General features: G+C 43.8%; 3 protein-coding genes and 1 long non-coding RNA gene across 13 annotated transcripts; 3 read left to right on the forward strand and 1 right to left on the reverse strand.

The window, feature by feature from the left end:
- Positions 1-7,468: 7,468 nt before the first annotated feature.
- On the forward strand, positions 7,469-30,234 carry LOC120052707 (major vault protein). 10 transcript variants are annotated; one of them, XM_038999778.1, is made up of 18 exons: positions 7,490-7,518; positions 11,315-11,447; positions 11,788-11,957; positions 12,436-12,631; positions 13,221-13,344; positions 14,168-14,299; positions 14,446-14,540; positions 15,650-15,886; positions 16,078-16,203; positions 16,436-16,642; positions 20,160-20,395; positions 20,637-20,834; positions 20,974-21,118; positions 21,316-21,527; positions 22,266-22,382; positions 28,620-28,746; positions 28,939-29,127; positions 29,501-30,234. In XM_038999778.1, the coding sequence occupies exons 3-18, from the start codon at positions 11,788-11,790 to the stop codon at positions 29,621-29,623; spliced, it is 2,634 nt and encodes an 877-aa protein (XP_038855706.1). In that variant the 5' UTR covers positions 7,490-7,518; positions 11,315-11,447; the 3' UTR covers positions 29,624-30,234. The 10 variants fall into 10 exon arrangements, with proteins under 10 accessions (XP_038855711.1, XP_038855706.1, XP_038855703.1 ...); XM_038999775.1 differs by having other exon boundaries at positions 7,496-7,518; positions 11,315-11,409; XM_038999774.1 differs by lacking the exon at positions 7,490-7,518 and adding an exon at positions 7,846-8,102 and having other exon boundaries at positions 11,315-11,409.
- Positions 30,235-46,822: 16,588 nt separating this feature from the next.
- Positions 46,823-68,175, reverse strand: LOC120052712. Its single transcript, XR_005477396.1, has 4 exons — positions 67,841-68,175; positions 58,132-58,213; positions 55,668-55,703; positions 46,823-46,870 (listed from the first exon to the last, which is right to left on the reverse strand). It is a non-coding gene; the product is annotated as an uncharacterized LOC120052712 (long non-coding RNA).
- On the forward strand, positions 58,033-67,455 carry LOC120052710 (zinc finger protein 8-like). The gene is made up of 3 exons (XM_038999785.1): positions 58,033-58,309; positions 58,595-59,513; positions 66,993-67,455. Exons 1-3 carry the CDS (start codon positions 58,102-58,104, stop codon positions 67,195-67,197), a joined length of 1,332 nt encoding a protein of 443 aa, XP_038855713.1. The 5' UTR covers positions 58,033-58,101; the 3' UTR covers positions 67,198-67,455.
- Positions 67,718-71,162, forward strand: LOC120052711 (zinc finger and SCAN domain-containing protein 22-like). Its single transcript, XM_038999787.1, has 2 exons — positions 67,718-68,002; positions 68,361-71,162. Exon 2 carries the CDS (start codon positions 68,456-68,458, stop codon positions 69,548-69,550), a length of 1,095 nt encoding a protein of 364 aa, XP_038855715.1. The 5' UTR covers positions 67,718-68,002; positions 68,361-68,455; the 3' UTR covers positions 69,551-71,162.
- The last annotated feature ends 561 nt before the right edge of the window (positions 71,163-71,723 follow it).

Below are 71,723 nucleotides of genomic sequence, written 5' to 3' on the forward strand. Positions count from 1 at the left end.
CGAGGAGATACGCTTTGAGTGAGTGAGAGAGGTGTTGGGAGTTAAGACAAGTTTATGATGATTTAAGCCAAAAATGTGATATCTTCTTCTAGTGTTTACTTTTGCAACTGGCCCCCTCTAGTCCATTATAAATGATGCCTTCGTGTTAAACCCTATGAGCAAAAAAATATGTCTTTCGACCAATTTTGCTCACTAGGTAGTGTTACCTCCCAAAAGAAAACATCATCCATTTGACCAGTTCCTACAGTTCGGTATGTCCTCTGACATGGAAAGTATTACAAAAAAATCGACTGCATCTTCCATATTGTTTGTTTTATACATTTATTTTAATGTGTCTCTGTTATTTATTGAAATGGTTTGAATGTACATACGAATACATATATAAATGATATATTTCTTGTACATATGGGCTTGTGTTCTGTCTGTTGACTGCTGCCTGACTAACCGTGGGCTCTGTATCTGAAATGGCACCCTGTTCCCTACATAGTGCACTACTTTTGACCAGGGTCTGGTTAAAGTAGTACACTACAGTATGTAGGGAACACTGGGGTGCCGTTTCGGACGCAGACCTGTTCTGTTGGCTGACATACTCTGCTCTCGTCTTCTGCTCTGACGACCAACATGACATCATGATTCTACTGTTCTAGCACCACTGCACTGGTTTTCAAAATAAGCACCAAGAACTTTGAGTGAACTTTTGCTTTACATGCAACAGATTGACCAATAAAATCCTCCCCTTTGTTTGTGCATAAAGAAGATTCCTGGTTGAGTCCATTTATTTCATTCAAGAATCACTATACTTTGAACAATGATGTCACTTTAAATGGTGTTCATTGATCAATTCTCTCAAGACTGCTATTGTCATGTCTGTACCTCAATTTCATTTTTAAACTTGAGTGGGATTCTATAAATGAAAAACATATACTGTATTATATTTATAATATATATTTTAGTTGACAGACTAATTCCTTTTAGCTATGATAACATATTAGTTTGTAGAGAATTGTGTACGGTGCCAATAGAAAGTCTACACCCCCTTGAACTTTTCACATTTTGCTGCCTTAAAATCCAATCGAAAAGGGATTCAATTATATTTTCTTCTACAAATCTACACAACCTACACATTTTCAAAGGGAAAGAAAGTTAGACATTTTCCAAATTAAGAAAAAATATATAATTGGATAAGTCTCCATCCCCCTGAGTTAATACTTGGCGGAAGCACCTTTGGCAGCCATTACAGCTGTGAATCATTTTCATTAAGATTTTACCAACTTTGCACAACTCTTAGGGCATTATATATCGATCGTTTTTGTCAAATTTGCTCAGGCTCAGTAAATTTGGTTGGGGATCATTGATGGACAGTGATATTTAAACCTCGCTGATTTTTTAAAGCAGGACTGAGACTAGACCACTCAGGAACACTTAACACCTCTTGGAAAGCAATTCTCGTGTCTTTGGCATTGCATTTTGTGTAATTGTCTCGCTGAAAGATAAACCTCTTATCCCAGGGTTAGGTTTTTAGAAGACTGAGGCAGTTTTCCTCTAACGTTTTACCTGGGCTTTGCTCCTTTCATATTTATTTTGATCCTGACAGTTGTAAGTAACAGCAAACTTTCCAGGACATAGATATGTCTTATATGGGCAGAAATGTAAATTCGTGTTAATATAACTGCACTGTCCACTTTACAGTAGCTATTACAGTAAAACAAAATGCCATGCTATTGTTTGAGAGTGCACAACAACATCACAGAAACTGGTTTGATACATTCACCTCTGAACGTAAATAATGTACTTACTTTATCTTGCTCTGATTTGTCATCCTGAGGGTCCCAGAGATAAAATGTAGCATAGTTTTGTTTGATGAAATCCATTTTTATATTCAAATGTAGGAACTGGGTTCTACAGTTTGAACCCCTGCTGTCTCTGGCTCCACACCCACCCCGCCCGGCCATCTAGATGTGTGAAAGTTAGTGTATAAGCTAATGATCCATCATGTATGACATTCCTGGGAGTGTGTAAACTTACAAAAATGATATGGTAATACAAAATGTATGTTCTCTATAGTTATGTACTTGAAAATGTATCAATTGACCAATTCGGCACATTTGGGCACACTTGATACAAAATATTGTCCAGTATTGCAAGGCATCACTGGATTAATCTGAAACTTTGCACACACACTGCTGCCATCTAGTGGCCAAAATCTAAATTATGCTTAAACTGTAATATATTATGGCCTTCCTCTTGCATTTCAAATATGATGAAAAAAATGTAATAGAAAACACCGTTTTTTTTGTTTGTATTATCTTTTACCAGATTTAATGTGTTATTCTCCTACATTAATTTCACATTTCCACAAATTTCAAAGTGTTTCCTTTCAAATGGTATCAAGAATATGCATATCCTTGCTTCAGGTCCTGAGCTAGAGGCATTTAGATTTGGGTATGTCATTTTAGGCAAAAAGAAAATTAAAAGGTACTATCCTCAAGTGATAATGCCCTCGAAGCCGGTGTTTGTTGGATATATTGGCACGGGTGTTGTTAGGTCCCAGACGAAGTCGAGGGCCGGCAAACCGTGCCAATATATCCAACAAACACCGGTTTCAAGGGTATTATTCCTTTTATACAACAGCTTACCAACATATTCAAATAATGATCGACATATTTTAATTAAAAGTAAAAGTCACCCAGTAAAATTCTACTTGAGTAAGTCTAAAAATATTTGGTTAAAAATATACTGAAGTATCAAAGTAAATGTATAAATCAATTCAAATTCCTTATATTAAGCAAACCAGATGGCACCATTTTCTTATTACCTTTATAGGCAAGTCAGGTAAGAACAAATTCTTATTTACAATGACGGCCTACACCCGCCAAACCCAGACGACACTGGGCCAATTTTGGACCGCCCTATGGGACTCCCAATCACAGGAGTCCCATAGCCTAAATTCGAACCAGGGCGTCTGTAGTGACGCCTCTAGCACTGAGATGCAGTGCCTTAGACCGGTGCACCACTCGAGAGCCCCAAAGAAAGCCACGGGCACACTCCAACATTCAGACATAATTTACAAACGAAACATGTGCATTTAGTGAGTCTACCAGATCTGAGGCAGTAGGGATGACCAGGGATGTTCGGTTGATAAGTGTGTGAATTTGACTATTTTCCTGTCCTGCTAAGCATTCATAATGTAACGAGTACTTTTGGGTGTCAAGGAAAATGTATGGAGTAAGAAATACAATATTTTCTTAAGGAATGTGGTGAAGTAAAAGTAAAAGTAGTCAAACATATGTATAGTAAAGTACAGATACTCCAAAAAACTACTTAAGTGGTACTTTAAAGTATTTTTACTTAAATACTTTACACCACTGCTGGAAAGACTGCAAACTAAACTCAGCAAAAGAAGAAATGTCCTCTCACTGTCAACTGCGTTTATTTTCAGCAAACTTAACGTGTAAATATTTGTATGAGCTTAACAAGATTCAACAACTGAGACATAAACTGAACAAGTTCCACAGACATGTGACTAACAGAAATGGAATGTGTCCCTGAACAAAGGGGGGGTCAAAATCAAAAGTAACAGTCAGTATCTGGTGTGGCCACCAGCTGCATTAAGTACTGCAGTGCATCTCCTCATGGACTGCACCAGATTTGCCAGTTCTTGTTGTGAGATGTTACCCCACTCTTCCACCAAGGCACCTGCAAGTTCCCAGACATTTCTCGGGGGAATGGCCCTAGCCCTCACACTCTGATCCAACAGGTCCCAGACGTGCTCAATGGGATTGAGATCCGGGCTCTTCGTTGGCCATGGCAGAACACTGACATTCCTGTCTTGCAGGAAATCACGCACAGAACGAGCAGTATGGCTGGTGGCATTGTCATTCTCGAGGGTCATGTCAGGATGAGCCTGCAGAAAGGGTACCACATGAGGGAGAAGGATGTCTTCCCTGTAACGCATAGCGTTGAGATTGCCTGCAATGACAACAAGCTCAGTCCGATGATGACACATCGACCCAGACCATGACGGACCCTCCACCTCCAAATCGATCCCGCTCCAGAGTACAGGCCTCGGTGTAACGCTCATTCCTTTGACGATAAACGCAAATCCGACCATCACCCTGGTGAGACAAAACCGCAACTCGTCAGTGAAGAGCACTTTTTGCCAGTCCTGTCTAGTCCAGCGACGGTGGGTTTGTGCACATAGGCGACGTTGTTGCCGGTGATGTCTGGTGAGGACCTGCCTTACAACAGGTCTACAAGCCTTCAGTCCAGCCTCTCTCAGCCTATTGCGGACAGTCTCAGCACTGATGGAGGGATTGTGCGTTCCTGGTGTAACTCGGGCAGTTGTTGCCATCCTGTACCTGTCCTGCAGGTGTGATGTTCGGATGTACCGATCCTGTGCAGGTGTTGTTACACGTGGTCTGCCACTGCGAGGACGATCAGCTGTCCGTCCTGTGTCCCTGTCGAGCTGTCTTAGGCGTCTCACAGTATGGACATTGCAATTTATTGCCCTGGCCACATCTGCAGTTCTTATGGCTCCTTGTAGCATGCCTAAGGCACGTTCACGCAGATGAGCAGGGATCTTGGGCATCTTTCTTTTGGTGTTTTTCAGAGTCAGTAGAAAGGCCTCTTTAGGGTCCTAAGTTTTCATAACTGTGAACTTAATTGTCTACCGTCTGTAAGCTGTTAGTGTCTTAACGACCGTTCCACAGGTGCATGTTAATTGTTTATGGTTCATTTGAACAAGCATGGAAAACAGTGCATAAACCCTTTACAATGAAGATCTGTGAAGTTATTTGGATTTTTACAAATTATCTTTTAAAGACAGGGTCCTGAAAAAGGGACGTTTCTTTTTTTGCTGAGTTTAGCTGCACTTCGTTTCACCTTTTTTCAATTGACATTTGTATATATCCATAAAAAGTATACCAGCTGATTCGTGATTTCGACTGGCTGAGAAACGCTGCCTGCCTCTCCCTCTCGTCCCGACTCCCACACGTCCATTACTATGGGACAGTTGGAAATCGAATATTGAAACAAATTAGTTAGTCTAAAATAAATGTGAGATAATGTTTTTTATGATGGAGATCAAATGTATAACTTCCCTGCCTGGGCTGATGAGGCAGTTAGATGGAAAAGAGTCAATAGGACATTTTAATGTCATAGATTTAGCAGGTGGTAATTTGTGGAATAGACACCATCATCACACAATTATATCCAGTGCTGTGAAAAAGCATTTGCCCCCTTCCTAATTTCAGATTTTTTTGCACATTTGTCACATTTAAATGTTTCAGATCAAACAAATGTAAATATTACACAAAGATAACCCAAGTAAACACAAAATGCAGTTAAGTGAAGATTTTATTTATTAAGGGAAAAAAAGCTATCCGAACCTTCATTGCCCTATGTGAAAAAGTAATTGCCCCCTAAACCTAATAAATTGTTGTGGCACCCTCAGCAGCAACAACTGCAATCAAGTGTTTGCGATAAATGGTAATGAGTCTTTCACATCGCTGTGGAGGAATTTGGTCCACTCTTCTTTGCAGAATTGTTTTAATTCAGCCACATTGGAGGGTTTTCGAGCATGAACCGCCTTTTTAAGGTCATGCCACAGCATCTCAATCAGATTCAAGTCCGGACTTTGACTAGGCCACTCCAAAACCTTCATTTTTTTTTTTTTTTTTAGTCATTCAGAGGTGGACTTGCTGGTGTGTTTTGGATCATTGTCCTGCTAGAGAACCCAAGTGCGCTTTCAGCTTGAGGTCACGAACTGATGGCCGGACATTCTCCTTCAGGATTTTTTGGTAGAGAGCAGAATTCATGGTTCCATCAATCACAGCAAGTCATCCAAGTCCTGAAGCAGCAAAGCAGCCCCAGACCATCACACTACCACCACCATATTTGACTGTTGGTATGATGTTCTTTTTCTGAAATGTTGTGTTACTTTTACACCAGATGTAACGGGACGCACACCTTCCAAAAAGTTCAACTTTTGTCTCGTCAGTCCACAGAATAATTTCCCAAAAGTCTTGGGGATCATCAAGATGTTTTTTGCCAAAAGTGAGACAAGCCTTTATGTTCTTTTTGGTCAGCAGGGGTTTTCGCCTTGGAACTCTGCCATGGATGCCATTTTTGCCCAGTCTCTTTCTTATGGTTGAGTCATGAACACTGACCTTAACTGAGGGAAGTGAGGCCTGCAGTTCTTTAGATGTTGTTCTTTTGTGACCTCTTGGATGAGTCGTCGCTGCGCTCTTGGGGTCATTTTGGTAGGCCGGCCACTCATGGGAAGATCCACCACTGTTCCAAATGTTCTCCATTTGTGGATAATGGCTCTCACTGTGATTTGCTGGAGTCCCAAAGCTTTAGAAATGGCTTTGTAACCCTTTCCAGACTGATGTCAATTACTTTGTTTCTCATCTGTTCCTGAATTTCTTTGGATCGCATCATGATGTCTTGCTTTTTGAGATCTTTTGGCCTACTTCACTTTGTCAGACAGGTTCTATGTAAGTGATTTCTTGATTCAACAGGTCTGGCAGTAATCAGGCCTGGGTGTGGCTAGTGAAATTGAACTCATTTTTTTTGATTAACCACACTAAATTCATGATTTAACAAGGGGGGGCAATTACTTTGTCACATAGGGCCATAAAGGTTCGGATAGCTTTTTCCCCTTAATAAATAAAAGTATCACTTAAAAACTGCATTTTGTTTCCTTGGGTTATCTTTGTGTAATATTAAAATTTGTTTGATGATCTGAAACATTTAAGTGTGACAAATGTGCAAAAAAAATAAGAAATCAGGAAGAGGCAAATACTTTTTCAAATACTTTTCCTATAAATGTGTAGCTACAAATGTAGTTATTTTTTAGGTGTTTTCAATTATTGTTTTTTAAGCAGCTATTCTGTTTTTGATAGCATTTAGATTGTATTGCATATATCTGATGTTTATAAGCCACAGATTTGCAGATTGACTGAAAAGTTAAGACGTTTTGAGAAATGGAAAAAAACGAATAACCTAAATCAAACTAAACAAACCATTTCGACATTGCAGCAAATTGTTGACTGTGATGCATTTTAAACTGTGAGTGCATGAGTGGCGCGTTAGAGGAAATCCCTCACGGATTACGTAACATGCTGACCAGACCGGACACGTCGCATGCGCTAGCGTCGCAAAATACATTTAGAAGTCCATGTTATTCAATTATGTCTGCGATGCCAAGGGCTAAAATATAATTAATTTCTATTTCTGACGTAGATCGAGCTGAAAGTCCTGCCTCTCCCATCTCCTCATTGGTTTATAGAAGCAGGTACCCACGTGCCATCTCCTCATTGGTTATACCCACGTGGGTGATTGAAAGACGAACTGTTTTGCCGGTAGTCGTGGTAATACTATGAACGTTTAGATACCAATCACCATATAAATTCAAAGATGAAAAAGCCTGAAAGGAGGAGAGATGACTAGAAACGATTCGGTTGGCCGTTTTTCGTGTGGATTAATTGGCGGAGTAGAGGAGCTTGTGCATTTCAGGTAAAATAACAACTCAATGTTTATATCCCAGGACAAATTAGCTAGCAACAGCAAGATAGCTAAATAGGACAAATTAGCTAGCAAGTGCAAGCTAAATTGCCATACATGTTTAATGCTTTTCGACCTGTTCCCAAATTAACGTCATTGGTTCAGAGTTTGTTTTGATATTTTAACCTGCGTTTGGTGTAGGGGGACAACATTTATTTATGCACGATGGCGCACGCGCGCAGCCGGTTTGGGTTCCGTGTTAAGAAACAGTGCAGTAGTACCACAGGGTTATGCCGAGTTCATGTGCCAGTCGGAACTTAGAAACTCGGATATTTCAGATTTGTTAACTGTTTGTAGTTATACACGTGCCGCGACATTTCAGAGTTTCCTGGTTCCGACTAGCACTTGAATGCGGTATTTATAAAAAAAATATATTTGGCAGTACTGCGTCAATAGGCTCATAGAGCATAGGAACTAGACAAGACAATGGTCAAGTGTATCTAGTACATGTATGAATGGGGCGGCAGGTAGCCTAGTGGTTAGAGCGTTGGGACAAAAACTGAAAGGTTGTTGGGTCGAGTCCCCGTCCTGACAAGGTAAAAATCTGTCCACACACTGATCGTCGTTGTAATTAAGAATGTTTTTCTTAACTGACTTGCCTAGTTAAATTAAGATCAAATAACAGCTGTCGTCCAGTAAACCACGTCACTTGTAATCGTTCTTCCGGGATTGCTTCCGCATGGTTTCCACTAGATAGCCCAGACACAAAGTCAAAATGTCTATATCATAAACAAATATTTTTAGTTTGCCTATGGCATAACCGTATGAACTTGAAGGTTGGTGTTAGGTTAGGCAGTTAGGTTAAAATCACATTTTAATGAAGAGAAATTGTAGAAATAGGCGGGGTTTATGACTTTGTGGATGTGGTAACTAATGACTGCACGCCCACCAACCAACTGAAAACACACAGAAGCGTAATAAAAGCAAAATAAAAGAGAAGCGCATTGACCATTTGACTCTGCCAAGCTAGGAGAAGAATCTGCCAAATTATTCATTAAAGGTAAGAAATTCTCATAGCTACCACCTCTAGATTAGTTGGCTGCCGTTCTCAAATGCATTGAATAGTGGCAATAAAGTAGACCTAATAAATGTAGATTGCCTTAAAGCTCTGGTAGTGGATAAGTAAACTTCTACTTTAAAAAAGAACAACGTTTATTTGTATGACGGTTAGTTGTGAAAAAGCTTGTTCACAGATTGCTCTTTCAACTTTAAAAAAATAACATTTACACCTCAACTTGGTCGATGGTTTACATTTACATCTGCTCCGAAGACATTTCAAAAGTTGCTAATAAAACGCCTAGAACGGAACTACTCTTCCAAATGACAATGCATCATCCTTCCTTGGAGTTGATTAATCACAGCAATACGAGGAAACACAGGGCCCTGTTTCACAAAAACATCTTAAGGCTATGTTCATCGATAAATTTAGCCTTAAGATGATTTTTGGGAAACCGGGCCCAGATCAGTGAGGACTGAATAATGTACTGTTAAAGTATTGGAACTAGCCCTTGCTAGAATGTTTTGTGTTGTATTTCCTAATTCTATAAGGGAAACACCCATATCACCTGGTACTGAACTCACTGCAAAACGGATGCACTTTGCCCCCTCAAAGAAACGTTATTATGTCCATATCTCCTACACCACTGATAGTAAATGCTATATCTATTTGGTTCCTCCCTCCCTCCAAGCAACAGAGATGAACGTTATGCTCTGGGACTCTTTCTGAAACCGTATATTTTCTACTGTGGTGTTCAATGTAGGACAGGGCACGCTAACTTTTCTGTGGTCTGGAAGTTGAATGTCTGGCTTAGATTTTACCTAAGTTTAAAAGGGAGATTTATTTTGTAGACACGCACACTTACATCTGTATTTCTGCCTCTCAAACACAGGGCATTATCAATGCCAAACATGTTGCTGTGGAGACAGCAAACTTCACATGGCAGATGAGTTTTGGAGCATAAGCGGTAATAGCAATTTGTCACACCTTTTCTAGAATTCTTTTGTTAAGGCCACGTCAACAGAAAGCACTACCTCTTACACTCAAGAATGCACAAACAAATCTTAACCTCAACTTAACCACACCCCCCTATAGTCCAATAACTAGGACACATTTATTTGACAATTTTTTTAAATTATTTTTTTAACTAGGCAAGTCAGTTAAGAACACATTCTGGCCAAAATAGCAGCACACAAAGTTTGACACACCGTACCACAGTATGTGTGCACAAGCTTGCGTATGGGCCTAATCATAGAGCTACATATAGAATCCCGATTTGTTCAATAGGATCTCTGTGGGCCTAGTCGTAAAGATTTGTCATTTAACTTTTAAAATGTATTACCTTTTTACTGTGACATAAACACAACCAGTCAATATGTTGTCATCTGATTGTCAAACAATCACTTCAATGAGCTCCTTTACTACACGCACACATTCATCCACTCAACATATTTCCAGCCTCCAAATAGTGGTGAATGGAAAGAGACAACAAAAAGTGTAATGACATTTAGCCATTGTCATTAGGCCAGAATTTATGCTTCCGCTAACTTTCCTGAACCAACACTTACACTTGATAGTTCTTGAGTGGGTGGAGGCACTGGAATGTATAGTGAAATAGCAATAGTATTGGGCGTGCCAGTTTGTGAAAGGTGTGCCTGTATGACCGCTTTGTCATGTTTGGCTCAGATTTGTGTACATGGTGGGAGTGTCCATAGTTTTGTCATATAAAAAGAGACATGTAGTACTTAAGTTTTGTTCTCTCAAGCCCCCCTGTGTACCTAGTACCTGGTCCAGCCAGTTTGCGTCAGTCATTATGTAGTGTCGTTGTCAGGTGTATTTGCTCTCACCATTCAGGAGCGCTCCCACAAATGTCTGAGTATGTCAAAGGACACTGTCTAATGGGAATCTTTTCTCTTTAGTTATAGCATACACTCTAGTACAGTATAAAGAATAGTTCTCTGAATGCAGACAGCGGTGGAAAAAGTACCCAATTGTCATACTTAAATATATAGATCCCTTCATAGAAATTACTCAAGCAAAAGTGAAAGTTACCCAGTAAAATACCACTTGAGTAAAATTATTTGGTTTTAAATATACTTAAGTATCAAAAGTAAATTTTAATTGCTCAAGTATACTTAAGTGTAAATTATTTCAAATTCTGTATATTAAGCAAACCAGATGGCACCATTTTATTTTTTTGTGTAGCCAGGGGCACACTCCAACACTCAGACATCATTTACAAACGAAGCATGTGTGTTCAGTGAGTCCGCCAGATCAGAGGCAGTAGGGATGACCAGGGATGTGTGAATTGGACAATGTTCCTCATGCTAAGCATTCAAAATGTACTTTTGGGTGACAGGGAAAAGGTATGGCATAAGAAGTACATTATTTTCTGTAGGAATGTAAGTTAAGTAAAAGTATTGTAAAAATACTTTAAAAGTACTACTTAAGTACTTTACACCACAGGTGACTGTAAGCACAGGTGACAGTAAGCCTTGTCCTGGTCTGATAGGCACTTCTCTATTGGACATCTTTTTAGTCCAGAAGTAGGCTTGAAGCCAATCGAATTCTTGGTACATGTTCTTACACAAGTGTTTCAAAATGGCAGAGAGAAGCTACTTGAGAGGAGAGCTAGATAATGGATTCCTAATGGGGGATCAGCTTTCACCTGGTCAACTCCTTCAGATCAGAACCACCGAAAGAAAAGAGGCAAGAAGGGGAGAAACATTTTACATTTTGGGCATTTAACAGACTCATCCAGAGGGACTTGCAGTCAGTGCATTCCACTTGCGGTAAGATGGCTACAGTCGGAGGAGGAGATTGAGATCTACCCAATGAGTCAGGAGGTCAGTGGGCGTGTTCGACATTGCAGCCGACTTTAAAGGTGGGTCGAAACGGACTGATATACAAATAATCTTGCATCATAATTAACTACTCAATATTATTTGTAGGTCAGTCCGTCACAATTGACCTATGATACATCACAGGTTTAATGCTTTCGAACATGGCCAGTGTCGTCTTTAGGCAGTAGGGCAGGCTACTTCAGGGGCCTGTTCTGGAGGACATAACATTACAGAACTTTTCAGATAATCATATCTGTTCTACACGATACTTGTCTATCTGTCAGATAGAATAGGAAATCGTGCCAGCTCTATTAATTATATTTCGGAACGTTTCACATCACTGAATAGACCCGTTAACCCTTTCCACTCCGGCCATTCCAGATGACGTCCATGAATGGCGGGAGCTCAGGCGGGATGAAATTTGAGGGCCTGGTAGATGCGTCAATCATCCGTGTCCCGCCCCACCACTTCATCCATGTCCTGGACCAAAACACCAATATCGCCCGTGTGGAGATTGGACCGCTCACCTACATCAGACAGGACAATGAGAGGTGAGGAGTGTGTTTGTGTGTGTGTTGGTGCGTTTATCTGTAATTTATCTGTTAAGGTCTGCGTGCAAATACCTAATTACAAGTGCGGTTGGTTGTTGGTTTCTTCTAAGCCTACTGACACCAATCAAGCTGTTATCGCTGTGGTTACAGCGTCACACAATGTGTGACAGCACACTTTGAACGTTGTCAAATATCATGTTTTTAATGGCATCTTTTACCCAGATTATATCAGCATGTGCTCCTCTGTGGCTGGTTTAAACATATGATTACTCACTCACACATGCATACACATGAACAGGTGCATAGAGGTTGATTACATTGCTAGAGTGGAAGTAGGTGGTCCATTCTAGGTGTTTCTTTACAGGTTTAGGTTAGTCAACATATGCCATGTACAAACACGTTTACACTCAGTATGTACAGTATCTGTGTAGACTAGTATTTCAGTCAGTAGGTGACTGTATTGTGCCCTACTTCCCAGAGTGCTGTTCTCCCCCGTGCGAATGACCATGGTCCCTCCTCGCCACTACTGCGTGGTTCTCAACCCCGTTGCTCGCGATGACCACGGACAGGTGCTCTTCGACCAATCAGGACAGGCCAAGCTTCGCCATGCCGACCTGGAGATCCGGCTCACCCAGGACCCCTTCCCCCTCTACCCTGGAGAGGAGATCCAGCAGGTACGGTCAGCGTTAAAGCCTAGGTGTTAGAAGTGCAGGGAGCTAATGCAAGTCTTCAGGTCTCAGTGCAGAGATTGCTCAGCACACAAGTGTCGTTCACTGATCCACCTCCATTACAATCACGTTGAGCTAAAGTGTAGGCATTCACTTGGAAAGATAATATAACTGTCTGGGACCTGGGTGCTAACCTGGTTCTCCTGCATGCTACAACTGTGTTAGCCTGCAGAGTTAAAGCCTAGGCATTAGAAGTTTGGAGAGTTGAAGCAATTCTTATTACATGGGTGTTAATCTCTTTTTATATATATACAGTTGAAGTCGGAAGTTTACATACACCTTAGCTGAATACATTTAAACTCAGTTTTTCACAATTCCTGACATTTAATCCTAGTAAAAATCCCGTCTTTGGTCAGTTGTTGGAAAAATTACTTGTGTCATGCACAAAGTAGATGTCCTAACCGACTTGAAAAAACTATAGTTTGTTAACAAGAAATTTGTGGAGTGGTTGAAAAACTAGTTAATGACTCCAACCTAAGTGTATGTAAACTTCTGACTTCAATATATATATTACGCTCTCCCCACCCCCTCCCAGCACGTGACAGCGCTGCAGATCGTCTACCCAGACACCGCCCTGCGCCTTCAGGCTCTGCTGGACTTTGAGGAGGTGGGAGGAGAGAAGAGGGTGGGTGGAGATGAGTGGCTGTTCGAAGGGCCAGGTGAGTTCTCTGGGTACAACTCCTAACACATCATTACAATTACCTTCGGTCCTTACACATTCATCAATATGACCCCTGTATATTTTTTTTCACCAAATCAGAGCATTGTTTTAACAAGATAACTAGTGCTCTTTCAATTTTTCTAATTTGACTTGTTGAAGTCAAATCCAATTTGATTCATCACGTACACAGTTTACAGCAGGTATAAAAGGTGCAGTGAATGACTTTCTTGCAATCTCCCTCAACAATGCAGTACAAATATCAATAAAATAACAAGTAGTAGAAGAAAGTAGTATGCAAGAAACGTAGTACGTTCCACCCTAGTCATAGACTGTTCTCTCTGCTACCGCATGGCAAGTGGTACCGGCGCGCCAAGTCTAGGTCCAAGAGGCTTCTAAACAGCTTTTACCCCCAAGCCATAAGACTCCTGAACATCTAATCAAATGGCTACCCAGACTATTTGCGTTGCTGGTGCTACTCTCTGTTATTATCTATGCATAGTCACTTTAATAACGCTACCTACATGTACATATTACCTCGACTAACCGGTGCCCCCGCACATTGACTCTGTACCGGTACCCCCTGTATATACTGCTGTTCTTTAATTATTTGTTACTTTTATTTCTTATTTTTTTAGGTATTTTTTTCTTAACTGCATTGTTGGTTAAGTGCATTTCACCTGTTCTATTCGGCGCATGTGACAAATACAATTTTTTTTTGACATTCCAAACAATATGTAGTACCCGATTCCAAACACAGCCTGATTGCCTAATAATGCTTCTCTAACCCCTAACCTCTGCCCCCCCCCCCCCCCTCCCCATAGGGACGTACATCCCCAGGAAGGAGGTGGCAGTGCTGGAGACCATCAAGGCCACGGTGATCAAAGAGAACCAGGCCATCCGCCTCCGAGCACGCAAGGAAGGAGTGGACAGGAGCGGAGTCCGCAGGGTCACTGGTGAGACACATACTGTATTTTATATTTTTATTGTGCATATAATGCATGTACACAAAAGTAGCAGATGTTGTATCGCTATCATACACAGATTTGCGCACACACACACACCTACCTAGCTGAGTGATTCCCTGTGTGTGTCTGTCCAGGTGAGGAGTGGCAGGTGAGAAAGGTGGGGGCGTATCTACCAGGGGCTCATGAGGAGGTCCTCGACATCGTCAACGCTTTCATCCTAACTGACAAGGTAACACCGCCCTCCTCTCTCGCCCTCACTTTATCTATCACTCCCCTCTCCTTCACTCTCTCCCTCTTTACCAATCACTCCTCAGTCCTCCTCTCTCTCTCTCTTCACCATTTACTCCCCCTCCCTCCTTTCTCTCCCCCTCCCTCCTTTCTCTCCCCCTCCCTCCTTTATCTCCCTCTCTCTCCTTTATCTCCCTCTCTGACCTATCACTCACCTTCCTTCTCTCGCTTCTCTCTTCACCATTTATTCCCCCTCCCTCCTCTTTCCCCCTCTCTTTACTTTTCCCTCCTCCTCCCGCCCCTTTTTTTTAATATTCATTCACCATCTCCTGTTCTCCCCCCTCCCTCCTCTTGATTGGTGGTCTCCAATAGTTTAACTGTTGGATTATTTTGCTCTTCACTCGCAGTTGCTTAGTAGCCTAGGCCTATTCCTGACCAAAAGCCTGTTATTTCACTGACTGATAATCAATCAATGTGATTTTGTTTCACTGAATTTCCATCTGAATAGGCATTTTGTTTAATTGGTTTCTGGCTGGGCAAACAAGTGGAGGTGGTATATCTCATATATTATATCTCCAATTTTTTTTGCGTGCAATGTGGCCTAAATCAAGATTAGGCCTATTATTTTGCTTGCGTATTAGCAACTCCAAAAACCCGCGGAGGTTGGGAAATACGAATATGAGACTCGCATGTTTTTGAAAATAGGATTGTATATTATTTTCTATCAGTATCATAAGATCCTACGCCTGCTCCTAACGAGGTGGAGTGAGGGTAGGAAAGGGATGAAACGTGGATAAAAAAATGCATGTTTCAAAATATAACTTTTTTTATTTGATAGCGGTTCCACACATCCCCGTGGGAAAAATATTATTTGTATTTTATTCTGTTATATTCGTATATTCTGACTGTGATCGGATAGGTGTGTCTTGTCTGTTTTAATAAACAAAATAACGAACTATTGATTTTATTTGAATGGCGCAGCCAGGGCTGTAACATAGGCCTAATTAAACTCCATATGCTCTTCTATCTTTTTTTGAAAATACATGTTATTAGTCTTGTGATGTTTCTTAGGACCTCCCTAAACAAATTCATGTTTTTTTTCACTCTCAGAAAGCACTGCACGTGCGAGCAATACGGCCATTCCGTGACGCCGGGGGGCGGGACCGGCGCACTGGGGAAGAGTGGCTTGTTACCATGGCGGAGCGGGAGGCACACATCCCGTCTGTTGCCGAGGAAGTGGTGGGAGTGGTCAACGTGACCACGCTGAGCAGCCGTCAGTACTGTGTGATCCTGGACCCGGTGGGACCAGACGGTAAACCACAGCTGGGTCAGAAGAGGGTGTGCAAGGTGAGACTGAAAGAGAGCGCTGCCTTTCACTCCTTTGTTTGGTCAAATGTTTGTTTAGTCACTCATTGCTGTTTTACACACTGGTGAGGAAGTTCAGTGACTTCATTTGTTTGTTCATTAATTTGCCTTTTGTAGCTTTTAGTCACTTCCCCAATTAGCTTTAACACTGCTCTCTCTCCTCCTCCTCCCAGGGTGAGCGTTCGTTCTTCCTGCAGCCAGGGGAGCATTTAGAGGAGGGCATCCAGGACGTTTATATTCTCTCTGAGGAGGAGGGCCTGGTGCTGAGGGCCATAGAGGCCTTCAAAGATACACAGGAGGTGAGGAAAGAGGGGGGAGGGAATGGTGGAAGAATTTAAATGCAGATGGGAGGGGAAACAAATGGACCTTAGTCAAATACAACAACGATCCTTAACAGGACTGACTGGTTTGGCCGGTACGCAATCCATTCAATGTACACTTTCTTTCTCTCTCATTTTCCTCCCTCTCCTTCTCTCTCCCCTTCACACTCTCCCTCATTCTCTCTCTCCCTCCTCCTCTCCTCTCTGCCAGCAGGAGGAGGAGGAGGAGGAAGAGGAGGAGGAGAGGGCCAAGCTCTCCCGGAGGGGTGGAGTCCAACGTCGCCCTGGTGACCGCTGGATGCTACGTGGACCAATCGAGTACGTCCCCCCGGCTGCCGTGGAGGTGATGCTACGGCGACAGGCCATTCCATTGGACGAGAACGAAGGGATCTATGTCCGTGACATCAAGACAGGAAAGGTGAATTTTTACCCAGCTGAATGTTTGAAGACTGGATACGTCCCAAATGGCAACTCGACTGTTAAGTTTAGGCAGTCATTTTGACTGATAAGGTTTGGGCTAGGTTAAACAGAACTTGAGAGTACATTTTTGGCATTCATTTCGACTGGTTAAAAAGGTTTGAGATGGGCTGTTAAAACAGAAAAAAATGAAACAAGTGCCAAGCACTGGGATTGAACCCACTATCTTAAGAGCCCTAGCTCACGGTTTAACTAGATGGTAATAGGCGCTCACATTCCTCTTAGTGGACAGTATCTCTCCCCGTCTTGGGGACCAGGGGCCTCCATTTATAAACTGTGCTTATGTACAAAATATACCCCGACATGTGCGTGCTCCAGTTTTCACACAAAAGTTGGCATTTATATTAAAACCAATTTTGATGTGAGAATGTGCTCACCTCTCTGCAAACTTTAGACCATGTGTATGCACATCTGTGAGTGGTTGAAATATTGTATTGAAAGCTGGCAAGTAAGTAGGCTATTTTGTGAAAATGGGGGAAATTATGAAAATTAAATGCAGGAAAGCATAAGCAAGAATTCAGCCATTTGCTGTTTGTGAGAAGAGCAAAAATCTTTTAAACATGTTTTTAATCTGAAATAATTAACACATAGGAATCTTTTTCCTATTTATTTTATTTTCCTAACCATTGCAGAATAAATTCCTCACCTTTCCTGGCTTGTGATGAGTTCATATTCCTGAAGTAGCCATACAACACATTACCATGTGCATCGCTCACTTAATTGGACCTAGTAAATAGGTATAGGCTTTATATCAAGTTTTGCAATCCCATAGGCACTGCGGTTTATAATATACAGTCAGATTTAACAGGTAAACAGTTTCTTTTGCATTGAAGTAGGCCTACTGTACGCTTCTGTAATTGCATTTACATTTTTTTGTAGCCAGCCATAGACAATGTTTCAGAATTCGCGGGCAGTCCATGTTTAGGTTGGGGAAAAGTCAATGCAAAACATTGTTGAATTCAAATGTTCTGCTGACAGGTCCGCAACCATTTTGACACAGTCCTTTGTCAGATACAGCATAAATTACGCAGGTTGACATTTTGTAATGAGTCTGGCCCTGGAAGCAGAACTGAGTGGTTTCCGCTAGATGGGTCAGCTGCATAGTCAAAATTGACTATATCGATCAAATTCATTAGAACAAAAATGTGCTTTTTAGTCTTAATTTAAGGTATTGGGGTTAGCAGTGTGGTTAAGGTTAGAGTTAGGTTTAAAATCTGATTTTATGACTTTGTGGCTTTGCCAACTATTCTGCAGAGCTGCTTCCAATACATGAGCCATCTCAATAAATGCCAACCGAAATAAATTACTGCAAAAGATTTAAACATTCTGCCAACACAGTAAATATACCGGTAACTTATGTAAAATATTTGACAGTAGGCCTATGGATAGGCTATTGCTGTGCGATTGGAGCACAGCATCATTGCCTATTAATCTCAGAGCCTATACAGGACCTAGAAACATAATTTATTGATAAATTAAATATTGAACAATTCTTTTTTTGCATTTAGCCTACTTTTAAGTTGTTTCGAATATACTATCAATCTTGCTGAATGCACGGACAGGCACTCGCTATAGACGGCATGCATTTTTAGTTTGAAAAAGTCTCTGCAAAATATCAAAACATTCTGCTCACACCTGCAGAAATGTGATCAAAATTGCCATGGCTCTTTTAGAAACTGCTGTGGCTTAATTCCAATAGTTCCAATTTATACAGTAAATAAAGGGTGTTATTTTCAACATCCAAATGTTGAATGGGGCAGAGTTTTAATGCTTGTTCACGCACACACAGTTTTACGACCGGTCTGGAGAAACGTGCATATTACCTGCCCCAAAGCATAGTGCCAACTGTAAAGTTTGGTGGAGGAGGAATAATGGTCTGGGGCTGTTTTTCATGGTTTGGAGTAGGCCCCTTAGTTCCAGTGACTGTTTTTATATATTTTTTGTTTTGTTGTTGTATTCTACCCCCTTTCTCCCCAATTTCGATCTTGTCTCATCGCTGCAACTCCCCAACGGGCTTGGGAGGTGAAGGTCGAGTTATGAGTACTCTGAAACATGACCCGCCAAGCCGCGCTTCTTAACACTCACCTGCTTAACCCGGAAGCCAGCCGCACTGGCTTCCGGGTTATAACCGCAAAGCGGCTACGGTCCGCTCCCATATGGGGCTCAGTCAGGACTGTTACTTTTGTAACTGAATGAAAACATTTTAACCGATTTTTAATGTTGGGAAAATATATGATGCAAATGCAGAATGGTGTTAAATGCCTCTAAACAGCTTGGGGAGAAATTAATTCACAGATTTAATCATGTAATATTAGGCCTACTGATTATTTTTCAGAATCTTCTTGTGAACTACTCATTGCGAGCCACCGGACATGCAGTTTTCTGCAAAGGTGAAATATTTTCTAGGCTGATGGAAGGCTACTTGGAGTCAGTGGGAGAATCTCAATTGCATACTGCTTGCGTCCTCTCTCCTTCTCAAAACCGATTGGGTGAGAAAGCCAGATGTCCAGCAAAGCCTAATCAGACATGCCCGTGCTCACCATGGTTCGTACTGGCAAAGTGATTTGGTGCACACCTCTCAAAAGATATGTAACAACAAACACCCTGAGTGCATCGGACGTGAAACATTGATACAAATGTAACGGCACAACGAAATAGATACATTTTATTGATTTTAAACACCAGTGGTGCAACTAGTGCTTTCTAACGGCACTGAACCAAAACAGTGGCATGCGAGAGGGAAGCAAAACTTTCCAGTGGGCAAAACATTCATCTTGGGGTGACGGGGGAGGGTGTACAAAATGCAATATGTAGAAATCGCTCCACTGTTTCCTGGTTGCTAAAATTATAATAGTTTGCCTAATTTTTGTTTGTGACAAAATAAGCATTATTGTACCATCTAAACCACTGTGAAATATCTTTTCAGTAACCAAAAATAAAATTTTTCTGTTTGAAGCTGTCAGACTCAAAAACAAAACTTAACAGGAAGTGTAGAAGTAGCGCACATGGAACAGATCTACCCCTTAGACTTGCTTTCAGTGAGATTGACAGATCTATCTGTAACTCCCACTTCTATGTGAATTTGGTCGGCTCGCCCAGAAAGTTACATATTGCAGCTTTATTTATTATATAACATCGACATATGTATTTTAATATAGAGTAGCTCAAAACATTACTAATCATTGAAAATTACATTCCCCATTGATACTTTTCTGGTAAAAAAGTGGGATTGCACCTGCCCCATTGCTCGGGTTCCTATGATATAGTGCAGTATTGACCAGGGCCCACAGGACTCTGGTCAAAACTAGTGCACCGTGTACTGTAGGGGGGCTATTTGGGACGTACACTAAAACACCTGATTCGAATGATCCAGGGAATCCATTCACCTGTTATTTATCAGCCTTAAATCCCCACCCACCTTTCCCCATCCCTCTCCCCCATTGGCTGCCTGGTTCTAGGTCCGTGCTGTGATTGGCCACACCTACATGCTGACGCAGGACGAGGAGCTGTGGGCCAAGAATCTGCCTCAGAATGTTGAGACCCTCCTGGCCTCCACAAAGGACCCCCTGGCTGACCGCTCTGACCGCAGCAAGGAAGTGGAGATGAAGGACCGGGACAAGACCAAGGTGGTGTCCTACAGGGTGCCCCACAACGCTGCCGTGCAGGTCTACGACTACAGGGAGAAGAAGGCCAGGTAAACATGGCTGACAGACAGACGGATGTGGAGGGACAATGGCACTGGCCCTGTCCAGAAACAGCCCATATACTAGCCCAGGGTTGCATTCCAAATGGCACCCTCTTCCCTATATAGTGCACTACTTTTGACCAGAGCAACATTGGGCCCCTAGTGTTAACTTTTTCCTTTCGCCCTCCCTCTCTCTTCCCACCCCCTCTCCTGTCTTGTCCTCCCTCCTTTTCTCCCTCCCCTCTCTCAGGGTGGTGTTTGGGCCAGAGATGGTAATGTTGGGTCCTGATGAGCAGTTCACCGTGCTTTCCCTGTCAGGGGACAAGCCCAAGAGGGCCAACGTCATCAAGGCTGTGTGTCTGCTGCTGGGGCCGGACTTCTTCACTGACATCATCACCATAGAGACGGCCGACCACGCACGCCTGCAGCTGCAGCTCAGCTACAACTGGTAGGGTTTGTGGGTGGGGGACGACGACGACGTGTGTGTTTGAGGATCCTCTGCGATTTGGCGTCCTTAGTCTAGTCTGTAGGCCAGCTGATGTATTTAATATCTCTCCCTCCCCTCTCTCTCGCTCTCTCTTTCTCAGGCACTTTGACCTGAAGTCTCCTGCGGACCCGTCCCAGGCTGCCGCTCTGTTCTCGGTGCCTGACTTTGTGGGGGATGCCTGTAAAGCCATCGCCTCCCGCGTCAGAGGAGCCGTCGCCTCCGTGCAGTTTGATGACTTTCACAAGGTCCGTCCACACTTCAATCATCTAAATCTGCACGTTTCTGGCTTTTTAATACTTTTTAATTCTACATGGCCTCCAGCCCTTAGCTATCGTAGTTAGGTAGGCCTATACGCCGCTTTGGAAAACGTATGCCAATTGATTCAAAGACAACAATAACACCCCACGCTTTAACCTCTTCTTTAACCCCCTCCACTCTACAGAACTCCAACCGGATCATCTGCTCCTCTGTGTTTGGCTTTGATGACAAGCTGTCTGTGCGTCCCAGCCTGCGCTTCCACCAGAACAGTCTGGTCATCAGCAGTGTGGACATCCAGTCAGTGGAGCCGGTAGACCAGAGGACCAGAGACGCCCTGCAGAAGAGTGTCCAGCTGGCCATCGAGATCACCACCAACTCCCAGGAGGCTGCCGCACGGTAGGACACATGACACGCACGCACACATGGGGAGAACGAATGCCACCTCTGAAGCCATCGATGTTCAAGGCCAACCGTGGTATTGCAGGCATTGTAAGCATAAGACAGGATCCCCCCCCATTCTAGTGAATGGAAAAATGTCAATCTTCCTAGATTTGTTTTTAATCATTTGAAGACGATCATGGTACCAATAATTGCTTCTAATACCAGATATATTTCCTTGAACCGATCCTTTTAAAATCTCATTACAGAAGAAGTTATGAGAATAATTGATTTGCTAATGGCAGCCTGCAGTACCACTATCTGCCTTCAACTTGAGTTATTTCATGAGATTGGGCAGCACTGAGCTAGCCTGCAAGTCACTTCCTGGAGTAGCTCAAGCTGCACATGAGACGCCATCTTAAGACTTAATTTGGCTTCAATGCGCTATTGAGTCTTCACATAGGAATGAATGGTATCACGTGATCGATGGCTTTGTCCATTCATATATACATGCATGCACACTTACAGGAGCAATTAGGGTTAGGTGCTTTGCTCAAGTGCACATTGACAGATTTTTCACCTAGTTCGGCTCGGGGAATCAAACTTGCGACCTTTCAGATACAGGCCCAACTCTCAATTACTAGGCTATCTACCACCAGACAGACACACACAGGGTTGTTTTTACCTGTTTGGTAAGTGTTAACTTCTCTCCTTTCCCTCTTTGTTTTTCTCTCTCCCCTCCTTCCCTCCCTGCAGCCATGAGGCAGAGCGTCTCGAGCAGGAGGCGCGTGGTCGTCTGGAGAGGCAGAGGATCACAGACCAGGCGGAGGCAGAGAGGACCAGGAAAGAGCTGTTGGAGCTGGAGGCCCTCAGGTGACCATTGATGCTATGCTGTTAAAACAATGCATGTTAGCATCGCTTTTGGGAAATATAATGGCAGAGGGATATCATTAGCATAATGCTAACACATTAGCTTCACTGATGGAAAGATTATGGCAAGGAGCTAGAATTAGCATGGCTAGCGTTAGCATCATGCTGTTCTTAGTAGTGTGAATGCGAAGCTGTACCGAGTAACATTTAGATCAGAGATCCTAACATAATGTAGCTATGCTATTGTGAATGCGGAGGTTAGATCTGGGGTGAAGTTTCCCCTAGGTACAGATCTAGGATCAATTTTCCCTCTCCCAGCTTCATGTGTTTTGTCCAAATACTGGTGGATTCAACTAATAAAAGAATGGACGACCTGACCAGAGAGGTCCAGGACCTGAAGAATATTTTGCCGTTTTCCCAGGGTCAGCTCGATGAGTTGAAAAAGGAGAACGGCAAGATGACAGCAATCTGTAAGTCATTGAGAGAGGACATCAGTTCTGTGTGTGAATACATGATAACAATGATAAGGGAGGGACAATCAAGGCGGAATAACATGGTTCGGGACAGAATTGCAGAATCTCCACATGAGACCTGGACGGAGTCTGAGGACAAAGTGAGGGAAATGATCTCTGAGAAATTGAAGATCGACCACAGGAAGATTAGGGTGGAGCGCGGCCACAGGACTGGACAACCCACCACCGGCCCAGGCCGATAGTGGTCAAGTTTCTGAGGTTCAAGGACAAGGTAGCTGTTCTGGAAAGAGACAAGAACTTGAGAGGAATCTATCTTCCTCAACGAGGACTATCCTGAAGCTGTGGAGACATTGCTTACATCCGTTATGACAGGCTCATTGTCCACCCTCCCTCCCAGAAGCCTGGAAGGGATGAGAGAGCCAAGGCTATGGGTTTGTAGCTTCAACCTCGCAGCACGCACACCAACTGCTGAATGTATATTTTTTTCCTCTTGCCTTGTTTGCTCTTTTCCATATTATGTCTTATCTCTGATAAGCTACCCAGGAAAGGGCTGAAAATAGTCCATATTAATATATGTAACCTTAGAAATAAGGTTCATGAAATCAATAACTTCTTATGGCTGGGGGCAGTATTGAGTAGCTTGGATGAATAAGGTGCCCAGAGTAAACTGCCTGCTACTCGGTCCCAGTTGATAATATATGCATATTATTATTGGATATAAAACACTCTGAAGTTTCTAAAACTGTTTGAATGATGTCTGTGAGTATAACAGAACTCATATGGCAGGCAAAAACCTGAGAAAAATCCAACCAGGAAGTGGGAAATCTGAGGTTGTTCTCTGTCCCATATTAGCATCTGGGACAGAGTAGGAGGCAGTTCACTCTGGGCACGCTATTCATCCAAAGTGAAAATGCTGCCCCCATCCCTAAAAAGTTAAATAATTCATTTGATGATACAGCAGTAGCAATACAAGGATATAACATCTATAGAAGAGACAAATGCTTATGGGGGAGATGTTGCTGTATATATTCAGAGCCATAATCCCTGTAATGCTTATTTTGTAGCAGGCTCAAGGGTGTGGGGTTTCCACGTCACCAAGTTCAATAACAAAACACGCACGACTAGAATGCAAATGGGGAGTTTATTGGGGAGCTTTGCACACTGGGGAAAGGGGGGGGGGGAATTCACCAACTATTTCACAGTCCACAATCCGTTCTCGTTGTCTGTTCCGTTCTCCAGGGGTAATCCTAAAACTCAGGTCCTCAGCCAATCTGGTACATGGATCACAGTCCATGTCACAATGGGTAATCACACAGACTTTGCGCTCTATTCTCACACTCTGCATAACACACACTTCACTCTCCGTTCTCTGCCCCTTTAGTGCAGACCGCTCCCTCTTTTATCCCCCAGTACTCCCTGGCTTAATGAACCACAGCCTCGCCTCGTTGTGGCAGGAAGTCCATATAAGGCTTGGGGTGGAGCCAGCGGGCTGCAAGATATCTCCCTTCAATAACCACATAACCACTCTCCTCACCTCTCCCTGCCGTCTGCACCCCCCCCCCCTTCCTCAGGAGGGAGGGGTGGTCCAGCTCCCTAGAGCAGTGGTTCTCAATCCTGGTTCTGGGGACCCAAAGGAGTGCACGTTTTTGCCCTAGCACTACACAGCTGATTCAAATGATCAACTCATTAAAAGGCTTTGTAGTGCTAGGGCAGAAACAAAAATGTGCACTCCTTTGGGTCCCCAGAACCAGGATTGTGAACCACTGCCCTTGAGCATCCCTCCTGGAGAGGGCATTGACATTTCCATGGGTTGCACCTGATCTGTGGACGACAGAGAACGCAAAGGGCTGTAAGGATAGGAACCAGCGGGTGACCAGGGCGTTACTGTCCTTATTTTGTGGTCCGTTACGAGGGTGAAGTGTCGTCCCAAAGTAATACTTCAGCGTCTCCAGTGCCCACTTGATCGCTAGACATTCTTTCTCCACAGTGGAATGTCTTTGTTCCCGTGGCAACAGCTTCCGGCTAATGTACACCCACACCTGTTTCGGACACATCAGTCTGTACCAGCACGGTCACCAGCACGGGTCCAGAACACAGTGCTCCCTTTAGGTTCTGGAAGGCTTTCTCCTTCTCCTCTGTCGACGTCATCTGGGCGGGCAGACTGCTCCTGGTCAGATCTGTCAGGGGGCTGGTCAACCCCACAAACATGCGTTCCTGCTTCTTGGTGAGGGGGCGGGGCCAGTCCCGAATTGCCTCCAGTTTCTTCACCTGTGGTTTGACACATCCCCTCCCGGTCGTGTACCCCAGGTACTCAGCCTCCAGCAGGCCGAGCCAACATTTCTTTGGGTTTGCTGTTAGCCCCGCCTCCCGTAAGGCCTGCAGTACCGCACTCACCTGGTTTAGATGCGTCTCCCACTCGCTCCAATGGTTCACAATATCGTCGATGTAGGCCACCGCGTACTCACGATGGGGGATGGAGAATCCGGTCCATCAACCTCTGGAAGGTGGCCGGAGCCCCGTGCAACCCAAAGGGCAGCTTCTTGTAATGGAACAGCCCGTCAGGGGTGGCCAAAGCAGTTTTCTCCCGTGCCTCGGGAGCTAAGGGCACATACCAATAACCCTTTGTCAGGTCGAGCGTGCTGATGATAAATCGGGCGGTCCTGAGCCGTTCTATTAATTCATCAGTTCGGGGCATGTGGTAGGCGGCGAACTTCGAGATTTCATTTACCTGTCTAAAATCATTACAGAAGCGAATGGTGCCGTGTGATTTTTGGCACCAACGCTATGGGGCTGCACCACTCACTATTCGACTCTTCGATTATATCAGCTTTCAACATCGTTTTTACCTCCGTCCTGACAGCTACTCTCCTTGCTTCCGGTATGCGGTAGGGACTCAACTTCACCTTTTTCCCGGGTTCGGTGATGATGCTGTGCTGTACCAGATCGGTGTGTCCTGGTTCACTGGAACACTTCCTGGTTCCGGCCGACCAACTCCCTCAGCTCCTGCTTCTGTGCTTGGCTCAGCTGCTCCCCCAGTGACCCCTCCGCCGGCTTGGTCTCTGTGGTAGCCTTCTTCGGGGAAATGGAGTAGAGTACATCACTTGTGTTCCATTTCTTTAGAAAATTCACATGGTAAATCTTGGTCAGATGCTTACGTCCCGGCTGTCTGACCCTATAGTAAACTTCAGCCACTTTCTCAAGGACTTCGTATGGCCCATTCCATCGGGCCAAAAACGTACATTCTGAGGTGGGGACCAACACCAACACACATGGGAGAGAACGTAGAAATTGATCTATGACCACTTTCTCGGTGGGCGTCAGTGGTTCAGCAGTTAGGCTGGCCAAGAGTTGGCTAATTAGATCATGCATTTACGATCGGGGTGGACGCTGTAGGATCATACGCCCAATCATGGAATCTTTGTGCCCTGCTAATCAGGGTGTAACCATACCAGCGCAGGATTTACTTTTTCAGCCCCTTGTAATACGTCGACTGGTCAGCCGTCAGATCCTGATAGCTCTTCTGTGCCGCGCCTGACAGGAAGGGTGCTAGCAGGCTGGCCCATTTTCTCATGAGGCCTTTCCTCCCTAGCCGCCGTCCTCTCGAAGGCTTGGAGGTAAGCCTCGATGTCATCAGCCTCTGTCAACTTCAGTATAAACCTACTGGGTTTGCGCCTGCCGCTATGCCGGCCTGGGCAGCTGGCTGAGTTCAGATCGCAGGAGAGCGGTCTGCTGACGCTGTTCCTCCAGCAGTTCCCGATGCATAGCCTGCTGTGCTATGTTCGCCTCCACCAGCTGTTTCACCAATGCTTCCATTGTGCTCTGTGTCTGTTTAGTTATTGAGCTTGGTTTGGCGTGCCTGCATTCTCCACCATATGTAGCAGGCTCTAGGGTGTGGGGTTTCCACATCACCAAGTTCAATAACAAAACACACACAAGTAGCATAATTATGAATGCAAATGGGGAGTTTATTAGGGAGTTTTGCACACTGGGGGGAATTCACCAACTATTTCACAGTCCACAATCTCTTCTCGTTGTCCGTTCCGTTCTCCAGGGGTAATCCTAAAACTCAGGTCCTCAGCCAATACGGTTCGGTACATTGGGGGGGGGGGGGTAAAATAACCTCACACTCTCCATAACACATACTTCACTCTCCATAACACACCCACACACTACACTCTTCACTCTCCATAACACACACACACACACACTTCACTCTCCGTTCTCTGCCCCTTTGCATGACGCTCCCTCTTCTATCCCCCAGTACTCCCTGGCTTAATGATCCACTCGTTGGGGCAAGAAGTCCATATAAGGCTTTGGGCTGGAGCCAGCAGGCTGCAAGATATCTCCCTTCAATAACCACTCCCCTCACCTCTTCCTGCCATCTGCCACAATATATATAAATATACACACACACACACACAGTTGAAGTCGGAAGTTTACATACACCTTAGCCAAATACATTTAAACTCAGTTTTTCACAACTCCTGACATTTAATCCTAGTATAAATCCCCTGTCTTAGGTCAGTTAGGATCACCACTTTATTTTAAGAATATGAAATGTCAGAATAATAGTAGAGAGAATGATTTATTTCAGCTTTCATTTGTTTCATCACATTCCCAGTGGGTCAGAAGTTTGCATACACTCAATTAGTATTTGGTAGCATTGCCTTTAAATTGTGTAACTTGGGTCAAACGTTTCGGGTAGCCTTCCACAAGCGTCCCACAATAAGTTGGGTGAATTTTGCCCCGTTCCTCCTGACAGAGCTGGTGTAACTGAGTCAGGTTTTTAGGCCTCCTTGCTCGCACACGCTTTTTCAGTTCTGCCCACAAATTTTCTATAGGATTGAGGTCAGGGCTTTGTGATGGCCACACTTTGATGGTCAAGGTACCTTGACTTTGTTGTCCTTAAGCCATTTTGCCACAACTTTGGAAGTGTGCTTGGGGTCATTGTCCATTTGGAAGACCCATTTGTGACCAAGCTTTAACTTTCTGACTGATGTCTTGATGTTGCTTCAATATATCCACATAATTTTTGTTCTTCATGATGCCATCTATTTTGTGAAGTGCACCAGTCCCTCCTGCAGCAAAGCACCCCCACAACATGATGCTGCCACCCCTGTGCTTCACTGTATGGGGTGGTGTCAAACAGTTCTATTTTTGTTTCATTCAGACCAGAGGACATTTCTCCAAAAAGTACGATCTTTGTCCCCATGTGCAGTTGCAAACTGTAGTCTGGCTTTTTTATGGCGGTTTTGGAGCAGTGGCTTCTTCCTTGCAGAGCTACTTTTCAGGTTATGTTCATATAGGACTTGTTTTACTGTGGATATAGATACTTTTGTACCTGTTTCCTCCAGCATCTTCACAAGGTCCTTTTCTGTTCTGGGATTGATTTGCACTTTTCGCACCAAAGTACGTTCATCTCTGGGAGACAGAACGCGTCTCCTTCCTGAGCGGTATGACGGCTGCGTGGTCCCATGGTGTTTATACTTGCGTACCTGGTTTAAAAAAACAGATAAAGCAACACCTCACGGCACAACGCCTCTCCCCTATTTGACCTAGTTTGTGTGTATTGATATGTAGGCTATGTGTGCCTTTTGTCATACTTTTTTTTTTTTTTATGTAGTTCTGTCCTTGAGCTGTTGTCTATTAATGCTCTGTATTATGTCATGTTTTGTGTGGACCCTAGGAAGAGTAGCTGCTGCTTATGCAACAGCTAATGGGGATCCTGACAAAATACCAAATCTAAAGGTGTGTCGTTGTGTTGCAGTGCGGCGGTGGAGAGTACAGGGGCAGCCAAGGCAGAGGCCCAGTCCAGAGCAGAGGCAGCCCGTATCCAGGGAGAGGCGGCAGTCAACGAGGCTAAACTGAAGGCTGAGGCCCAGCGGATTGAGGCTGTACGTATCCTCTTACTATGCTGCGTGTGTATGGTCGAAAGTGTTGTACATTGTGTAATTCTGAAAGGTACACAACCAGTAGTTCACGTGTGTGTGTGGTCTGTGTTTGATAAATGTTTGAAGGTGTTCTACATTGTGTAATGCTGAAAGGATCACATACTATGTGTAGCTGACCTGTAATTCTGTGTGCAGGAGGGCGAGCTGGACCGTCTGTCCAAGGCGAGGGAGCAGGAGCTAAACTATAAGTCAGCAATGGATCGTTTGGAAGTGGAGAAACAGCAGAAGCTGGCTGAGATAGAGAGCAACCGCTTTAAAAAGCTGGTGGACAGTATCGGCGCCGACACCCTGAAGGAGATGGCCAGAGCCGGCCCCGAGCTACAGGTACAGAATTCCTTACATACCATAATACCGTCATATTTGTGCTACACAATACATTTGTCCGAATAAAAATGGGACCTGGAGAATCCTTAAGCTCAGAATCAGAATCAGTCAGAATCAATCTGTAATGTTTTACTTTACCGTAACGTTTCACTGAGCAGGTCTGCCTTTCTCCCACCCAATCTCAATTTAATTAAATTAGCTATATTGGTGTGACAAGACATTATAAAATACCGTTTAGGATATTGGAACTGGAACACAGGATCTTATTCAATCAGTTAAAACGTAAAGCAGAAATGATCATATTAAATTAATAATATCTCTCTGTTTCTGTCCCTCACTCCCCTCTTTTCCCCACTCCCCCACCCTCTCCCAGGTCAAGCTGCTCCAGTCTCTGGGTTTGAAGTCAACCCTGATCACAGACGGCTCTTCTCCAATCAACCTCTTCAGCACGGCCAACGGCCTTCTGGGAGCTCTTTCTCAGAGCCAGGGCCAGTGAGAGGGGGAAGAGAAAAGGAGAACGTTCACAATAAGAGAATAATGTCCTGTCTGATAACATCTCCTACAGATGTAGGATTTCTGGTTGTTTTTTGTCTGATGTAGTAACTGACAATTAGGCATATGATATGTATGACTGTACGGTGGCGATTATTCTGATGTGTGTGTGCACATAGATGTGTGTCTGACTAAAGACGTCCAAGTGAACATTCCCCTTGGTTTACATGGCTTTTTTGCTCATCTGTTTTGGTGCCGTCGATGCCCTATAACGTGCTGTCCACTCCATGTGTTGCGTATCTATACTAACCATAATCCTGGATAGTAAGGAATCTTTCCTTGTTTTGCTTTTGAGGTTTATGCAAATGTGTTTAATTCATTTGTTGATCCATTTATCAAAGAAATGAAAGCATGGCTTTTCCCCGAAACCTTAAATGTCAATTCTTCAGTTTGTATCCATGGTTTGTCTGTACACACACACACACACTGGATGAAGTGTCTCAATCCATTGTAACGAACCATATTTTTGCAATGACCACCATGTATCAAACTCTTCATCTACCTCTTCTGTCTAACTCATGCAGTAGTGACTAATAAAAACAACATTAAGCTACATGCTCTGGCCTGACTTATTACACAATCTTCTATTGGCTTCTCAGCCAAATGGCAGCCATGCTGCCATAAAGCTGAGGGATGGCCAGAGCTTGAGAAATGTATCAACTCACAAATTGTATCATATCAATGTATATCATAAATTGAAATGAGCATTACAAATATTACTGATTGCACCTTTAATCAATGAGTTGATACTGATTACATTTTTAATAGAAGACCACTGGATATTTTGGCACAGATTGTTACTCCATTTGGTCTATTCCCGACCATCCCAATGCATATTTGGCCATGTAAAATACATAGAACAAATGCGGTTTAATTGCAGGTAGCTGATAACTTGATCAAATGTTTTGTTTGTCCAAAGAGCAACCAGACTCACTATAACTTGGCCTACATACAGGAGGAAGGTCATTTGTGTAATTTTACTAAATTTTCTGTTTGTGTTGTGTGTGTGTACAATTTCTGTCCACAGGACGTCGCTAGCGTGCAACACTTCGTTAAAGTATCCCTCATGGCTCGGCCTGACTTGTACTGTATAACTCCACTTCAGGTGCGATGAGCAAAGTTGGGCCAGAAATGACCAAATAATAGCCAAGCATGCACTGTATTTTCAACTGCTGGTGAATACTGTCAACAATATTGACCACATGATGGTTGGTTCACATGACCCCTAGGGATAAACATAAACTTACATAAATCGGTCAGTGAACCAGCGACAAAGGAATGCTTGAGGCAGTATGCTTAGCTAAATTGGTATGTGGACGGCGCAAGTGGCGCAAGTTTGTCTACTATTTCCCCATCAGCAAAATAGACCCTGAGAGAAAAAAAAGTAAGGGTAAGCGGGGTGAGAGAGAAAAGCGAGCAAAAGCATCCTATTGCATGTGCTGCGCCGATTTCTCCCTCTCTCCCCTCCTTTCTACCCGCCTCCGGGCATAGGAGTTTCCTGTCTCCCCCTCCCTCTCCTCAATCTTGCAGCGCGGTTGAACAAAAGAGAGAGAGAGCGAGAGATGATGAGGTAGCAACATAGCAAGCACAAGAGCGCAATTTGACATCCCCCGGCGTGGTCTGTAGCCTAATTTGACCGTTACCGTTTACCATAGCCTGTATCAAAAGAAAAAGACAATTCGACGAATTCTGGGTGGAGATTTTAATCGTAGCCTACTGAACTTGTGTCATATTTTCTATTTTTTACTACACGTTGCATTTACAGTAATATTTGGAATTGTGATCAAGAAAAGCAAAATGTTAAGGATAATGTTTCATGTCACTCAATAAGATCAGGTAGGCCTATGTGATTTAGTTCATATTTTGCTATCTGTGGTGTACAGTAGCCTATCTGTAGTGTACAGTATGCACTGCATGTGTGGTTTGAAGTGGGTGTGTCATCATTGTGTGTGCATGCAGACAATGGCGCGCGCATGTGTCTGTGTGAGAGAAAGAGAATGAGAATGCACCAGTAATTTGTTCATTCTGTATTTTACTCCTGTACATGAGAGAAAGACCAAGCGAGGGCAGGGAGAGGGTGCATGTGTATTTATGCCTCTCTCTCTGTGTGTGTGTGTGTGTGTGTGTGTGTGTGTGTGTGTGTGTGTTTGTTTGTGTGTGTGCGTGTGTGTAAGGCAGCCATGCATGTATGTCTGTAGGCATCTTTATTATGCATTCAGTGGTTTTCCAAACAGATCTATGTTAGTCTGCATAAGTCACGTAGCATTCTAATACATATTTTATCGTCTTTACATAGAATTTGCTGGAATTTACAGTGTTCCTGCTTTTTTTGTTGAATTACATGTGCAATTCACCGCAAGTCCTTCTCCATATTCCACTCCATCCCTCCCTCACACACACACACACACACACACACACACACACAGGTCTAGGTGTGCCAAGATCACCTTTTCCGTGATGTGCTCATCCCCCTTTCCTCCCCTTCCTTCTCTCCTCCATCCCCTCTTCATTCTAACCACATCTCCTCTACTATCTCCTCTACTCCTCTACTATCTCCTCTACTCCCTGCATGAATGGCAGATCATTATATTTAAATGTCATCATATTGTACAATATTTATTATAATACCCATTACATTTCCCATAGAAGTTCATATTTTCACAACATTCATCATTCAACATTCAACAACCCAAAGTGGGTTGGGTGGTACTTAGATTTGATTTTATGACTCAACAACTCCTTTTAGCGAGGCTGAACCCTTTTTATAAATGACATGTACATCCTTAATTAGTGTCTCAGCCAAACTGCAGACCAGCCATTTGGTTTTTCGATAAAGCTGAGGGACGGGAGCTGGAGAAATGTAACCGCTCTCAGATTCATAGATGGAGCTATGTTGAGCCCAAATGGATACACACAGTATACACTAACAACCAGTGGCGGTTCTAGCTTGTATGGCTTCCTGGGCAAACCCCCACTTCAGCCCCCCCCCCAAAGCACCATTCTGCACTAACTGTAATTTTTTTTTCATACATTTGGAACAACACAAATAAATAATAACATTTAAAACTCTAAAAAAATATATACAAAAATAAGATTCAAATATCAAAATAAGTAACCAAAGACAAATAGAAACAAAATTGTGTTGATTTGGCACTCGAGCATCAATACATGACCCATCCCCCAACCCTGTCAACAAAGAGTCAAGACTAAACCAATTCACCTTGGTGGTGTGCAGACTAGTTTTATATTATTCTTAACGATTTCGCACAAACCAGAATTTTTTTAAACAATATGTCTGTGAAACTATATATTCGCAGTATTATGAATGAATTGTGGCTTATTTGGTATGATTTCGTAGTGTGACTGATTTTACTAATTGCATTAGTACTGTACAAAGTTAGAGGTGGGCTATTTGATAGATTTCCCGCTCCCCCTACATTGGGCTTCCAGTGGGGAGACCTGAGGTCAACATACCCCCGCCCCATCTCGTATTTTGAGTGGGAGACTTTCCCAGGCAGTTGCCTGCCTAGCTCACAAACTAGAATCAGGGCGCCCACTCCGACAAGGTTAATTGACCCACAGTCCAACACGGTGACATGATATCATTGACGTGACGTGCAAACGAGCGATAGAAAACCGGCAAGATGACGCCCTGGGCGGCTGCCCATGTGGCCTATACCTAAATCTGCCACTGCTAACAACCCTGTAAATGGAATGAAAGTATTTACTAAACAATTCATTTTCAGATGTCAAGGTGTAGAAGTACGGCCGGGAGTCAGTCAAAGGTACCATGTCGGCAAGCGCATTGCACTTAACGTTTAAAGCTAATTGACGCTAGATAGCTGCATTCCCCTTTTGTTGGGTTTGCGAGATCAAGTGCGCCTAATATGTGTTGTCTCAATTAAATAGACTGTAGGCTATATGCATGAGCGGATAAGCCCGGGCAGTTGTCTTTTCAAGGAAATTAACTTCCGAAGTATGACAGGCTATAGTTTAGGCTCCTACTTTGTCTAGATATTAAGTATTGGTAACACATTTATTTGTCTCTGCCTGCTAAAAGTTATGCAAAACGTAGTTCAAGTGAAGTGTCCAGCCTCCTATTCTATTTCACCCCAACTCTGTCTCTTTCAAACTACGTCTGATATTGGCTGATATAGCCCAATAATACTGGTAGCCTAAGCCTAATATAATGGACCACGTCACGCAGTGCCGAGCAATTAACCGAAATTTCGTTTTTTTTTTCTCCGATAATTTTTTTTTTTTTTTTATCCCCTTTTCTCCCCAATTTTTCGTGGTATCCAATCGCTAGTAATTACTATCTTGTCTCATCGCTACAACTCCCGTACGGGCTCGGGAGAGACGAAGGTCGAAAGCCACGCGTCCTCCGAAGCACAACCCAACCAAGCCGCACTGCTTCTTAACACAGCGCGCCTCCAACCCGGAAGCCAGCCGCACCAATGTGTCGGAGGAAACACCGTGCACCTGGCCCCCTTGGTTAGCGCGCACTGCGCCCGGCCCGCCACAGGAGTCGCTGGAGCGCGATGAGACAAGGATATCCCTACCGGCCAAACCCTCCCTAACCCGGACGACGCTGGCCCAATTGTGCGTCGCCCCACGGACCTCCCGGTCGCGGCCGGCTGCGACAGAGCCTGGGCGCGAACCCAGAGACTCTGGTGGCGCAGCTAGCACTGCGATGCAGTGCCCTGCGCCACCCGGGAGGCCCTCTTTTCTCAGATTATTAAACAACTAATTGACCAACGTCGGTTCAATTACATAATTCCTTTTTTTGTGAGCTCAACGCGCCGTTTCTCTAGAGAGAAATCAAGCACGAGAGATATCAAATCAAAAACGCAGCAGGGAATTTAGTTTTCAATAGGCAAATATTAAACCTAGTTCAGCGCAGAAAATGTGGTAATTAACTACAATGACCAGAATCCATTGCGCATATTCTTCCTGGCAGACCCACACAGACCGCATGGGAGAGGAATGTAGTCAACACAGCAATGAGAGGGATAGAGAAAGTTCGGGAAGCATAGTTATACTACCCGATTGATAGTTGTAGCAGTCTTGAAAGTATGCCATACCTACTTCGATGAACTACTAAAATAGTGATTTTATCAGCTCTGCAGCATGGGCAGATGTGCAACCAAATGATCACGGGGAACGTGGCTCGTTGGGGAGCACAGAGACAATGTTACACCATGCTCAAACCGCGCGTGCCCAAATATATTTAGTTCCCCCACCAAACGTGATCACTGCACGCAGGTTGAAATATCTAAAATTCATTAGGCCCTTATCTATGGATTTCATATGACTGGGCAGGTGGCGCAGCCATGGATGGGTCTGGGAGGGCATGAAACATGGGACCAACACTTTACATTTATATTTTTGTTTGATCGATTGACTATGACTTTTCAAATCACCCAGCAATGCTATCTAAAGAGTTAGCTCCAAGTAAATGTTGCAATTCTTCAGCAATTCTTCAGCCATTCCTGAACCTGCGACCATCAACCAAAACGAGTGATCCAATGATTCTGTCTCTGGCGTGTTTGAATGAATCCCAGCCTTTGTCTGTTCGATATGGACTAATCCTTATTACGTCTAATCCTCACTCTAACTCTTATTCAAAACGATAAGAGGGTTGACTGAATTGTCTTAATGTCAGATTTGGTCAGTCAAGTGACTGTGATATGTGGTTGTCTAACTTAGCTAACTTAGGTTGTGTAACTTGTGTAAGGGAATAGGGCTACGTAGGTGTGATGTAACCTGTCGGAAGACTTTGGTCGCATCCCAGGCTGACTACATTGCAGAAGTTGCGTTTCACCAACTAATGGCTGCGTGCCACATCATCGACTGGGCATTCAGGCATCAGATTGTTCTATTATATGATGTGGTTAGCAGATATTTAAAACACCTATCAAGGCGTTGTGTAGTCAGCCTGGAACCAAAGGCTGAGAGAGGTATGCAGATAGGAGGGGTGTGGCATAAAGGTTAGAGGGGTGGGGCTTGGTGGGTTTGGCTTATCTTAAGGAGGAGTCAGATACTTCATGACATCCTACAAGGGAACTGATATTTTTACATTTCCTGTCATGGTCAACAGTTAGATATTGTGGCATTATAACCAAGGGTTGGAACCACATAGATCGGATTTTCTTTTTACCCTGTTTTTTCAACCCGTCCAGTTGGCAGAGGCAATACACCTTTTGGGGTTGTAGTCTGCCATTTATAGCTGGCAGGCACAAACTGGAATATGTTTCTAAGTGACAGAGTGAGGGCTTTGCATAGGCAGTTTGTTGCGATTTATGTGGGACTGGGGAAAAAATCCCGGAGCTTAATAGAACGTTATTAACCGTTTACCATGCATTTAAAAATAATGGTTCTGTTTCGGAACAGTATAGACCACTTTCGTTTTTGGTTTGGGTTCTGTTCCTCAAATAATTTCCTTCTTTTTCGGTTTTCTTTCTTTTCCCTGAACCGGTTCCAACCCTTGATTATAACACAGACTAGTTATAAGAGAAGTGCCTTTTCTTCTGCCATTTACTATGTATAACATTGCAGGTCTTCAGTCATAGCCTACTCCTTGCTGTGTTATTGCTTTATTGTATTGCATAGTTGTAACAAACATGTTCTCTTCAAAAAAAATCCTCTCTTTAAAGAACATCTATCACATTCCCAGAGGCTGTCATACCTATGTGGAAAGATATTCTCATTGGTCAGTCAGTTGGTTGCTACCGGCAACAGTGTATTATTAACAGAGCAGGTACAATGTTTATTGGCCGCAGTCTCTATGGACATACTGGTTTCATCCCAAATGGTACCCTATTCCCTACAGTATATGCCTTCACAAAGTATTCATACCCCTTGACTTATTACACATTTTGTTGTGTTACAGCCTGAATTCAAAATGGATTAAATAAATAAAAATCTCAGCCATCTACACACAACAACCAATAATGACAAAGTGAAAACATGTTTTTAAGAAATGTTTGCTAATTTAAGTATTCACACCCCTGACTCAATACTTTGTAGAAGCACCTTTGGCAGCGATTACAGCTGTGAGTCTTTCTGGGTAAGTCTCTAAGAGCTTTCCACACCTGGATTTTACAGCATTTGCCCATAATTGTTTTCTGAATTCTTCAAGCTCTGGTTGTTCATCATTGCTAGACCACTATTTTCAGGACTTGCCATAGATTTAAGTATATTTAAGTCAAAACTGTAATTCAGCCACTCAGGAACATTCACTGTCTTCTTGGTAAGCAACTCCAGTGTATATTTGCCTTGTGTTTTAGGTTATTGTCCTGCTGACATGTGAATCTCCCAGTGTCTGGTGGAAGGCAGACTGAACCAGGTTTTCCTCTAGGATTTTGCCTGTGCTTAGCTCCATTCCGTACATTTTTTAATACTGAAAAAATCCCCAGTACTTAACAATTACAAGTATACCCATAACATGATGCAACCACCACTGTGCTTGAAAATATGGAGAGTGGTACTCAGCAATGTGTTATAAGGACGGATTTGCCCCAAACATAACACTTTGTCTTCAGTACAAAAGGTGAATTGCTTTGCCAAATTTTTGTAGTATTACTTTAGTGTCTTGTTGCAAACAGGAGGTATTTCTTTTAGTATTTGTATTCTTTACAGGCTTCCGACTTTTCACACTGTCAATTAGGTTAGTATTGTGGAGTAACTACAATGTTGATGCAGCCTCAGTTTTCCCTTATCACAGCCAATAAACTCTGTAACTGTTTTAAAGTCACCATTGGCCTCATGGAGAAATCCCTGAGCAGTTTCCTTCCTATATGGCCCCTAGATGTTGCTGACCCGCCCCTCAGATGGTTAGCTGACTACGGTTTGGTAAAATGTCAAGTTTAATCTAAGCAGTCCCCCAATGAAGAAAGCCATAGCTTCCTGGCTGGTTCCTGGTATAACTGTATAAAATGTAGACTATAGTCTATAGTATACCGTATGGTTGATCAGAACATTGCAGGAGCTGTAGGACTTCCATGCTAACAAACTGGTCATTCGATAACACCACAATGCAAGTAACTGTAAAATGTATTATGTTCCCTATTTCCCCTGTTCATTTCAGTTGAAGAAGATCAAAAGTCCAATCAAGACCAATCATCAAAAAGGCCCAAACTACCAGTGAAACAACATTGTCCGCATTCCACCATGGCTTCCAACACCAGTGCTGCCCCCAGTGGAGCGGAGGGAGAACAGCAGCCGGAGCAGACCATCACCTCCCAGCCAACCAGCGCTGAGCACCAAGAGACAGCCCCTGACTCCAGCCAGTCGGAATCCAAAGACCACTTGGCAGTAATCAGCGAGAAGATGGAGACCAGTAAATAAATATTTGACAACCTCCCCCATATCGTCCTCCACCCTCCGCCCTCCCACCCTCTCCTTCTTCTCAACCCTATCCATCCCAACTTACAATTAACACCCCTCTCAACACTTTGAGCTCATCTCTGTTGTTGTGTTCTACGACTCTACGAATGTTTGTGTTCTAGAGCTGTCCCCTCACTTCCCCTTCTCATTTCCCTGAGTGTCTGGCCCTGTCTGTCCAGGAATCACTTAAGACAGATGCATGATGTACAGATAGCTGCCTTCTCTTCAGCACCCTTTATTTTTTCAATGACTCAATCCCCACCTTCCTTCTCTAGTCTTTCAATTACACCCTCTCCCAAACTAAAAGTCAATTTAGGTTATTGGCTTGACCAGACAATACGTCAATCCCTTGTGCCCTTTAAAAAAAAAAGTGCAGTAACTGCAATCAACTGTGGTACTTTGGACGCAGTATTTGCAATTATACTGCACTCTGACTGCAATATTGTTTTGTAAGGGGTTTCAGAGCCTTTTGAGAATTGTACAAATATATTGATTAATTACTGTTGTTGTCAGGTTGTGCAGCATAATTCAACAAGTGTGTCAATAACAGGATACCTTCAGATTAAAAATCAACACGCTCTAGAACAGTTTTGAACTAATTAATTTCTTCCAAAATGAAGGAGAAGCAAGAGAGAGAGAGAGCTCTAGATTACACCTATCTATACATCAATGGCGGTCAGTGTCATCATGAGCATGGCCTTATTTCTATTACATTCTATTGTCATTCATATTCCATTCACCCAGTTCAATGTAACAGCGATAGGTTTAGGCTACTACATGATACTCAAATTTTTCCTATACCCATCATGAGGTTGCTACAACCTAGCCTGTGAATGAAAGTTTACAATGTAGGTGCACACAGGTTGAGAGAAACATTTGAGGAGACAGACAGTATCACATGGACAGACAGTGACACATTCAATAGCGCCTTGCACACTCTTGCCTGCATCTAGCTGATATAGGGTGTAATCATTAGTCCAACAGTTGCAAACCAGAGTATGTTTATCCCCATTTTGTTCCGTTTAAGAAACGTTTTTTTTACAGAATTTGCAGAATGAATACACCCCTGATCACGCGTAAACACAGTTCACTTTCATAACAGCCACGGATTATTCCTTCTCGCATCTATTCGCTCTCCTCCTCTGACCTTTTCCCTTCGCTTATGGACTTCAATGCACAACACATCAGCTGTATGTGACCAGACGAAAAAACCTTTCCAAGCCAAACCATACTATAAACGCTACACACAGCCCACATCATTGTCAAAATATTAGCTAAAGTAACATCATAGTAAACAGCTAATATAACTAACGCGTTTGTAAACCAGCTACAATTATGCAGTAACGTTACAGTGTACAGTCAGTAGTAAAATGAAAGCAATCAATCCAGCGATATTTAAGTGACAAGTAGATTTTGCACCACTCAAAACACAGGAAATAGATGCCTGAAAAAGAGAGATCCTCCGGTGGGCGGGGCGTGCACGTTGCTAATGGCAGCTTCTTGGCACTGTTGCACTGATTCTCGATTTTGGTGACGAAACAATGAGGACATTCCTTCTTCCTCCCTCCTTCTCCTTGCCTCCCTCTACCCACCCTACTGCAGGTAATGGAATGTGTGCTGCCAACTCCTCGCCCACATCTTCCATCTCGTCCCCAAAGCGACTGCAACACGCCAAACCAACCAACGGCCGGGCACGGAAAGGAAGCCGCTCTGGGTCCCTGCTGGGTCATGGGGCAGGGTCTCCCAGGCCTTCCATCAGCCGTCAGCCCAGCACCGTGACAGAGGAGGACGACGGCAAGCCCCCTAGAGACTACCTAATATTGGCCATCCTGTCCTGCTTCTGCCCCTTGTGGCCGATCAACATCGTGGCTCTCGTCTTCTCTGTTATGGCGAGTGGAACTTTTATGTATTTGACATGTGGTTTGTATGTGTTGTCTGTGAAGGAATGTGTGCGTGTGCATGCGTGCGTGTGATATCTAAGAAACACCACAAAGAAGGACAGCTAAAAGCAGTGGGAGGCCGCGGTGTATTAGTGATCACCTGCTGGGAAATGAACAGAAAATGATGGCCAATGTTCTGGTCAGAAGAGATGGGACTGCCACCCACTGCTTTTAACCTTTTGTCTTCACAGTGTGTTTTGCCTATGTGTCTGTCTGTCTGTCTGCCTACCTGCCTGCCTGCATGGGTCTATTTGTGTATGTATGTTGAAGCAGGGGTATGTGAATGAATTACTGTGTGTATGTATTTACATGTCATGTCTGTGTTCTTCATGCAGTTGTCCCTTTATATACACCAACTAGGGTCCCAAAGATGTTCTGCTTATTCCCTCCAGATTCCAGGAGTCTTCCAACCAGGATCTCTGGACAACCTGGGAATTTAGGGAAACTTAACCAGCATTTTGTAACCTAATCAATAACATTTCACCCTATTCTCCAGTCGAGGAACAGCCTGCAGCTGGGGAACGTAGACGGGGCGCGGCGTCTGGGCCGGAACGCAATGGTGCTGTCCATCGTTTCGCTAGTTGGCGGGGTCATCATCATCATCGCAGCCATCGTCTTAAACTGGGGAAGTGAGTGGCCAAAATGGCTGAGCTCTCAAGTTCTTGTTGCGGTGCCGTTTTGTGTCTGTCGTTACGTGCAGCTTTTGTCTGTTTGTTTGTGTGTGTTCGATCTTGCTTTTGGTCATGTTTGTGCTTGATTTTTGGTGGTTGGTTAGGTTAGTGCCCTTTGTTGTACCTTTGTTTTGGGTTTTCTTTTCCCCATCTTGGCCGGGATTCAATCTGATTGCGTCAACAATACTCCATTTAAAGGTAATTTCCTATTGAGTTGACATATGCCGAGTTTACCGTTAATGCGATTGATGGATCATTGCCTTTAAAAGCTGCATTGTCTACAAACGCGATCGGATTCAATCCCATATTTTATTTTTGTGCAGGTTGAAATTTATTGGCAGGAATCTTGTCCCGGAGGCAGAGCTAAGCGGTTTTCGCTAGATGGGCCAGCTGCTAAGTCAAAATTGGCTATATCGTAAAAAAGCTAGGGGGAAAAATGTAAGGTTAGTCTTAGGCATGAGGTTAAGGTTAAGGTTAGGGCAGTGCCAGTTTACAGAACGGGAACACAGGGCACGTGCCCCTGGGCCCCCGACCTCCAAGGGGCCCCCAACCAAATTATTATTATTTCTTATTTTATTTTGGGTTTGGGTTCCCAAAAGATAAATGGGAGCGGTGGGGGGCCCCTGGAGGTCGGTGCCTGGGTGTGGGTTTAAAATCTGAGTTTATGACTTTATGGCTTGGCCAGCTAGTGACCACCCTGCAGAGCTGCCTCCAGGACAAGATTCATGCCAACCTGCGTTTGATGTGTCTGGTTCTTCATTTGCGTCCATCTGTGGCTGGTTTGAGTTAGACCGTTTTCAGTGTTTGTATTATATAACATTATTGATGACATCTTTGCAAACACCCTTGTGCTTTCTCTTTATTATTAGGTATAATCAAATCCTGAGGGTCACCATGGAAACCAGGAGCAAGATCGCAAGACAGCACACCAACAACCATCCCAACCAGACTTTTCCCCTTTCCTACGATCAAAACACTATTCTACAAAAGCGCCTGCAACCTACAGCATACCCATTTGACCCCTTTTTTTGCTGCACGATCATGTATGGCCTGTAATATGTTCTCTGAAACAGCTAAGACAAGTCCGTCACCTCTACCTCCTACACCTCGGACCCCAACGCTGCCACCAGTGGTGTAGTGCAGGGTAAACGTACGTAAACGTCGTTTACACACATTTTGCTCCAGTGTTTATCCACCTTTTGCAGACAAATGCATTGAAAGTATAGAGGGCGTTACTTTATTGACCGTCAACAGTGATCAGGAGTTACCCACCTATTTTTTGACCACTCGTCACTGGCTGCCACCATCACTCAGAAGGTCGAAGGCGTCATGTAGAACAACACTGAGGTAGGATAGACTGTGACAAACAGACTAGTTCCTCTGAATGAGAGACATGCGTCTAACGAGTCTAACTCTGGTCAACGATGCCATGATCTTCTGCAATGGTTGCTTGAGTCTCAGAATGTATTTAAAGTCTCTGCATGATTTTCCGGGACCAGGCTGCTCCTCCCAGGCTGCTCCTCCCAGGCTGTTCCAATGTGACAAAACACAAAGTGTCTCTATTGTCGCCGGAAAGGACATCTGGTTTTCTCTCTAATGTTATTATTTCCTTCCACTGAATCATTCATCTCCAGTCAGTCCACACCTCTGTAACACAACCAAGGGATCCTTTTAACTGTGACGCCAAAACCAGCCCACCCTATAGGATAATGTTAAAGATGGCAAAGGAAGAGTTAGGGAGGGAGGTGACAGGGATTGGAATTGATCTTTGATAAATGTGAGGATGTTGATGGGGGTGGCTTTTTCAGTTCTGAATTTGTTCCAGATTGTTATTTTCTGTGAAGGTAAGGAGGAGTTAGAGACAGATGGGACCATCTGTACTTTAATTTAGGGACACCCCTGGGGTCTCCATCTCTTTGCTTCATCGTCTTTGTTTAAAAATAACTGGAACCTGGGGAGAATGAGCCACTCTGGGTTTGGGATTGAGGCTAGACTGGTAACTCATATGCTCTCTCAAACACACTATCTTACACCCCCCCCCCCTGCGCACATGCACAACCACACACCCCACACAAACATCCATACACATAGAGTGTCAGAATGACTGATTCTCATTGGCTGAGAGAACGAGGGAGATAAAGAACAGGAGAGGAGAAGAGGGAGAGAGGGAGGGGAGGATTGGCGATAGCTGCATGGGTTGCAGTCCTTTGTTTGGCACAGATGGAGGCAAAGAGAGAGAGAGTGTGTGTGTGTGAGAGAGAGAGAGAGATGGTATGGTGCTTGTTACTGATGCTGGATAAAAAGTCTGAGTATACTAGACTGGAAAAATGAAATGAGCAGAGCTGGTTATAGAATAAACACAAAAGACAGGCGGTAATTTTAATTATGTTGCTTACTCTTCATTTCCCCCTCCAGTATCCAGTATCTACCACCATATTATCTATCATTTATTGGTAACGTTATTTATTAATTTTACCTTTATTTTAACAGGGTGTCCTATTGAGACCAAGGTCTCTTTTGCAAGGGAGCCGTGCATCTTACAATTACACAACAACAATGTTATGACAGTCTGCTTGACAGTATTTACACAGTTCTCAACATAGTCTACCATCTCTGGTCAGTTTGAATCCATTCTTCTCCCTTCAGTATTGCAAATTTATTGCCCACTTTACCTTTCACCTCTCTATAGATAATGTAGTCATTATCTTTGATGGTTGCCTCTTTTGTTAAAATTCTATGCAAATACCTCGCTGGGGTATTTGGTCAGTTGGTACTCCTTCTCCACCGTGGTCAGTATCAGCTCCTATGTGCTTAGTGTTTGCCCTTGCCTGGTTGTTATTCACAAAGCAGAATGACCTCTTCTCCCTTTGGGAGTCAGTCAGTGTGTCACTGTGTGCCAAAGCCTGGAATGTGAGCCAAGACACGTACAGTAGGGGCCAGGCAGTCTTTGGCTTGACTTGTGTGTTTGTGTTTGTGTGTAAGATAGTCTTTAAGAGTGTGTGTGTGTGTCTGCCCCTGGATGCTGTTTTTAGGGAGAAGCAGGTGAGTCAGTCCCCTCCCACTCAGTTTAAATGTATCATATTCTACTTGGCACCCACACTCCCTTCACTTCCCGAGCCCAGTCCCCTGTGCATGTTTACAGTATCGTTTACAGTGTGTTTATACTTAAGAGTTTTTAATGGAGAATGGGTTAACTCTAATGCTTTTACACCAAGGACATCTTTATGTAGCTGAGAGGCTCGTTGACTTGTGCAGCGCATTGTAAATAAATAATATGCATATTTATTTGCCGTGATGACACATGATGTTCACGTCCAAAGTTGACTTTTTCACTTAGACTTGTTTGAGTAGTCCAGAATAATCAAAGCCAATTTGTTATTTTGAGACTCTGCTCCACCCGACCGTTTTGAAGCACTTCCTCCGAACCACCCTTGAAGGCTAGACTAGCTACCATAGAAAGGCAACAATAAGGTTGAAAACCAAAAGAAGGTTTCCCATTGGGAATGACGAGTGAGGATGTTCCACTCTGACAGTGCCAGGGTTTGAGGTTTGGAGGGTTAGTGAGGGGGTGTATCCCAATAGTATTGCCTTTCTACTGAAGTGTACACTCGTTCACTACTTCCCAAAAATCTAAAAGTATTGGATTAGTGGAGGCATGCAGGGTGGGAAATAACGTTTTTGGTCCACCAGCCACAGAAAACGCGCACACTCACTCACACATACACACACACACAAACAAAGTTTTGTACAGCTAACCTTGTGGGGACACACAATTCAGTCCCATTCAAAATCCTATTTTCCCTAACCCCTAACCCTAACCTGTACTCTTACCCTAGCCCTAGCTCCTAACCCTAGCTTCTAACCCTAACCTTAACATTAAACCCCCTAGAAATAGGATTTGACCTCATTGGGACTAACAAAATGTCCCCAGTTTTTGTTTGTTTACTATTCTTGTGGGGACTTCTGGTCCCCACAAAATATAGATAAACACACACACAAACACACAATTTCAAAATCAAAAACAAAACTTCTCCCAAATGCTCTGTGTGATCACCCGCCAATGAGGCCGGTAAGAATACGCATTCTACCAGCCAATGCCAGAATCTGCCAGCATTTGACTGGTGGCTGGTTTTTATTTCCCATCCTGAAGGCATTGGCTAGACGCAGTTTCTACAGTATTTATTGTACCAGTTATTTATTTTCAAATCAGTGAAGGGAAGTTAACAAGTGCACACTTTGGGAGGAAGGAGAGGACATTATCGAAGTCTCCTGTAAACCCCATTCACGCCAAAGTGTAGCATGTCTGTTTGTACTAACCACATATGCAAAAATGTTCTCAGCTGAAAGTGAATGCTGACTTTTGGCTTCTTTTATTTCCATTTCTCAATGGTTGTGCACAACTATGGATATTTAACCTGCTTGCACTATATTGTAGATGTATGTATGTATTTATTTATATACCTGATTATGCCTTTGGTTTGATATTGACTGTTATTGAGCTATTAGTGCTATTATTTGTATTATTCCATTATTATCATCACTAGTATTACTATTGTCATTATTATGGTTACTATTTCTACTTTCACTGTTATTTCTACTAGCGTTGTTGTTCTCTTTATGACATTACAATAGAACAGCAGAAAACAATATTCTATAATGGCCTTCGTGGTTATTCAACTGGTTGATTGTGAGCTTCCTCGACGACAAGAAAACTGCTCTAAAAAAGCATGTTTACAGTTAGTTAGTTACACAATTCATATGCTTCGAAGGTAGATACCTTGTGTGATTACAACGATCACGACCAACCAGTTCATGAGATAATTTATACACAAACATAAATGTCTTTCAAGCCACCAGGTGAGTAATCTCCATCTTTTCTTCATAGTCTTCTTAGTAATTTCACATTAATCTCTCAGGTCTTTCTTTCTCCTACTAATTCATTAAGAACAGAATTATTCCCAACCAATTAATGTTCTTCACCTTCTATTTTCTATATTATTATATTGTTATATACTATTTAGCAGACGCTTTAATCCAAAGCGATTCAGTCATGCGTGCATACATTTCTGTATATGGTTGGGAATCGAACCCACATTCCTGGCATTGCAAGCGTCATGCTCTACCAACTGAGGCATACAGGATCACTTTACAATTATCTATTTGCTACCGTTTCCTGTTTGTTATACGCTACTTCCTGTCCAATATAATCTATATCCTGTTTGATATATTATCTCTTTGGAGGAGGGATCTTGGGCGACTCCCAAATGACACCCTACTCCCAGGGCTCTAGTCAAAAGTAGTGCACTATATAGGGAATATGGTGCCATTTCGGAGGTATCCACAGACTGCAGCACCGGTGGTTCCAGACCATTGGCCCACTTAGTTAATCAGTGTTGTTCTTCTTATTGTCGTTGGTTACGGATCTATACTATAATCCTGAATCAGACATCTGTGCCGACTTGCCTGACTGTGCATGCCTTAATTGCTTTACATGCTTTATAAACATACAGTATGAGTATGTATGTACACTACTATGTTAATCCAAGATATTGATAAAGAACTCTGTATTGATCTTGATCCTATTCTGATTTTGTATGATTAATGATGAAGTTTGAAAGGAACCTTGTGAATCAATCAATCAAATGTATTTATAAAGCCCTTTTTACATCAGCCGATGTCACAAAGTGCTATACAGAAACCCAGCCTAAAACCCCAAACAGCAAGCAATGCAGGTGTAGAAGCACGGTGGCTAGGAAAAACTCCCTAGAAAGGCAGGAACCTAGGAAGAAACCTAGAGAGAAACCAGGCTCTGAGGGGTGGCCAGTCGTCTTCTGGCTGTGCCGGGTGGAGATTATAACAGTACATGGCCAAGATGTTCAAACGTTCATAGATGACCAGCAGGGTCAAATAATAATAAATGACAGTGGTTGTAGAGGGTGCAACAGGTCAGCACCTCAGGAGTAAATGTCAGTTGGCTTTTCATAGCCGATCATTCAGAGTTAGAGACAGCAGGTGCCGCAGAGAGAGAGAGTCGAAAACAGGAGGTCCGGGACAAGGTAGCACGTCTGGTGGACAGGTCAGGGTTCCATAGCCGCAGCAGGACAGTTGAAACTGGAGCAGCAGCACGACCAGGTGGACTGGGGACAGCAAGGAGTCATCAGGCCAGGTAGTCCTGAGGCATGGTCCTACAGCCTCCAAGAGAAGAGAAAGAGAGAGAGAATTAGAGGGAGCATACTTAAATTCACACAGGACATTGGATAAGACAGGAGAAATACTCCAGATATATCAGACTGACCCTAGCCCCCAACACAGACTATTGCAGCATAATTACTGGAGGCTGAGACAGGAGGGGTCGGGAGACACTTTGGCCCCGTCCGACTATACCCCCAGACAGGGCCAACCAGGCAGGATATAACCCCACCCACTTTGCCAAAGCACAGCCCCCACACCACTAGAGGGATATCTTCAACCACCAACTTACTACCCTGAGACAAGGCCGAATATAGCCCACGAAGATCTCCCCCACGGCACGAACCCGAGGGGGGCGCCAACCCAGACAGGAAGATCACATCAGAGACTCAATCCACTCAAGTGACGCACCCCTCCTAGGGACTGCATAGAAGAGCACCAGTAAGCCAGTGACTCAGCCCCCGTAATAGGGTTAGAGGCAGAGAATCCCAGTGGAGAGAGAGGAACCGGCCAGGCAGAGACAGCAAGGGTGGTTTGTTGCTCCAGTGCCTTTCTGTTCACCTTCACACCTTGGGGCGGCGGGTCTTGAGGTGGCAGGTAGCCTAGTGGTTAGAGCGTTGGATTAGTAACCGCAAGGTTGCAAGATCGAATCGCCGAGCTGACGAGGTAAAAATCTGCCGTTCTGCCCCTGAACAAGGCAGTTAACCCACTGTTCTTAGGCTGTCATTGAAAATAAGAATTTGTTCTTAACTGACTTGCCTAATTAAATAAAGGTAAAATAAAAAACACCCCTGGGCCAGACTACACTCAAACATAGGACCTACTGAAGAGATGAGTATTCAATAAAGACTTAAAGGTTGAGACCAAGTCTGCATCTCTCACATGGATAGGCAGACCATTGCATAAAAATTTTGCTCTACAGGAGAAAGCTCTGCCTCCAGCTGTTTGCTTAGAAATTCTAGGGACAATAAGGAGGCCTGCATCTTGTGACCGTAGCGTACGTGTAGGTATGTACGGCAGGACCAACTCGGAAAGATAGATACTGGAGTAATATGATCACACTGGAGTAATATGGTCACATTTTTGGGTTCTAGCCAAGATTCTAGCAGCCGTGTTTAGCACTAACTGAAGTGTATTTAGTGCTTTATCCGGGTAGCTGGAGAGTAGAGCATTGCAGTAGTCTAATCTAGAAATGACAAAAGCATAAATTAATTTTTCTGCATAATTTTTGGACAGAAAGTTTCAGATTTTTGTTACGTAGATGGAAAAAAACTGTCCTTGAAACAGTCTTGATATGTTCGGCAAAATAGAGATCAGGGTCCAGAGTAACGCCGAGGTCCTTTACAGTTTTATTTGAGACGACTGTACAACCATCAAGATTAATTGTCAGATCCAACAGAAGATCTTTGTTTCTTGGGACCTAGAACTAGCATCTCTGTTTTGTCTGAGCTTAAAAGTAAAACATTTTCCGCCATCCACTTCCTTATGTCTGAAACACAGGCTTCCAGGGAAGGCAAATTTGTGGCTTCACCATGTTTCATCGAAATGTACAGCTGCGTATGTGCTTAGCAGTGAAAGTTAACATTATGTTTCCGAATGACATCACCAAGAGGTAAAATATATAGTGAAAACAATAGAGGTCCTGAAACAGAACCTTGAGGAACACCAAAATGTACAGTTTATTTGTCAAAGGACAAACCATCCACAGAGACAAACTGATATCTTTCCGAAGATAAGATCTAAACCAGGCCAAAACCTGTAGACCAATTTGGGTTTCCAATCTCTCTAAAAGAATGTGGTGATCGATGGTATCAAAAGCAGCACTAAGGTCTAGGAGCACGAGGACAGATGCAGAGCCTTGGTCTGACGCCATTAAAAGGTAATTTACCACCTTCAAGAGTGCAGTCTCAGTGCTATGATGGGGTCTAAAACCAGACTGAAGTGTTTCGTATACATTGTTAGTCTTCAGGAAGGCAGTGAGTTGATTTAGGCCGATAGTTTTTTAAATATTTTCTGGGTCAAGGTATGGCTTTTTCAAAAGAGGCTTTATTACTGCCACTTTTAGTGAGTTTGGTACACATCCGGTGGATAGGGAGCCATTTATTATGTTCAACATAGGAGGGCCAAGCACAGGAAGCAGCTCTTTCAGTAGTTTAGTTGGAATAGGGTCCAGTATGCAGCTTGAAGGTTTAGAGGCCATGACTATTTCCATCAATCTGTCAAGAGATATAGTATTAAAAAACTTGAGTGTCTCCCTTGATCCTAGGTCCTGGCAGTGTTGTGCAGACTCAGGACAACTGAGCTTTGGAGAAATACGCAGATTTAAAGAGGAGTCCGTAATTTGCTTTCTAATGATCATGATCTTTTTGTCAAAGAAGTTCATGAATTTATCACTGCTGAAGTGAAAGCCATCTTCTCTTGGGGAATGCTGCTTTTTAGTTAGCTTTGCGAAAGTATAAAAAATTAATTATCCACAATTAAGTTGAAAAAATAGGATGATCGAGCAGCAGTGAGGGCTCTTCCGATACTGCATGGTACTGTCTTTCTAAGCTAATCGGAAGACTTCCAGTTTGGTGTGGCGCCATTTCCATTCCACTTTTCTGGAAGCTTGCTTCAGGGCTCCGGTATTTTCTGTATACCAGGGAGCTAATTTCTTATGACAAATGTTTTTTGTTTTTAGGGGTGCGACTGCATCTAGGGTATTACGCAAGGTTAAATTAAGTTCCTCAGTTAGGTGGTTAACCAATTGTTGTACTCTGACGTCCTTGGGTAGGTGGAGGGAGTCCAGAAGGGCATCTAGGAATCTTTGTGTTGTCCGAGAATTTTTAGCACAGCTTTTGATAATCCTTGGTTGGGGTCTGAGCAGATTATTTGTTGCGATTGCAAACGTAATAAAATAGTGGTCCGATAGTTCAGGATTATGAGGAAAAACATAAAGATCCACAATATTTATTCCACGGGACAAAACTAGGTCCCGAGTATGACTACGGCAGTGAGAAGGTCCGGAGACATATTGGACAAAACCCGCTGAGTCGATGATGGCTCTGAAAGCCTTTTGGAGTGGGTCTGTGGACTTTTCCATGTGAATATTTAAGTCACCAACAATTACAATATTATCTGCCATGACCACAAGATCCGATAGGAATTCTGTATGCGGCCCAGGAGGCCTGTAAACAGTAGCTATAGCAAGTGATTGAGTAGGCTGCATAGATTTCATGACTAGAAGGTCAATAGACTAAAACGCAGTCACTTTTTTTTGTAAATTAAAATTTGGTATCGTAAATGATAGCAACATGGAGGTGAGGAGAGGCCTCATTTAACACAGTAAATTCATCAGGTTTAAGCCATATTTCAGTCAGGCCAATCACATCAAGATTATGATCAGTGATTAGTTCATTGACTATAACTGCCTTGGAAGTGAGGGATCTAACATTAAGTAGTCCTGTTTTGAGATGTGAGATATCACAATCTCTTTCAATAATGACAGGAATGGAGGAGGTCTTTATTCCAGTGAGATTGCTAAAGCGTACACCGTCTTGTTTAGTTTTGCCCAACCTAGATCGAGGCACAGACACGGTCTCAATGGGGATAGCTGAGCTGACTACACTGACTGTGCTAGTGGGAGACTCCACTAACCTTAGCAGGCTGGCTAAAAGCCTGCTGCCTGTCCTGCACCCTCTTATTGTGGAGCTAGAGGAGTTAGAGCCCTGTCTATGTTCATAGGTAAGATGAGAGCACCCCTCCAGCTAGGATGGAGTCCGTCACTCCTCAGCAGGCCAGGCTTGGTGAGTCCAAGAAAGAGGGTCAATTATCGCCAAATGATATCTTTTGGAAGGGGCAGAAAACAGTTTTCAACCAGCGATTGAGTTGTGAGACTCCCCTAACTGGGAGGGGGCCAGAGACAATTACTCGATGCCGACATCTTTCTAGCTGATTTACACGCTGAGGCTATGTTGCGCTTGGTGACCTCCGACTGTTTTATCCTAACATCGTTGGTGCCGACGTGGATAATAATATTCCTATATACGCCAGTTTTATCCTTAGCCAGCACCATCTTCAGATTAGCCTTAACGTCGGTAGCCCTGCCCCCTGGTAAACAGTGTATGATCGCTGAATGATTCTTTTTAAGCCTAATACTGCGGGTAATGGAGTCACCAATGACAAGGGTTTGCAATTTGTCAGAGCTAATGGCGGGAGGCTTCGGCGTCTCAGACCCCGTAATGGGTGGAGGAGAGACCAGAGAAGGCACGGCCTCTGACTCCGACTCGTTGCTTAATGGGGAGAACCGGTTGAAAGTTTCTGTTGGCTGAAAGAGCGACACCGGTTGAGCATTCCTACAGCATTTCCTTCCAGAATTCATGAGAAAACTGTCCGGCTGCGGGGACTGTGTGAGGGGATTTATACTACTATCTGTACTTATTTGTGGCACAGACGCCGTTTCATCTTTTACTACACTTAAATTACCTTTGCCTAACGATAGCCGTGCTGCAAACCCAGCTTCAGACGCAATCCTCACCATAAGGCGATCGTTCCCCTGTATATTATGAGTACAGCGACTGCAATTAGAAGGCATAATGTTAATATTACTACTTAGCTTCGGCTGGTGGAGGTCCTGTAGAACCATGTCCAGATATAGCGTCCGGGGTGAAAAAGTTGAGTGAAGGAAAAAATAAAACTATAACACGGTAATTAAAAAGTAAAACACGTAAAGTTGGCAGGTAGCAAAGTAACGCTAGCAACAAAACGCAAAGCAGCACGTAAACAACAATAAACCCTAGTTGAGTACGAGCTCTGTTTCACATGGTACATTGCTACACCGAACAAAAATGTAAACGCAACAATTTCTAAGATTTTACAGTTCATATAAGGAAATCAGTCAATTTAAATAAATTCATTAGGCCCTAATCTATGGACTTCACATGAAGTCACATAAATCCAAACCTTAAAAAAAGGCAGGTCATGGATCAGAAAACCTGTCATGCAGCGCAACACATCCCCTTCACATAGAGTTGACCTTGCGACACGGGCCGTGTATTATCCTGCTGAAACATGAGGATGATGGCAGCGGATGAATGGCACGACAATGGGTCTCAGGATCTCGTCCCAGTAACACAATTGTGTTCGCTGTCTGTAGCTTATGCCTGCCCATACCATAACCCCACCGCCACCATGGGGCATTCTGTTTTCAACGTTGACAGCAGCAAACTGCTCGCCCACACGACGCCATACACGCTGTCTGCCATCTGCCCGGGTTAGTTGAAACTGGGATTCATCTGTGAAGAGCACCCTTCTCCAGCGTGCCAGTGGCCATCGAAGGTGAGCATTTGCCCACTGAAGTTGGTTACGATGCCGAACTGCAGTCAGGTAAAAACCCTGGTGAGGACAACGAGCATGCAGATAAGCTTCCCTGAGACGGTTTCTGACAGTTTGTGCAGAAATTCTTTGGTTGTGCAAACCCACAGTTTCATCAGCTGTCCGGGTGGCTGGTCTCAGACAATCCCCAGGTGAAGAAACCGGATGTGGAGGTCTAGGCTGGAGTGGTTACACGTGGTCTACGGTTGTGAGGCCGGTTGGACGTACTGACAAATTCTCTAAAACAACATTGGAGGCGGATTATGGTAGAGAAAGGAACATTCAATTCTTTGGCAACAGCTCTGGTGGACATTCCTGCAGTCAGCATGCCAATTGCACGCTCCCTCAAAACTTGAGACATCTGTAGCATTGTCTTGTGTAACAAACCAGTACATTTTAGAGTGGCCTTTTATTGTTCCCAGCACAAGGTGCACCTGTGTAATGATCATGCTGTTTAATCAGCTTCTTCATATGCCACACCTGTCAGGTGCATGGATTATCTTGGCAAAGGCAAAATGCTCACTAACTGGTAAACAAATGTGTGCACAGAATTTGAGAGAAATAAGTTATTTGTGTGTATAGAATATTTCTGGGACCTTTTATTTCATCTCATGAAACATGGGACCAACACTTTACATGTTGCGTTTATATTTATGTTCAGTAATACATCTCGCTACATGTTTTTCCTGAACTGCGTCAGACTCGCTCTCCTTCCATTGTTTTCCCTACCTCAAGAATGTGCTTGAGATAGGGTATCTCTCTTGTCTTGTGTGTGTGAATTTCTGTTATGTGTTTCTAGGATGTTGCGGTTGTCAAGGCAACGGTTGGCAGGGAGGGAGAGCAACCGGAGAAGCAGGGATAGAGCAGGTGGGAGTGAGGTCTGACTTCTCAGTATTACTAAAATTTACATTTTAAATCCATATGAATTATTAAAAGCTTCTGCCACTGTGGCTGAAAAATAGGAGAGAAAAAATGACGTGGTGAAAGAGAGGGGGCTGCAGAGAAAGAGGGATAGGGTGGATAGAGAAAGAGCAGTGTAAGGAGGAGAGAGAAAAAGGAAGGGAGAGAGGGGTAGAGGGGGGAGCACGACGGGTTGGGGAGGATGGCTACTGGAGATAGCAGTAGAAAGGAAGAAAAGGTGATGGAGGTAAACAAAAATAAACGGGGTAGCTACAAATCCCTGACAAGTGGAAAAAAACATGGCATACCAGACAGATAATGAGATGGATAGACTTGTTCTGTTTGTAAGGAGTGGTGGGGGTGGGGAGGCAGAGAGCAGAGTGGGAGTACAGATGGCGAGAGAGAGAAAGAGGGAGATTTTTTTTTTTAAACACATAGAACGACACAAAAGCAGAAAAGGAAGGAACTAGAGAGACAGACAGAGGTAAAGATAAAGGTAGACATATCGAGCAAGGGAGAGAAAGAAGAAAAAATCTTCCAGACTATCACAATGCAGTTGAATGCAGAGAGGAAAGGGGGAGAGGGAGGGGTCTGAATCAAAGGTAAAAAGGAGAGCTGTAATAGAGGGAGGGAAAGAGCGAAATAAAACGATAAATAGTGTATTGTATGTGCTGTGCTTTTGATGTTCTGAACCAAGAGCCACGAAACAAATACACACACACACGTCTTAGTAGAGTTCAAAGGAGGGTGTGTGTGTATGTAGGGCAAAGGATCCGAGCGGCAGTAAGAAGGGATTGGTGTGTCTACAGACTTAACTCTGTGAGAAGATGCATTCTGACTTGCCGGTTTCAGCAGACTGGGAGAAAGAATGCAGTGTGCTGCAGAGGACAGGGGAAAGGAAGGGAGAGGAGATCTCTTGGGAGATAGCATTTGGGACTTAAAGTGAGGGAGGGAATGACACCGACTGCTACACTCCATATTCTGTAAGAGTATTTTTTCCCATTGAATACAACGCTTTATCGAAAGCCTCCCCCCTTGAATGTAACACAGACCATCCCTGTACAGCAGACCCGGGCTTCCATCCCACGTCAACAACACTGTGCTCCAGAAGCTAGCGTGCTAACCTCGCAATGTACATTGTTAAATGGTTCAAATTAAAATTATTCCAGCTAAATAACTATTTCAAAATTGTTCTGAAATGGCTGATTCAAAGCATCTTTCAGTTCAGGCTGATGATGCAGTATGTAGCCTTTTAACCTCCTAGCAGAATCAGTATTCACTTAATTGCAGATTGTGGCCTTCCACATAGTCAGATTTTTCTGGTATTGTTTTTTACTACCCAACATTTTTTTCAGACTTTTTCTACTGATCACGATCCTTACATTAACATGCTTGTGCAATATTGCTTACAAATACAATGAAAAGACAATAAACATTTAGCATCTTTCTTATTTCACAGTTTCCTACTTGGTGGGGGGGGGGGGGGGGGTGGTGGGAGGGTGACACAGTGGCTATACATGATACCACACTGGCCCCAGAAACTAAACAGTCAAGACAGTCGAAAACCTTCAACTCAGGCCAAAATCATATTATTCAATAGTTCTCAACTCTACAGCTAAACATTTAATAACTCACCTGCAAACATTCTAACTCAACCTTTAACCATAAGATTTATTCTGTACGAGATGCAGTAATATATTTTCTACCCCTTTTCCAACAATAAGAGAAAGAAACACAGAGGAAGTGAGAGAGACTATGGGAATATCTCAATTGCATACTCCTCACGTCTTCTCTCCTTGTCTCCTTCTCCAAACCAATTGGATGAGAAAGCAAAAGGTCCCGCCCCTCTGACCTTCTCCTCCAATGCGGTTTGAGAAGGAGACGAGGAGAGAGGACATGAGGAGTATGTCATTGAGATCTTCCAAGAGAGAAGGAGCGAAAGAGAGGGAGCGAGTGACAGAGAGGGAAGTCGAGAGAGAGAGGGAGAGAGATAAAGAAATAAAGAAAGGAGACATTTAGAGAGGGTTACAGTTAACCTTCAGGGATTTCATTTTCTTCTCTGACTGAATTATCTCATCGTTAAATCTGACTGAATTATCTCATCAATAAATCAGATTCAGGGACTGCAGCCTCTCCCACACAATCTGCATCTCCTCTCCTGCATGGAGGACGGCAGTGGGCAGTCCAGTCCAGAGGGTCACGCACCTCTTCGTCTCCCGATAAAGCCCTGATGTTGATACCACAGGAAGATAAGAGGCAGACCTGGGATGTGTCCCAAATGGCACCCTATTCCCTATATAGTGCCATTGAGCCCTGGTCAAAAGCAGTGAATATGGAATAGGGTGCCATTTGGGATGTACTGTAAACCCAGACGACCAATCACAGCCCCAAGGGATTTGTTTGGCGGAGGACCTAGGCTGGCAGTGGCTCACTCTGTCCAGTTACCAGATTCGGAATTCTCTTGGGTTATTTTTCAGAAAAATTTAGCTACTGTTATTAACCTTTCTTAGACACTCAGGTGACACGAGACACTTTCTTTTGCACTTACCTGCATTTTCCCAGGAGAGCCACCGCCTGCAATGACCTGGGGGAGAGTTTCAGAGGAGTAGAGAGTTGATGTTAATATAGCCCCCTCCTACATGGCAAAGATAGAGTTATACTTGAAGAAAGGTTAAACTTGGCACTCACTGAAATATTCTTCACATTTAAATGTCTTATATTTTAGCAGCAGTGATCAAAACAAACGGATGCTTTTCTTTCTTCCAGTATATGCCCTTTGAACCCAGCACCCAAATCATTTTTTAGACGACAAAATGTTTGAGCTGAGCACGCCAATTTCTCTTTAAAGACAAAGAGAACCCATCTTTAATCGCCCTGACCTGTGATTCAATTGAGTTTCATTAAATATGCATACTACACTTGTGTAATGAGTAACCTTGCTTGAGACCTGAAGACTTGCCTTACTTACAAGCCCTTACCCGACAATGCAGTTTTAAGAAAATAGAGTTAGTAAAATATTCACAAAATAAACTAAAGTAAAAAATGTAAACAAAAGTAACACAATAACAATAACGAGGCTATATACAGGGGGTACTGGTACGGAGTCAATGTGCAGGGGTAGAGGTTAGTCAAGGTAATTTGTACATGTAGGTAGAGTAGGGGTAAATGTAGGTAGGGGTAAAGTGACTATGCATAGATAATAAACAGCGAGTAGCAGCAGTGTAAAAACAAGGGGGTGGGGGGGGGGAGGGGGGTTAATGCAAATAGTCCAGGTGGCAGTTTGATTAATTGTTCAGCAGTCTTTTGGCTTAGGGGTAGAAGCTGTTTGGACCTAGACTTGGCGCTCCGGTACCATTTGCCGTGCGGTAGCAGAGAGAACAGTCTATGACCTGGTTGACTGGAGTCTTTGACAATTTTTTGCGCCATCCTCTGACACGCCTAGTATATAGGTCCTGGATGGCAGGAAGCTTGGCCCCAGTGATGTGCTGGGCAGTAAGCACTACCCTCTGTAGTGCCTTACGGCCGGATGCCGAGTAGTTGCCATACCAGGCGGTGATGCAACCGGTCAGGATGCTCTCGATGGTGCAGTTGTAGAACTTTTTGAGGATCTGGGGACCCATGCCAAATCTTTTCAGTCTCCTGAGGGGAAAAAGGCGTTGTCGTGCCCTCTTCACAACTGTCTTGGTGTGTTTTGACCATAATAGTTTGTTGGTGATGTGGACACCAAGGAACTACAGCCCAGTCGATGTGAATGGGGGAGATTGAGATTGCATCATCTTCGGATCTGTTGAGGTGGTATGCAAATTGGAGTGGGTCTAGGGTTTCCGGGATGATGGTGTTGATGTGAGCCATGATCAGCCTTTCAAAGAACTGCATGGCTACTGATGTGAGTGCTACAGGGTGGTAGTCATTTAGGCAGGTTACCTTCGCTTTCTTGGGCACAGGGACTATGGTGGTCCGCTTGAAACATGTAGGTATTACAGACTCGGTCAGGGAGATGTTGAAGATGTCAGTGAAGACACTTGCCAGTTGCTCCGCACATGCTCTGAGTACACGCCCTGCTAATCCGTCTGGCCCTACGGCCTTGTGAATGTTGACCTGTTTAAAGGTCTTGCTCAAATCGGCTACGGAGAGAGTGATCACACAGTTGTCCGGAACAGCTGGTGCTCTCATGCATACCTCATGCTTGCTTCCCTCGAAGCGAGCATAAAAGGCATTTAGCCCGTCTGGTAGGCTAAAGTCACTGGGCAGCTCGCAGCTGTGTTTCCCTTTGTAGTCCGTAATAGTTTGCAAGCCCTGCTACATCCGACGAGCGTCAGAGCCAGTGTAGTAGGATTCAATCTTAGTCCTGTATTGACGCTTTACCTGTTTGATGGTTAATCTGGATTAGTGTCCTGCTCCTTGAAAGTGGCAGCTCTAGCCTTTAGCTCGGTGCGGATGTTGCCTGTAATCCATGGCTTCTGGTTGGGATATGTACGTACGATCACTGTGGGGATGACGTTGTTGATGGACTTATTGATGAAGCCGGTGACTGAGGTTGTATACTCCTCAATGCCATTGGACGAATCCCAGAACATATTCCAGTCTGTGCTAACAAAATAGTCCTGTAGCGTATCTGCTGACTTCACTAGGTCTGTCTGTTTAGTCTTATTTGTGTTTGGTCTTCTGTTCATAGGTCTACCTCTTTGATTAAGGGCTGAATGATAAATTAGTTGAGTAGTTGAATCACATGTTGTTGGGATGGACCAGGTTTGAGGGCTCATGTTATAAAACTACTGATGCAGAGGAAATTATACAGGGTTGCACTGCCCCCTTGTGGCTCAACATAAACAAGACAGCCATTTCACTTCCCAAACAGCAGGTGGCGATAAAACAACATACACACTTCCTATTAACCCAACTACCAACAAACGAAGAGTAAAATCACAACATCAGCTGAGAGAGAGACGAGACATTATCCTGCAGTATTTTATGTCTTTAAAATGACCAAACTGCAGCTGTTGAATGCTTACCTGACAGAACGTTTAACGGTAGTGGTGCGGGAGATTCTGGACGTAGTCGGGGACACAGTGGCCGAGTACCGAGAAGAGACGGCTAGGACGAAGAGAGAGAATGAAAGCGCTAAGAGAGAAAATGAAAGCCTTCGGCGACAGCTCCGGGACATCTTACTCTTGGCGGAGACAGACTGGCGTAAGAACATTTTGTCGGATTTGTTGGATCATGCTAACTTAATGATCATGCAGAAATGAGTTGGCAAACTGTCAACGAGCTAGCTACATTGGGTGACGTCTGTCTGTTGACGATTGACAGCAACGTTACGTTGGCTCGCGAGAAGTGCCCGAATTCCGAATATTCCTCGCAGCAAACATTAACAACTAATAGTAGTACATGAATAATTACAATGTCATACATATTTACTCAATTTCTTACTTATTTAGTGACAGCACTTTGTCTTTACACCCTCTTTCTAAGCAGGTTCCACCAGCCTTTCTCTCTCTGGGCAGCAGCAGCTTTGTGAGCAAGAGTGGAGCTCCAGGCAGGAACAGGACCCAGAGCCCCTGCAGCAGAGCCAGGTCAACAGGCGAGGGCTACAGACACAGAGCCAGGTAGCGTTGGGTAAGGATGGGGGTCTCACAGGACCAAACCAGGGACACACTGAAATGGTCCGAGTAGAAGAGAAGCCCAGTCCAGGGCAGGCAATCCCAAAGACAGAGCACAACTCAGACCCAGAACCCAAGGGTTTTGGAAACACCTCGTCCTTGGCCCCATCTCCGTTCTCCTCCAGTGCCCACTGTGCCACAACAACTCGAGCAGCCAACGCTGAATTGCCAGTCCTTAGGACAGAGAGAAAGAGGTCCTCTCCCATCGACCCAATCCAGGGACGGATCAAAATGGAACCCAAGGAATGCGACGTCACAGTGAACCTCACCAACCATGAACCTCAATCCAGTTCAGGCTACACAGGTCTTCCTATAACACTACTACCCCACAACCATGAACTCTCAGGCGACGCTGGCTTCAAAGACCTTCCAGATATGGACATCTCAGAGCTCCATAACACACCCGTACGTGACCAGCAAACATATGAAACAGAGCCTGGGTCCAAGGACCGGGTGTTGCCATACAACGAGAGTAACAACTTCACCCCCACCGACCACCAGGAGGGGCGCCCACACCGCTGCACCCAATGTGGGGAGAGTTTCAGCCAGGCGGCCAGCCTCCACCTCCACCTTCAGTATAAGAAGGCCTACGCCTGTGACTGGTGCTGTAAGTCCTTTGCCCAGTCGGCTGACCTGCGGCGCCACCACCGTATCCACACGGGGGAGAGGCCCCACCGCTGCTCCTGGTGCTCCAAAAGCTTTACCCAGAGAGGCAACCTGAGACGACACCTGAGGTTGGCATTCATTGTTATATTGTATTATTATGCAGTGAGCTCCAAAAGTATTGGGACAGTGACACATTTTGTTATTTTGGCTCTGTACTGCAGCACTTTGGATTTGAAGTAATACGACAGCTTTAATTTATGTGTATTTTCATTCATATTGTGTGAACTATTTAGAAATTACAGCACTTTTTGTATATAGTCCCCATTTTAGGGGACCAAAGCATTGGGACAAATTCACTTATGTGTATTAAAGTAGTCAAAAGTTTAGTATTTGGTCCCATATTCCTAGCACGGAATGATTACATCAAGCTTGTTGGATGCATTTGCTGTTTTCCTTTTTGTTTCAGATTATTTTGTGCCCAATAGAATTGAATAGTAAATAATGCATCGTGTCATTTGAGTCATTTTGAATGCATTTTTTGGTCAATAAGAATATAATATGTTTCTAAACAGCCATCTATCTTCACATAAAAGCTAAGTACTGACTCTGTGGCTGGGGCCTGGGCATTGGGCAGGTATGGCAGTATGGGATATATAGGTTGTTGGCCTATGACAACTTGTCCTCCATTGAATGTTGATTACCTGGTTCATCCCTATCACCAGGGCTGGCTCCAGGCATAAGCACCGCAGTTGCGGTCTCAACTTACTATTAAGAGTCAGAATAGTAGAATACACAAGGTGCAAGTTCGAAATTTGGTTATGCATCAGCAATTTTTCTCTTGTTTTGTCATCACTGACAGTCACTCAATTAGCCATGTCAGATAACTATTTTTAGAATGGTAAGTTAGTCTAGCAAGCTATCTAAACTTGTAGTAATCATGGCCAACTACCGACCGTGCACACAGGGCACATGCCCAGGGGCCCTGAACTCCAGGTGGCCCTCATTGATTTTGTTAGTCACTCTCACTCAGATATCATTAACATTGCATAAGTCATGGGAAATTGTGTATAATTGCAGGAAATTTAAAACAATTGAAACAATTATCTGCATCACATGGCAAAAGGGGTAGAATTGAAGAAAATTTGCTGTAAAACTGGAAACATTTTTGCCTTTGTCCCATGGCAAAAGGAGTAGAATTAATGTGGATGCTACCATGATTACGAATAGTCCTGAATGAATTGTGAATGATAATGAGTGAGAAAGTTAGACGCACAAATATTATATCCCCGCAAAATGCTAACCTCCCCTGTTATTGTGATGGTGAGAGGTTAGCATGTGTTGGGGGTATGATATTTGTGCGTCTAACTTTATTATTCACAATTAATTCAGGACTATCTGTAATCATGGTAGCATCCACATGAATGTAGAAGTGTTTAGAAACATATTCTTATTTACAATAAAAGTGACTCCAAAATGACAATACATTACCATTAATTTCTATTCGGCACAAAATAATCTGAAACACAACCAAAACAAACAGCAAATGCATCCAACAAGTTTGTGGAGTCACAAACTTGCTGTAATCATTCCGTGCTAGGAATATGGGACCAAATACTAAACTTTTGACTACTTTAATACATATATAAGTGAATTTGTCCCAATACTTTTGGTCCCCTAAAATAGGGGGACTATGTACAAAAAGTGCTGTAATTTCTGAACGGTTCACCCGATATGGATGAAAATACCCTCTAATTAAAAGCTGACAGTCTACACTTTAACCTCAGTCATTGTATCATTTCAAATCCCAAGTGCTAGAGTACAAAAAATGTGTCACTGTCCTAATAGTTTGGTAGCTCGCTGTATATTGTAGGGAATTTAGGCACTAGCCCTGACCAGTGACTGTCAATCCAACACCTTCACTGTTACACCCAAAAATCCAAACCTCTTGGCAAGGCTGCTAGGTGTTGGGTTAAAGTCTCTCCACTCCATTTATATATTATTATTATTATTATTATTATTATTATAATATACACTACCATTCAAAAGTTTGGGGTCACTTAGAAATGTCCTTGTTTTCCATGAAAACATACATGACATTAGTTGCAAAATGAATAGGAAATATAGTCAAGATGTTGACAAGGTTATAAATAATGATTTTTAATTGAAATAAAAATGTCCTTCAAACTTTGCTTTCGTCAAAGAATCCTCCCATTGCAGCAATTACAGCCTTGCAGACCTTTGGCATTCTAAACTCAGCAAAAAAAGAAACGTCCCCTTTTCAAAGACAATTCATAAAAATCCAAATAACTTCACAGATCTTCATTGTAAAGGGTTTAAACACTGTTTCCCATGCTTGTTCAATGAACCATAAACACCTGTGGAACGGTTGTTAAGACACTAACAGCTTACAGACGGTAGGCAATTGAGGTCACAGTTATGAAAACGTAGGACACCAAACAGGCCTTTCTACTGACTCTGAAAAACACCGAAAGAAAGATGCCCAGGGTCCCTGCTCATCTGTGTGAACTTGCCTTAGGCATGCTGCAAGGAGGGATGAGGACTGCAGATGTGGCCAGGGCAATAAATTGCAATGTCCGTACTGTGAGACTCCTAAGACAGCTCTACAGGGAGACAGGATGGACAGCTGATCGTCCTCGCAGTGGCAGACCACGTGTAACAACACCTGCACAGGATCGGTACATCCGAACATCACACCTGCGGGACAGGTACAGGATGGCAACTACAACTGCCCGAGTTACACCAGGAACGCACAATCCCTCCATCAGTGCTCAGACTGTCCGCAATAGGCTGAGAGAGGCTGGACTGAGGGCTTGTAAGCCTGTTGTAAGGCAGGTCCTTACCAGACATCACCGGCAACAACGTCGCCTATGGGCACAAACCCACCGTCGCTGGACCAGACAGGACTGGCAAAAAGTGCTCTTCACTGACGAGTCGCGGTTTTGTCTCAGCAGGGGTGATGGTCGGATTCGCGTTTATCATTGAAGGAATGAGCGTTACACCGAGGCCTGTACTCTGGAGTGGGATCGATTTGGAGGTGGAGGGTCCGTCGTGGTCTGGGGCGGTGTATCACAGCATCATCGGACTGAGCTTGTTGTCATTGCAGGCAATGTCAACGCTGTGTGTTACAGGGAAGACATCCTCCTCCCTCGTGGTACCCTTCCTGCAGGCTCATCCTGACATGACCCTCCAGCATGACAATGCCACCAGCCATACTGCTCGTTCTGTGCGTGATTTCTTGCAAGACAGGAATGTCAGTGTTCTGCCATGGCCAGCGAAGAGCCCGGATCTCAATCCCATTGAGCACGTCTGGGACCTGTTGGATCGGAGGGTGAGGGCTAGGGCCATTTCCCCCCTCCCGAACTTGCAGGTGCCTTGGTGGAAGAGTGAAGTAACATCTCACAGCAAGAACGGGCAAATCTGGTGCAGTCCATGAGGAGGAGATGCACTGCAGTACTTAATGCAGCTGGTGGCCACACCAGATACTGACTGTTACTTTTGATTTTGACCCCCCTTTGTTCAGGGACACATTAATCCATTTCTGTTAGTCACATGTCTGTGGAACTTCTTAAGTTTGTCTGTTGTTGAATCTTGTTATGTTCATACAAATATTTACACATGTTAAGTTTGCTGAAAATAAACACATTTGACAGTGAGAGGACGTTTATTTTTTTGCTGAGTGTAGTTAGTCAATTTGTTGAGGTAATCTGAAGAGATTTCACCCCATGCTTCCTGAAGCACCTCCCACAAGTTGCATTGGCTTGATGGGCACCTCTCAGCTCAATAGGGTTGAGATTCGGTGACTGTGCTGGCCACTCCATTATAGACAGAATACCAGCTGACTGCTTCTTCCCTAAATAGTTCTTGCATAGCTTGGAGCTGTGCTTTGGGTCATTGTCCTGTTGTAGGAGGAAAATGTCTCCAATCAAGTGCCGTCCACAGGGTTTTTATTTATTTTAATTTTATTTAACCTTTGTTTAACTAGGCAAGTCAGTTATGAACAAATTCTTATTTACAATGATGGCCTACCAAAAGGCCTCCTGCGGGGACGGGGGCCTGGGATAAAATATATATATATTTTTAAATACAATAATTATAGGACAAAACACACATCACAACAAGAGAGACAACACTACATAAAGAGAGACCTAAGACAACAACATAGCAAGGCAGCAACACGACATAACATGGAAACAGCACAAAACATGGTACAAACATTATTGGGCACAGACAACAGCACAAAGGGCAAGAGGGGAGAGACAACAATACATCACACAAACCAGCCACAACTGCCAGTAAGAGTGTCCATGATTGAGTCTTTGAATGAAGAGATTGGGATAAAACTGTCCAGTTTGAGTGTTTGTTGCAGCTCGTTCCAGTCGCTAGCTGCAGTGAACTGAAAAGAGGAGCGACCCAGGGATGTGTGTGCTTTGGGGACCTTTAACAGAATGTGACTGACAGAACAGGTGTTGTATGTAGAGGATGAGGGCTGCAGTAAATATCTCAGATAGGGGGGAGTGAGGCCTAAGAGGGTTTTATAAATAAGCATCAACCAGTGGCTCTTGCGACGGGTATACAGAGATGACCAGTTTACAGGAGTATAGAGTGAGGTGATGTGTCCTATAAGGAGCATTGGTGGCAAATCTGATGGCCGAATGGTAAAGAACATCTAGCTGCTCGAGAGCACCCTTACCTGCCGATCTATAAATTACGTCTCCGTAATCTAGCATGGGTAGGATGGTCATCTGAATCAGGGCTAGTTTGGCAGCTGGGGTGAAAGAGGAGTGATTACGATAGAGGAAACAAAGTCTAGATTTAACTTTAGACCGCAGCTTTGATATGTGCTGAGAGAAGGACAGTGCACCATCTAGCCATACTCCCAAGTACTTGTATGAGGTGACTACCTCGAGCTCTAAATCCTCAGAGGTAGTAATAACACCTGTGGGAGGAGGGGCATTCTTCTTACCAAACCACATGACCTTTGTTTTGGAGGTGTTCAGCACAAGGTTAAGGGTAGAGAAAGCTTGTTGCACACTAAGAAAACATTGTAGAGCATTTAACATAAAATCCGGGCAGGGGCCAGCTGAGTATAAGACTATCATCTGCATATAAATGGATGTGAGCGCTTCCTACTGCCTGAGCTATGTTGTTGATGTAAATTTGAGAAGAGCATGGGGCCTAGGATCGAGCCTTAGGGTACTCCCTTGGTGACAGGCAGTGGCTGAGACATATTTTCTGACTTTATACACTGCACTCTTTGAGACTGGTAGTTAGCAAACCAGGCCAAAGACCCCTCAGAGACACCAATACTACTTAGTCGGCCCACTAGAATGGAAAGGTCCACCGTATCAGAAGGACAAGTCAATAAAAATGCAGCACAACATTGTTTAGAGTCAAGGGCATCGGTGACATCATTCAGAACCTTTAAGGTTGCAGTGACACATCCATAACCTGAGCGGAAACCAGCTTGCATACCCGGGAGAATACTATAGACATCAAGAAAGCCAGTCAGTTGATTATTGACAAGTTTTTCCAACACTTTTGAAGAAAAGGGCAAATAGAAATAGGCCTATAACAGTTAGGATCAGCTTGAGCTCCCCCTTTTAAATAAAGGACGAACCGTGGCTGCCTTCCAAGCAATGGGAACCTCCCCAGAAAGGAGAGACAGGCATGGCGATGATAAGGGCAGCAACCTTAAAGAAGAAAGGGTCTAAACCATCTGACCCAGACCCGCGTTAGAAGGGGTGGGAGATGAGAACATTTTTGACAGGCAAGGAGGCATGGCTGAGTCAAATAGGAATCCTGACTTAATAAAGTGGTGATTAAAGAGCTCAGCCATGTGCTTCTTGTCAGTAACAACCACATCATCAACTTTAAGGGACATGGGCAGCTGTGAGGAGGAGGGTTTATTCTCCAGGTCTTTAACCGTTTTCCAGAACTTCTTGGTGTTAGACCCACAGAGCGAGAACGGCTCCTTAAAGTAACTAACTTTGGCCTTCCGGATAGCCTGAGTGCACTTATTTCTCATTTGCCTGAACGATAGCCAGTTAGCCTGAGTATGCATGTGCTGAGCCTTTCGCCAAATGCAATTCTTGAGGTGGAGTAACTCTGCAAGATCACGGGCTGAACCTGTTTTTAATTCTCATTTTCTTTATGGGGGCATGTTTGTTAACAATATCACTGAAAAGATCAAAAAATAATTTCCAAGCGTCTTCGACAGAGGGGATCAAGCTGATTCTATACCATTTTACAGAGGCCAGTTCACAAGGGTCTATGACAAATCAGGACAGGTCGTTTCACTGAGCAGCCATTATGAACCCAGGCGGTAAAACAGCGATCACTAAGGTCATTACAGAAAACACCAGACTATCTATCAGGATTATTTGTGAGGATTACATTGAGGAGAGTAGACTTTTCTGGGTGTTTGGAGTCATACCTTATGGGATTGGTAATAATCTGAGAAAGATTTAGGGAGTATGGCATGGCGTTGCAAAATGGAGTGATAGCCTTCCTTCTTCAAGATCCCTTTTACCCTGTACAAATCTCCCACTTTACCACCAAAGCACCCCCAGACCATCACATTGCCTCCACCATGCTTGACAGATGGCGTCAAGCACTCCTCCAGCATCTTTTCATTTTTTCTGCGTCTCACGAATGTTCTTCTTTGTGATCCGAACACCTCAAACTTAGATTCGTCTGTCCATAACACTTTTTTTTCCAATCTTTCTCTGTCCAGTGTCTGTGTTCTTTTGCCCATCTTAATCTTTTCCTTTTATTGGCCAGTCTGAGATATGGCTTTTTCTTTGCAACTCTGCCTAGAAGGACAGCATCCCGGAGTCACCTCTTCACTGTTGACGTTGAGACTGGTGTTTTGCTGGTACTATTTAATGAAGCTGCCAGTTGAGGACTTGTGGTGTCTGTTTCTCAAACTAGACACTAATGTACTTGTCCTCTTTCTCAGTTGTGCACCCACTCTTTCTATTCTGGTTAGAGCCAGTTTGCGCTGTTCTGTGAAGAGAGTAGTACACAACGTTGTACGAGATCTTCAGTTTCTTGCCAATTTCTCGCATGGAATAGCGATTTCTCAGAACAAGAATAGACTGACGAGTTTCAGAAGAAAGGTCTTTGTTTCTGGCCATTTGGAGCCTGTAATCGAACCTACAAATGCTGATGCTCCAGATACTCAACTAGTCTAAAGAAGGCCAGTTTTATTGCTTCTTTACTTAGAACAACAGTTTTCAGCTGTGCTAACATAATTGCAAAAGGGTTTTCTAATGATCAATTAGCCTTTTAAAATGATGAACTTGGATTAGCTAACACAACGTGCCATTGGAACACAGGAGTGATGGTTGCTGATAATGGGCCTCTACGCCAATGTAAATATTCCATAAAAAATCTGCTGTTTCCAGCTACAATAGTCATTTACAACAATAACAATATCTACACTGTATTTCTGACCAATTTGATGTTATTTTAATGGACAAAAAATTAGCTTTTCTTTCAAAAACAAGGACATTTCTAAGTGACCCCAAACTTTTGAACGGTAGTGTAGATATATTTATTTTATTTATTCTTATTATATATTATAGGATCCACACCGGTGAGAGACCCTACAGCTGCCCCTACTGCCACAGGACTTTCAGCGATGGAGACACCATGAAAAAGCACAAACGGACTCACTCTGGGGAGAAACCCTATCGCTGTGTCCAGTGTCCCAAGAGCTTCACTGTGGCCAGCGGTCTGAGGGTACACCTGAACACACATCTGACTGATGCAGGGCAGCTCATCACATGAGGTCAATGCGCTAGCTAATGAGCTACTGCTGAATCAGCTACACCTTTTCAAACACCAGAGGACATGAAAGGATTGTGAAACGTTGAAGTGTTTTAGCCATAGGAATATTTCCTAAATATATTTATTGGAATTAATAAAAACAGTGCAGTAGAAAACAAATGAATAATGTCATCTTAGCTGATGTTTCCAGCTTGATTGACGAGTGTATGTTTGTGAACATGAATTAAATCAGTCCGTCATTTAAATATTAAAATCACATGTCTGATTCTGTATTTATTTTGTATTAACATTGAACCATCTTCCAGGTTGTTTATTTCCAAAAGGAAGATGCCAGATGCTTGACTCACATCACCTTCACTCAAGATATGTATTAATATACTAGGTAATAAGGGTGCAAACCTAACTAGATTTTAAGTAGAAAATCCCTTTAAAAAGCTTGCCTCCCCTTTTTCATGAATTACGGTAGCGTTTTTATCACATGACCATGGAGAGTTAAAGAACCAGGAAGTGAATGCTTTCGCCCAGGTGTTTACAAAACAATCTAGCTTGGGTCGTTACTAGGAGGCTTTCAGTGGATTTTAACAAATATTTGGGAGAGGCTAATTTCTAGAAAATGGCAAAACTACAGCTTTTGAATGCTTACCTCACCGAGCGGTTAATGGTGGTATAGATGAGATACTGGAGGTTGTTGGGGGGACAGTGTCAGAATTCGAGGAGGAGACTGCCCGGACGAAGAGAGAGAATGAACTCCTAAAACGAAGGCTACGAGAAGTTGGACTCGACACGGGAACGGAGTGTTCAGCAGGTGATGATGCAAATGGCTCATTGTCTATTGTCAAAAACATCGGACCTCTCCTCATCTCCTTTATTTGCACTCATCTGAGAAAAAAAAGACATCTGCTGCCCATACTATTTTCACCTGTCAATTCTTTCACTGAGTGTATATAAAGGGGAGGTGATGCAGGTTTTTCTAGAAGATTATGATATGGGGCATTTGGACAGTCTCAAGCCTTGTAGATCACCACATTACACAAACAAGCTCATCCTACAGAATGCTCGAGAACTCGTGTCTGGGTCGTTGCTTCTGTAGTTGTTTAAACTTAATCAATCTGATTTGTTTCTCTTTTCTGCCTGTTTGTCGGTATGTCCGTCTGTCCATCCAGTCTCGACCAGGCCTGTTTCTATCTCTGTGTCTGGGCAGCACCAGTGGAGCGCCGACCAGGGTCCAGACCCTGAGTCTACACACACCCAGAACCACATGGTAATGAGCCAGGATGAGATGCCTGCCACACATAGCCAGCTACCCACAGACTGCACCGAGTGGAAGAGTCTGTGTAACTCTCCATGTACCCTGTCCTCACAACAGACCGATACGTCGGCTACCACCCCAGTAGTAGCTCCATTGACTTCAGCGTCTGTGAAAAGGGACTTGGACGAAGAAGACGACCAGCATCTCCTTCCCTCTGCAAATCCCTTCAGCAGCACATCATGCCCCGTGGACAGAGTGGTTTTACGCTATAACTCTGAGGGCATCAAAACAGAGCCTAGTGATACTAGCCCTACTGACTTAGGGTCAGTATCTGCTCAGATGGGGTATGGTGAACTAAACCCCAGTTCGGACCCTGGACCAGCCACTGTTGAAACCAGGTACACTGTCTCAGACCTGAGCGCTGACCTGGAGTCAGTGGTTGCAGAGAGCAGCAGGTATGGTGCCTCCACTGCCTCGGGCGTCCCCACTGACCTGGTATCAGCTAGTGCTGCCATGATCCCAGACGGCTTTTTCCGTCAGATTGGCAGCGATGGTTGTGTAACAACAGGGCCAGAACAAGACTTTGGGGACGCCACCACCACCAGTACCGTAGGTCCCTTGATCTCCCAGTTCTACCCGGGTCAAACCAGACAAACAAATAGATCAACAAATAGGTGTCATCAACAAATAAACAGGTCTACAAACAACAGAGGTCAACAACAAACTAACAACAGGGGGGATCAGAGGTCCCACCCGTGCCCTCAGTGTGGTAAGATATTCAGTCACGTGTCACGCCTCAAGATCCACCTCCGCATTCACACAGGGGAGAAGCCGTACGTTTGTGCACTGTGTGGCAAGCGATTCAACAACGATGGCACACTGAGGAACCACCGGCGTGTTCACACGGAGCTGCGTCTGTACGGCTGCCCTGTCTGCGGCATGAGCTTCAAGGACGCCTACACGTGTAGGAAGCACCAGCGTGTTCATAATGGATTGCGGCCTGCCGGAGGCTGGGCCCACACCTGCAGCTTGTGTGGCAAGGCTTTCAGTGAGGCGGCTAAGCTGACCAAACACATCAGGACTCATGTGTCAGTCATTGGATGAGGGCAGTACGACCTATAAAGGCTTTTTATAGCAATCATAAAGGATTTATAAGTACTATATAAATGCTTCACATATAATCTATAAGCGTATGTTATACACTATAAATGGTGTATAAAGGGTGACATAACAATTCCCACTGTAGGGTTTATTGCCAAATGTAAGTTAATAGACCATTTCTAGATTATGACTTACACTTATGATTTGTAAAGCCTTTAAGTAGTGCTATATAAAGCCTTTATTGTACTTTGCAACGGAGCTCCCAAGTGGCGCATTCTGCTCAGGCACTTCACCCGAAGTGCAGAGGGGCGTCACTACAGCCAGCCGTGACCGGGAGTTCCAAGGGCGGTGCACAATTGGCCTAGCACTGTCCGGGTTAGGGGAGGGTAGGGTTGGCAGGGAATTCCTTGTCTTAACTTGCTCTAGCGTCATCTTATGGCGGACTGGGTGCCTGCATGCTGACTAGGGTCGTCAATCGAACAGTGTCCCGTCCAACACGTTGGTCCGGCTGACTTCCGGGTGTGTATAAGAAGCAGCGTGTTTGTCCAATCCTCACTTCTCCCGAGCCCGTTGGGGAGTTGCCGCAATGAAACACAATTGGATACCACAAAAATGCTTTCATTTCTAAACGGTAAATAGATATGTATGAAAATCTCAAATCCAAAATGCTGGAGTATAGAGACAAATATTATTTTTTAGCTTCACTGTCCAAATACATATGGAGGGGTGTGTATGACCATGGCTGCACCAGCTTCAACGGGACATGCCTCTGTGTGCTCTGTCTGTGGCAGATAGTGAGCATCCCGCATCTGATTATACAGTCATCAGCGAACCCACAAGCAGTAGTTGAAGTCATCATCAGATGTGATGGACTACCTTAAGCAAGCAGCAAGTGTGTGTAGACTTTTTTTTTTAAATTTGTACTGTGCGTGTGTTTTATTTTACTGTATGCGCGCAGTGCATGTTTGTTTGTGCACCGGCCCGTCCAAAGGGCAGCGGGGCTCAGTCTGTTACAGGGAGGTTATTGACTTTTGCTGTGTTGTAGTGTTGATCCACTTCCTGCTTGTGACTCTGGGGGTGGAGCCTGCTGACCTTAGAGACTGCAGAGGATGAACCATGGGTTGAAGACATTGGTGTCAAACACAATTCCTGGAGAGCCGCAGTCAGTCTTTTTTAAAGACAGAAAACAAGCAATGTTTTTAGGGTCTGATCTAGACCTGCAAGAAAAGCCGGGGTCATGTTCACTTGAAACCATTTGAACTTGTCCAATAAGAGTCACTGATTCATTAAGTAAAAGGGAGGAACCAAAACTCACAGACACTGCAGTGCAGAATCTAAGGACTGGAGTTTTACTCATGTGGTTTAGGAGTCCAAAAGCACATTCCTTACCCCAGGATATGTCACAAGGTGACTACACAGGAACATTTAAGGAAAAGGAGCACCCCGTGTCTGCACTGTTCTGAGAATTTTATTTTGGAAAACACAAACCAGCTTAGGATGCCTTCATTAGAGTCTCACCATGGTCTCCGATAGCAAGTGCTCAGACTTCAAGACTTATTGTGGCGCTGATAGTTCAGAGTCTAATGTACAGTAAATGTGATTATTTTTAAATGTGTGTTGTTGTAGTCATGTTTCCAGTTGCCTTTCATTTAAAAGTTTGTCACATAAAAAACAGCAGCGTCTTATTGTTGCTTGATACTTGTTCTGGGCAGTTGAAAATTGGTTAATGCTATCTGGAATCCTTGGGACGTCCCTAACTTTACCCTTACCTAATCGTAAGCATTTTAAATTTCAACTTCAATGAGTTAATGTTAGAGTTGGGATATCTGAAGGATGCAGGATAGCAAGGACCGTTGAACATGGTCAGAGGGTTTGCTAAATTACTCAAATGTGAAATTGAACCACCAGGGGGTAGGAGTGAGCTATTTTACTGTTCAGTAGTACTGAGTGAGTACTGGATTTCCCTCAGCCAAGCCATTTCACAAAATAGAAACCAAGTCAGACTTATACAGTAGTGCATTCCAAATGTATTTTCATATTGTACACAAAACACCTGATATAAATGTAAGAACAACAATTGTTAAAAGCAGAACAAGATAATCGAATACAGCCATTGAAAGGTCAGTAAAAACCGACATTCACACATTCAGTTGTGCATTAAGAGACAAATATAAGA

The sequence above is a fragment of the Salvelinus namaycush genome, chromosome 8 (assembly GCF_016432855.1).
Source record: "Salvelinus namaycush isolate Seneca chromosome 8, SaNama_1.0, whole genome shotgun sequence".
NCBI classification, from domain to species: domain Eukaryota; kingdom Metazoa; phylum Chordata; class Actinopteri; order Salmoniformes; family Salmonidae; genus Salvelinus; species Salvelinus namaycush.

Bases quoted from the DNA above. Each gene is read 5' to 3' on its own strand.
- LOC120052707 (XM_038999775.1), top strand. The intron at 16,204-16,435 runs GTGAGGAAAGAG...CCTCTCTGCCAG, and splicing joins CCTTCAAAGATACACAGGAG to CAGGAGGAGGAGGAGGAGGA. The intron at 29,128-29,500 runs GTACAGAATTCC...ACCCTCTCCCAG, and splicing joins GAGCCGGCCCCGAGCTACAG to GTCAAGCTGCTCCAGTCTCT.
- LOC120052711 (XM_038999787.1), top strand. From the start codon at position 68,456: ATGGTAATGAGCCAGGATGAGATGCCTGCCACACATAGCCAGCTACCC.
- LOC120052710 (XM_038999785.1), top strand. From the start codon at position 58,102: ATGACCAAACTGCAGCTGTTGAATGCTTACCTGACAGAACGTTTAACG. The intron at 58,310-58,594 runs GTAAGAACATTT...CTTTCTAAGCAG, and splicing joins CTTGGCGGAGACAGACTGGC to GTTCCACCAGCCTTTCTCTC. The intron at 59,514-66,992 runs GTTGGCATTCAT...TATATATTATAG, and splicing joins AACCTGAGACGACACCTGAG to GATCCACACCGGTGAGAGAC.